The 72,089-nt window shown below is 42.2% G+C and overlaps 3 protein-coding genes across 4 annotated transcripts; 1 reads left to right on the top strand and 2 right to left on the bottom strand.

Annotated features, from left to right (window-relative positions):
- Positions 1-12,530: 12,530 nt before the first annotated feature.
- On the bottom strand, positions 12,531-14,454 carry LOC310855470 (ras-related and estrogen-regulated growth inhibitor-like protein). The gene is made up of 4 exons (XM_083760491.1): positions 14,246-14,454; positions 14,022-14,075; positions 13,704-13,780; positions 12,531-13,211 (listed from the first exon to the last, which is right to left on the bottom strand). Exons 1-4 carry the CDS (start codon positions 14,334-14,336, stop codon positions 12,792-12,794), a joined length of 642 nt encoding a protein of 213 aa, XP_083616617.1. The 5' UTR covers positions 14,337-14,454; the 3' UTR covers positions 12,531-12,791.
- A 9,901-nt stretch (positions 14,455-24,355) lies between these two features.
- Positions 24,356-42,555, bottom strand: paqr7b (progestin and adipoQ receptor family member VII, b). 2 transcript variants are annotated; one of them, XM_083760326.1, is made up of 5 exons: positions 42,426-42,555; positions 35,769-36,003; positions 34,012-34,160; positions 30,788-31,169; positions 24,356-26,416 (listed from the first exon to the last, which is right to left on the bottom strand). In XM_083760326.1, the coding sequence occupies exons 2-5, from the start codon at positions 35,991-35,993 to the stop codon at positions 26,105-26,107; spliced, it is 1,068 nt and encodes a 355-aa protein (XP_083616452.1). In that variant the 5' UTR covers positions 35,994-36,003; positions 42,426-42,555; the 3' UTR covers positions 24,356-26,104. The 2 variants fall into 2 exon arrangements, with proteins under 2 accessions (XP_083616452.1, XP_083616453.1); XM_083760327.1 differs by having other exon boundaries at positions 35,769-36,000; positions 42,426-42,470.
- Positions 42,556-68,897: 26,342 nt separating this feature from the next.
- LOC310856648 (tubulin-specific chaperone A-like) lies at positions 68,898-69,239 on the top strand (the record flags this gene model as incomplete). Its single annotated transcript, XM_083762119.1, has 1 exon — positions 68,898-69,239. The coding sequence occupies one exon, from the start codon at positions 68,898-68,900 to the stop codon at positions 69,237-69,239; it is 342 nt and encodes a 113-aa protein (XP_083618245.1).
- Positions 69,240-72,089: the final 2,850 nt, after the last annotated feature.

Below are 72,089 nucleotides of genomic sequence, written 5' to 3'. Positions count from 1 at the left end.
TCTCTATTTGTTGTATAACAAAGTATATACTGTAGGGCAGGGGTACTCAACTGGCGGACCGCGGTCCGACCACCTCTCTGCGGACCCTAGGCAATTTATAAAAAAAGGTCAGGCCAGCAAAAAAAAATCTCCACAGTCAAAAAATCTCCACAGTCAATTTCAATTCAATTCAGGCAACGTTGCTGCAGGACAACTATATTGTGTGTCTTATGTTAATGGAGGGAAGAAGTTAATAATATAAATAACATCAGATGGTACATTTCTCATGTGAAATTGCTGCAAAGGCCCCCAAAATGTCCCCCAAGGGCCCCCCAAATTCTGGCGCGCGCTATGCACACGCGCAGTGTGGCCTGCCAGGGCGTATAACTCCCGGCCTGATTTGGAGTTCCACTCCGGGCCTGCACTCTGCACCCCATTATTGGTTGGGTGGAAGGGGATCTGATTTGTATAAGCTTGGCTTGACCATACTAAACGGGCATAGAGCCCTTCATCATTTCTAGTTGAGGACCCCTGCTGTAGGGCTTGTAAGTGGTTAAGAAAATAAGTACAGTATGTATTCACTTAAGTTACTTAGAGTATAAGCTCATAACTTGAATGAATATTAAACACAATACCGTTTACTGTACAGTATGGTATGGATGCAAATGTGGTACTTACAAATATAGGTGCCCAGGCGAACACTCCAAAGTACACTGTTAAAGTGCCATGAAAGAAACACGACATCACACCAAACAGGAAGAGCATCACGCCCACCATTATCTGCACTGTCTGCAAGGAAACACACACAACAGGTCAGCAGGTTAACACAGTGGTCCCTAAACTGTTTATCTCGAGATGCTTAAGAGAAATGTGATGTCTCCCTGGGACCCAAACTCGTGAAAATAGCAAATCTACAAACTTGTAGCCCGGCTATTTGTACTACTTCTTAAGTTATTGTCTCCACCAGGCCGAAGGCATGGGGAGAGTGTGTGTTTTGCACTCCGTCTGTCCGTCCGTCCGTCTGTGGACAGCTAATCTCAGTGTTTGGGAAACAGTGGGTTCACACGCACAGGTCATAATAAGCAATATAAGATGGTGTCATTGTTGGCAACAAGACGTGATAAACCTATTTTACAGCTATTTTACTACTCCAGCAAGTTGGCTAACCCTTATAACAAGAAGCGTAAAAGTGATTCCCAAAAGTATCACCTGTAGGTCTATAATGACATTACCAAAATAGCAATGCTACGTTTAAAGTGTCTTTGGGTTTTATAAACATTTAAACAATAAAAAGTATTAATAAGAATAATAGGGCGACACCGTTCCCCCCCCTGAAAAGTAATGTGTGTGGTGGATAGGCACACACTGAACAGTTGTTTAGACATTTATAATTCACTGCGTTCTTGCCCATGTTTTATATGGTTGTTCCTCTCCCCTTAATGCAATGCATGGTGTGTTACCTTTAAGAGTGAAGAAACACACCTCCGAGGTGTTGACGTAATTACCGGTTGACGTATTTGCCAAGTTTGTTGTTCTCTCTCTCTTTTTCTGAATAAACGGAGTGCCACCAGCATTGGCTTTTCCAATCCGATAATAAATCTCCTTCTCTCCGTCTACACCGGCACTGTATACATTTTGTAGGTTAATGTAATGTGTATTGTACTTTTGTTGTAAACTATAATTAGCATATAGATCAGATGCATTTGCATGTCTTTTCTGTAAACGATTGTTTTTCGTTACCAATGTCGCAATATTGCTTGCTCTGTCGGGTCTCTGTTATACAGTAGCCTACATGTAAAGTGTCTTGAGACAACTTGTGATTTGACATTTTAATACAAATTAATTTAATTGAAGCATGTATCCAGGAATGGAGGACCATATGTGGGTAATTCAAGTAATTGTGGAAAGTCAGTATGGAGATCAGTGTTTAGTTTTAGAGAACCTGGAAGTTGTCAGCATGATCCCATGCACAGACGACGAGTCACTATAAGCCTTCCTATCAGACCACAACAGATTTTTACAGCTTTTACTCAAATGAGATGCAAATGAGATGCCCAAATGTTCACTACAAATATGGGATCCGTAGTCATGGTAGACAGTCCCAAGACCCCAGTATATCATCATCTATCAGTTAATGAATGTGTTTGTATTTATAATCTAAATAGACAAAGTAACAATTGTAGGCAAGGCATGTTTAGGCACATTTCAACAACAAGGCAGACTATTAAGAATGCAAAATAAATACAAGAAACACATTACTAAATGGCATTTTGTCACGATGAGTAGGGATAATTACCAAATGCAGGCGACAGCAGGAAGAGCAATATAACTTAAAAGGATTTATTTAATAAACTGAGGTTCTTCCATAAACAGGGCAAAGAAGGCAGGACAAAATCACAGAAACCATACAGGAACAGGGAACTATAAAAAACCAACAAGAACAAAATGCAAACACAGGACTTAATAGACACAGGATAACAGGGCACAGGTGGAACCAAAATACAATCAACACTAGGATAGGCTGGGGGACTAAAAGGACACAGGTGGAAACACTGACAAATTACAAAGGGACTTGGTAACTAACAGTAACTAGGAAGATACACAAAACCAAGGCAACAGCAGAGTAACAGAAAACCAAAACCAAAGAGAAACAAAACAGTCAGGAACACATGAGCAAATACATACAAAACATACTGAAATCAGTGAAATGATTCTGTCATTTCACTGATTTCATATACATTTTAAAGTCCAATATCTAAATAAGGACAGTCAAAGTTCACGGTCCGAGGAGCGGACCGTGACAACAATTAAAGATTGGTTAAAATGAAACCGATAACCTGAGTAAAGAAAAACATTATTAAATAAATAAATAACCTTATAGTGAAAGGCATTAGCAAACAGAAAGATTAATTCTTATTTTAAACACACAGACTCTGGGAACAGAAAGCAGACCTGTGGCTCAGATGATGAGAGGTCTGTGTGGTTTATGATGTAGCACAAGATCATAATGTGTTTTTAAACCAATCAATGCTTCACAAACGAACCGTGTTTTGATTGAAATAAATTAAGTAAGGACTTATTGATATAGTGATTATTTCTTCAGTGCAGTGCTTAAAAGGATATACGGTATTCCGACCTTAAAATGCAAATACAAACAAACCCCTACTGAACAAACTCTATATTTATTAAATCACATTTGCATTTCTATTCTAAATTATGTATTTATTGTTTGAGTTGTTGCTGACATGCAGATTTTATACCATCCACCAGGAGGTGCTGCATCACCCCTATTCCCAGAGCCTTGGGATGAACCTCCATCTGGAAGGCAACAAGATAGAAGCTCAATCAGTTCACATGTTTACTTAACACATTAATGTCCAGCCCTCCAAGCCAGAGGGTGGTGCCAGTGCCAGCAAAATCAGCAAAAAAGCATAGAAAACTTCTGTCCACGCCGGAAGTGATGTAGTGTTGGTTTGCTAGGCCTAGGGTATGCCATAGAGTTATAAAGTATAGAGGGCGGACTGCCCTGCCCCCTGCTATTCATTTCAATGGAAGTTGCTCAGTGGCGTTTTGAAGCACCCGGAAGAATGGTCTACTTCCGCATTTTTTAGATTTGGTGTGCGAAATGCAGAAGTGCTCAATTTTAAACCCCAGCTGCACAGGGTTTCCTCGTGCTAAATCCACAGGCCCGCCTGCAGTCCCAGCTCTGACCAGTAGGGCCGAGCGCTTCAGCATTGGCCAGCCCTTCTGGGGGCTTGGGGTAAGCCTAGGGAACGGACGTACCATCATCCCCATAGCAGCGATGATCAGCGCAGCTTAGATTAACATTAATAGGCTAATAATTTTTTTTCCAAACTCTTGAACTTGAAGTTGTTTGTAACCATCTCTCTCCATCTCTCACAGAATAACCCTTTGGATCCTAACCAGTCAGGAGGATCCTAACCTGCCCTGCATTGAAACAGCACTTCTGGCAGTCACAGTGGCACTCAACACTGCCTCCTCATCCTTCTATCTAGACCTATATAGAAGGAAATGTTGGATGTTTAGGAATTTCAACTACGATGTTGGATTTGAACCAGGCGATGGTCCGTAGCGGTAACACCGTGCCCATGTCATGTAGATTTTGTTTGTGTTCATGTCTCACCAGGATCGGGGTTTGTTGGCAGCAGGTGGCTTTGCAGCCAAAAACAGACACACAGATGGAAATGATGAACACCAGCAGGTTGAAGACACACAGCATTGATCTCACACCCATTGACAAGCTCTGGAAACAAATGCATCATATAAACAAACAAACATCATGTAAACAAACTGCACTGTCAATTTACTAGAAAAAGTGATCCTCAGAGCACAGGTCACTGCCAGGGCAGCTAGGTTATTGTGGGCCAGCAATGTTCGAAATTATATTAAAGTCTACTCTAACTCATGTTGATTAGGTGATGTAATGGAGATTTAAAACAAACGGTGCCGACACAAATCTGACAGATCCGACTTGATCACATATATAGATAATGTGTATCTATGTGTGATTTGCGTGGTGTTTGGACAAAATCTGTCGGGATAATACAAAAAGTGGTTTAGCAAAGATCTGCCTCATGGTGGCGCTATAGCCCAACAGGACAATGTGAAAAGGGGGGCATGTTTTCCACAGCCTATTGGGAATGTGCATGCAAAGTTATGCGGCAATCGGACGCTGAGTTTATGATTTGAGGCATTTTTTCAAGCAAGCCACACCTGCAAACTTTACATCTCAATCTTAGTCAATCAGGGTGGATTATGATAAATCTGACATGCGTGTTGATCACACTACTGACTATAGAGCGTCGCAGTCCCTCCCCCTTTCAGAACAACGAGTGGCCCAGGAAATGAATCGCAATGCATTTTTCCCATAGGCTTTTCTTAAAGTATTTATTTAAAGACGGTTACACCGCGGACAAAGCCAACTTTGATCGTGACAAATCATGACAATGAACACAATGTTTTGGGCCGATCAAATAATTTATAAGAAGAAAAACTAAACAAATAGTGTTGTCTCCTGCCTTTATTTTCTTCTTTCTAATGATTTGATCGGCCCAAAATATTGTGTTCATTGTCATGATTTGTCACGATCCGAGTTGGCTTTGTCCGTGGCGTAACCGTCTTTAAATAAATACTTTAAGAAAAGCCTATGGGACAAATGCATTGCGATTCATTTCCTGGGCCACTTGTTGTTCTGAAAGGGGGAGGGACTGCGACGCTCTATAGAGATAATGTGTACTGATTTGTGTTATGTCGGACAGACGGACGGACGGACGGACAGACAGACACGGTGCAAAACTGCCTGGCAGAGACAATAAAGTCCTACCCTGTATCTATAACGATCAGGCGATTCAGGCCTATCCGAAAGCCGGGATAGCCATGCAATAAATTCAGCATCCATGCCGTAAAGGATGGTGGCAGCACATGACATCACAGCAGCCACAATGTTCATCCCCATAGAACCTTTAATCTGAAACAGAACAGCACTAGAATAAACAGCTAGTAACAAATGGAATGACTTGTAGAGCAGTATACACTGACACGAAACAAGACAGGAACGCCCAAAAACGTCACATCCGGTTTTTTACCCTGGGCAGAATTTTCTATGGCTGCCAATGCAACTTTTTCCAATCCTTAATCACATACGGACAAACATCTATGCCGATAATATCTAACTTGCGGAGGTAACATGCCTTGTCCACGGGCAACAGATCTTTCAACGTATGGCATTGCAAATACGTTTGATAATCGCTACTCTGCGCAATATTGTTTTGGAAATGCCGCAAATTGCATTGCAGTGAACGAGAGCAAATCACAACTTACCCTGGGGGTGGTGACTCCTCCCCGAATACGCGTTTTCGTGTCAGTGTATGGGTGTTGTTGAGGGCGTGGCTTACTAACCATGCAGCGGCTCATCGACCTATCAGCAGCCACCGTTAATGACCCTGCAATGATGTACTATAGGGGAGAAGAGAAACAACCAATCAAATAACGAAGAATTCCGCTTCAAAATGAAACATTTACAAACATTAAAATGAATCATGGCAGTATATGGTTACAGTATATATGAGAGAAACCCATACCTATAATGATTTCCTGTTTTTGTGTACATCTCTAAATGTTATTATGAATTGAACATGGTGGACCCTATTGTAAACAAGTAATGCTGGTGTCGTCCACAGTTAACAGTTTTGTATTGAGTTGTGCTTGAAATGTACTGTACAATTACAGTAGTAAGTACGTATTAACTTAGTTACTTAGAGTATAAGTACAGTATTTCATACAAACCTCATGACTTGAATGAATATAAACACAGTACTGTGTACAGTATGGATGGTGGAGGATGCAAATGTAGTACTTACAAATAAAGGTGCCCAGGTGAACACTCCAGAGTACACTGTTAAAGTGTCACCAAAGAAACACAACATCACACCAAACGGGAAGAGCAGCACGCCCACCATTATCTGCACTGTCTGCAAGGAAACACACACAGCAGGTCAGCAGGTTAACACAGTTCCCCAAACTGTTTATCTCGAGATACTAGATACTCCAGTTTGAGTCCCTCAAGATCCGGGATCCAAACTTCTGAAAATAGCTATTTTCACTACATCTTAAGTTCTTTAATTTATTTTTCTTAATTCACAAAATTATCTTTTATTTCTATTTTTTATAAATGTTTAAAATTTTCTTTTCTTTTCTTTTCTTTTTACTTTTGGAAAATCTTTTGAAATAATCTTTTAATAATAATAACATTTTTAACAATGTAGTAAACAAAATATTCACTCATGAAAATACAAATGTGTTGGCGACCCAAAACCCAGGTACCGTCATTGTTGGCAACAAGGCGTGGTAAAACTATTTTACAGCTATTTTATTACTCCAGCAAGTAGGCTGACCCTTATAACAACAAACGTAAGTGATTCCCAAAAGTTTCACCCGCATAATGACATGCCCAAAATAGACAAAGGTTTACAGTGTCTGTGGGTTTTATAAATATATAACAAATTAAAAGTATGCTAAAGGAGGGGGGGGGGGGGGGGAGCTAGCCCCTCCTATGCCCAGCTTTGTGTGTGTGTGTGTGGTATACCCCATAGCAATGACTTGACTGGCTGAGACCTCATAGCGATGATTTGATTGGCTGAGCACAGAATTGAGGATAAAAAGTGATGACAGAAAATTAAGGATGCCAATTGTGGTTGGCCGGAATGAGATGATGTATGATAATAGCGCCCCTCACTTCACATGGGTGTGATATTTTTCTTCCTGAAAAGGAATGCATGCTTTTTGTGACTACAAGCTTTTCATCCAACAGCAACACTTTAACATTTTTAATGGCTTTTATCGATGTGGGCCTCGACACATCATCACGCAGTACATTTTCGTTTTCAGGAAGTCATTAAAATTCGATTTTATGGACTTGATATAAAAATACACAAACATTAATTGTTTTTGGCATCCATCGTTAGGTATGCTCATATGATGACCACGGACCTTTAACCCTAAAACAGATTATTTGTATGTGCAAACCTGCATGCCTGCAATGAAATCGGCCGATTACTGAGGTCTAAAGTCTGTCTTTCACTCAACAAAAACTTAACAAAATGAATGTACTGTAAAAACAAAAACAGGACTCAATAATCTTAAAATACTCTAACCGTGAAATTTACGTCAATGAATCACACTCACAGTGACAGTCTGATTAATACTGTAACGTAACTTTTACTGTACCCCCAGAGCTTGTGGGCTTCTCCGTTTGAACTCCAATAGACTGTTGTCTGGAATCGACCTATTCCCACCAGACTGCATTTGGACTGGAATCAGTATGTTAGTAGACATACTGCTGGATGCTGGTGTCTAATTGTATATGTAGGCTATTGTATTTTGTCTGTTTTAAATTTGATTCTATTCTGTTCTTGGAGGACGGGAGTGTCTTGCTTCTATATGTGAACATCCGACTGTGTCCTCTGCTCTTCTACTTTATTAGTAACTCTGTTAATCATTAATGTACTGTAGAGCGTTACCGGGTAACCTGGTTGTTATCTGTACTATACTGTATCAGTAATTCACTGTATAAAAGCCTATGTATATATCCTATTTAGTTGTCTGATATGCACGACTCTAAGGGTCACAAAAAATACATTGCATTATGTTATAAATAATAATAATTATTATTATTATTAGTTAAATTGATTTCCTTATATATATATATATATATATATATATAATATATATATATATATATATATATATATATATATATATATATATAAATATTCTAAATCTATTCTAAATTTAAAGGTCAATGATTTCACTTAATGTATTATTTTGTTTTGTTTTGTTGTGATAACCATCCCTTCTATAGAGAGTGCTCCTGTTCCTCCCTGTTCCCAGTTAACCCCTGGGGTCAAAAAAGCTTAGGTTTAGTTTTTGGCTAGGTGGCCCAGCTTTCATCCAATCAGGATAGAGAGGGGCCTTCCGCCAATCATGATCGAGCGGTGGCGGGCCTTGGTGTGCGTGCCGTTGGCCTGTTGCGTGTCCCCCCACTGTAGTGCGTGCATGTGCACATCTTGTTACCGTGGCGGACCGGGGTCCGTTTTTTTTTTCAAATGACCCAAATCACTGAATGCTCCTTTAAGAAACGCTGTCAGAAAGTGTCTGATGTCAGAAAGTGTCTGATGTCTGAGGCCTCATCATACACACGTACAGAACACAAATGTTTGTTCGTTTATTCAGTGCAGTCAGTACGTTGTCGTTCGAAAAGCCAGTGCGCTGCGCACCGGGTGTGCCGAATGCCCGCACTAAGCGACCCTACCCTGAAGCTGGGGTTGTCCAGTGTGAATCGTGACACAGCTGTGTCTCGAGCGTTCCCCGGTGGCGAAAAATGGCAAAAATGCAATTGCTTCTGCCATGTTGCTTCTACTTGCTTGTGCTGCTTTTCAAAACAAAAGTTGGGTGTTTTCTCGTTGGCTCTTGGCTGCAGAGAGTGCCGACTGAAAACTCAAAAGTGCACACCCCCTACAGGAAGGTGTGTTTGGTTGTAACTGGTCGTTCGTAAATAAGGCACACTCAATGCACTCTATGACGTCACCACCCAGCACACTCAACACGGATTCCCGGTGCGCATTTCCTCCAGCAAGGGCTAAATCCATTTGATCCAACCACCGCGTCGGTCGGTAGTCCGGTGCAGCGGTCGGTATAAATTCGCCCTCCCTCCATTTCCGAACGCACCCTTAGTTTCCTGTGTTTTACTTTTTTTTCGTAATGGGCCAATCAGAACTAAGTATTGGCTGTGTCAGTCTGTCAGCCAACCAGAAACATGTTTTGAACGTTGGTAGAATTTAATTTGTCGTACTATATCCGATCATTTTGCACTCATGGTCCTCGTCCTGCCCAGAGCCTTAGACACACACACACACACACACACACACACACACACACACACACACACACACACACACACACACACACACACACACACACACACACACACACACACACACACTGAGCGTGAAGTGGCTACAGCGCATGCTCCAGCGAAAACAGCTCATCTACAAGCTCACAACATCACACTTGCAAAATGAGTTTTCTCAAGCCCCAGCTCAAAATTGGGACCATTTTGGACGCAAATGCACCTGCAAATGGATGATGGATCTATGCGACTTATAAGTATATAATTGGGAGTAGCCTACCTGTGCGACTGTCCATTCTTTCTGTGGTGCATGTTAAACTGGGGCTCCTTCATACTTTTAAATGGGGGTCTGTGGGCTAATAAGTGTAAATGTTGCGGTCCTTGCCATGAAAACGTTTCCCTACCATGCATCTGTAAGAATACTTTCATGTTATAGTGCTGTTTTTATTCATTAAAAAAAATTCCAAATACATTATACAAGTTAAAATATATCAGAACGGGTAAGGACTAGTAGATATAAACACACAATTTCTTCCCCTGTGAATAGTGCTACGTACTTCCAGTTGTGTGGTGCTTCAGGGAAAACAGCAGACATAATGGATTTAATCCTTCTATCTTTCCATGTTTACAATGACTACACAAAAACAACAGAGCCCATGTGTTCCTGTTGACACATGCACGCACGCACACACACACACACACACACACACACACACACACACACACACACACACACACACACACACACACACACACACACACACACACACACACACACACACACACACACACACACACACACACACACACACAATGACTATGTGCAGGGCCACACGCAGCCACAGTATCAGCCTGTCAGGCAGACGCTGCCTGCAGGGCATGTATTCTACAATTTCAACATGAAAACATATATTTAGTGTGCACACACACCCATTGATGTTTTCACTGGGGGAAACAATCGCAAATGTTACCTCTACGGGTCTCCAGACCATGCTTTGAGAACAGCTATACTACCCGCTGCTTCTTATCATCTTTTATCAATGCTCAGCCGTTGCCACCACCATTGGACACGGCACACTTTTCCCCTAACATTATGTTCCATGTTATTTAGTCAGATCGATGCTATAACAGGTTCACTGACTATAGATACAGAATATGACTTGGAGGAGTTGTTTTAGACAGATGCTATAGGTTAATTGTTTACCTGGTATCCCAGTACACACACACACACGCCCATGCACTCGCACGCACGCACGCACGCACACACGCACACACGCACGCACGCACACACACACACACACACACACACACACACACACACACACACACACACACACACACACACCCACACACACACACACACACAGCTGCTGCCTACGTGAGGTTTGGAGCCTTTCTGCAGACAGACAGACAGACAGACAGACAAACAAAAAGATGAGATAAGAGGGGCGGACAGACAGACAGATGGACAGATTACAGCAACACAGTGCGGTACAGAACTGAGGACATGTGCCGCTTGTTTGTTTACAAACTGTTTGTGTGCTTTTCCTACATCTATGGTAAAATGTATTTATAGGTCTGACTATGTGGCCATGAACTCACACAATGTTGAGTTGTTGATGTTGTAGATGTGCTGTATATTACACACATTACGTAATAATCCCGCCATAGTCTGAAAAAAAAACCCCATCTCTTCAGACTCATAGCACTTGTCGTAGCACTTGCACTAGCCTCGATGACCTTCAGGCGTATGCAAAGGCTTATGTAATTTAGATAGCATTTTATATGTAGACATAGCACTAGTCTAGCGTATACTCATAGTTTAATTGTACAGATATTCTACTCTTAGCTTCCTTATGATTCTTGATGACAATTGTTTTATGCATTTGATGTATTACCATGTGTTGTTCTTGCTTACTGTAAATCGCTCTGGATTAAGAGCGTCTGCAGGGATGGAGCTCGTTCATTTTTATTGATAACGATCACCATATCAGGCTTATCAAGCCGGGTTCTTATATCGAGCCCACTATCGAACATTTTCTATTATTTTGTGGAAAGACAGGAGACAATAAATTTGGAACAGAACCAGTATATTTTACTATAGGGCCTTCAAATACAAAATAAAATAATATTAAACAACCTGTTAACTGGATAATATGTCATGTGTACCGTCACTTTAAAAGCGTAATTCTGTTTAGCTGGATAGCGCTTACACTTTTAGACCGACATGTTTGTGCCAGCATGGATGATTACATTTATATCTTGATCACTTCTTGTCTTGATTGTTTAAACATGATGTCATGGGCTGCTATGCTCAATAACAGGCTTGATAAGCCCAAAGCTTATTGATACCGGGTACTCAATATTGCTTATCGGATTTTCGGTATCGGTTATCGAGCTCCATCTCTACTGCTAAATGCCTAAATTGTAAATTGTAAGAATCTTTTGTTTCAGTTTAACTTCAAATAGTGTAAGAATTTAACTAAAGTTTGCCTGATTCGTATCTTGGGAATTAAATTAACAATGTGGATGTTGCCTTTCAAATAATGCTGCTGTGTTGAACGTATGTTGGAGTGTAAGATGGAAATGTATGCTTGTTGAACTGATGAGATCTTGTTCAGAACTATCTTAAAGACAGTTTCTTCAGTCGCCTGTGTTGTCAACACACTGGTACTTCATGGCATCTGGATTTGAATGTCTAATGCTGATACATTGAACTGCAGAGTGAAGATATGTTCCTAGTGATAATTATCAGCTATGATAACCAGACTAGTCTGATGTTATCTGCTGTTGCAGTGAAGGAAAGTCAGTCATTTTATTATTTTTCTTTAATTTATCCAACTATATTGAATGTGAGTGTGGTTCAAACATATGAGGCCAGATCTGGTCTATGGTCAAATTATCTCCAATAATTTTCATTACTGGCATTTCACAAGCATAATTGAAATATAAACACTTCAATGTTTATTATGTTTATTATACAGATTAAAAACTCATCCAGACAACAAAGGTTACACTGTCAAAGTGTAGCAGGTCAGCTACACTGTATGACATTCAGAACAATTTTAACACATACAGCTGTACACAATACATTCAGGGTTGGATTTGATGGGGGCGCATGTTTATGATGAGCTGATAGAGCATCTTGCTCAGCAAGACTTCAGCACGTAGTCATGGGCGGGCCGGGACATGAACCGGTGGTGACCTTCTAATTACAAAGCCCCACCCCCATGAGCCACTGCTCAGCTATACTCATCACATATCAAGTCCATCTTATCTTAATGGACCGTTTCCTGCCTGTTATGGACGGCCAGGCCCTTTCACACAGCATCAGGGTCCGACGTTTTTGTCCCCGTTTCCTCACGTAGGCAAGTTTTTTGTTGTTTCACTCGGCACGTTTCTTGCCAAAAACGGCCGTCACGGTCCTGACTATGCTCCGGACGCTGGCGGCGCCCCTCTTCAGGGCGTGGGACCCTTTGATGAGGTCAGCGAGTCCGTGGAAGACCAGCAGCACTCCGTGGTAGGTCTCGGCGGCCGAGATCTCGAAGAAGCCGCAGTCCTGGGAGAGCGCGAGCATGTGGCCCTCCTCGCTGGAGACCGTCCGGTGACGCTGCAGGTCGCGCTTGTTCCCCACGATGATGATGGGGGTGGAGGATGAGGAGGAGGGGGTGGAGGAGGTTTTTCCGGAACATCGTAGGTGCTGCACCTGCCGCCGCACCACGTCGAAGCTGTCCTGGTCACAGATGCTATAGACGAGGACGATGCCGTCGGCCCACTGCAGCTGTTTGTCGCTGATAGCTCTGTCCTACAACGACAACAAGACAAGAACGTTCAGGAGACATGATGGAACAAAATAACTCTTTCAATTAATACAATATTTTTTATATAAAAAAAACCTGTATACTGACATATTAACGACCCAATTAACCACTTAAGCCCTATTTTATAATTTGTCTCGCAACAGTGTTTGCATCCCCAAAATAGTGCAAATAACTGATAACTGACAACCTCACAACACGTTGTGAGCAGGAAGTGGCCTCGCATTGTGAGCTTGCCTTGTAGATAATCTATTTTCACAAATTTGCTTTAGAAACTTTTCACCTAAAATGATGACATACGTACCTAAAACAAGGATTGATAATGAATTGATTCATTTAGAAAAGTATTGATTCAAAATGTATCAAATTTAAAAGAAAGTAGTATTATAGTCAATGGATTCAACCTGGTAACCCTATTTTGAGATTTTGACATTATTTTCAAAACTGTAACAACTCTGCCACAATAAGGGCTGGCTTACCTGCGAGTAAAGACAGTCCCAGATGTTGAAGGATACTTCTCGTCCATCAATCTTGTCGACGTGACTGTATATTGATTCTGTAAGCAGAAGGAAAGTCACAGTGTTGAGTGGATCTGCCCACGTGACTTTTAATGCAGGACTTTCGCAAATAACAGCCTGTTAGGTTTTAGGAACCAATCTGAAAATGTGATTTACATTACATACTGAAACTAATATTGAACGGAAATGGTTCGAGGACACTCAAACGATTTCTAGTAAAGTTGGAAGGATATTAGTAAATATTATTTATATTACAGAACAGTGTAACAGGAGTCTTACCTATATCTCCATACTCTCCAATGAATCTCCTAGTTAGAAATCTGACAGTGAGTGCTGAAAACACAAAGACAGGATTCATTAGAGACAATAAACATTATTATTCTTTAGGAACAGATATTTATCGTATAAATGTAATACAAATATATATAGTCCCCAGCACCAAACAAACTAAGAAATTGAGAGTATCGAATAAACATTTGCGTACAGAGATGAACAAATCCTACCTGACTTTCCAACGTGATCAGCTCCATATAACAGAATGTTGGCTTCCACTTTCTGATGGTGATGCTGATGATGATGATGATGTCCTTCCATGGTCTTCACACTCTGCTGGCAGACTGCTGCTGACCTCTGGATCTGGTGTGTACCACCATTGGTCTTACTGGGAAGGCTGGTCGTTCAGACGTACTGGTTGCTTGACTGGTCGCTCAGACTGCTCGTTCAGACTGCTTTTACAGGCTGCTTGGCAGCCCCGGGTCACTTATTTATACAGTCAATGGGAGGAGCCACATAACAGAAGCCAATAGATTTAATAACATTAACTATCCACTTTAAGACATGAGGCCAATTCTACAAATGCCTTCTAAACCAGTAGTTCTCCAAAATGGACCTTAAATGATTTATATATTTGGCTGCGGAAACCCATCTGAGAATGTTTGCTAGGAGAACCCACAGAAGAGAAGATTTATGTTTTAAAATAAGAAAATACCAAATTATCCAACATTTTTTACACTTTCAAGATTTATTCAAACTTTTCTAAGATAGCAGATGTACAGTACATACACCAACTGAGCTAATAACTCAGCTATCTTGATATGTGTCAGCTGTTCAGATATGCTTTATAAGACATACAGTGAATATAACTGCCTGTCAGCAAGTTACAGAAGTGTGTGGTTACTTAAGCCAAATACAGTACGTTCTCCTTCTTTTCTTTTTCTGTAATTGGAAAGAGCATGCCAACTGGGAGATCTCTGGGAGATCTCTCACCTTCACCAAGGGAGAGAGAGAGAGAGACGAACTATAACACTAAGTATAAGTAAGTATTGTTGCACCACTCAGTTTCCACAAGTGTGATTTTTTTCCATGCTGCCTGGCAAAAAACATTTGCTGTTGAGGTTTACAATCCTTCCATGAATCATTAACAGAATTACGGTAATCAAGTAGAAGAGCAGATGACTTGAGATAAGTTGACAGTCTGATGCTCTCATAGAAGCAAGACACTTCCGTCCTCTGGCAATAGAATAGATTAGAATTTAAAACAGACTAGATATAAGTACAATTAGGTTAGGCACCAGAATCTACAGTACAGTATGTCGACTAATGTAATGAACATTCCCACCGGCTTGGTTCTGGTTCCGGCCCAAATGCAGTCTGGGGGATCGGGTCAGTTCCGGGGTCCAGTCCAGACACCAGACTATTGACGTTCAAACAGGGAAGCCCACAAGCTCTGGGGGTAAATATACTTTATACTATTTATCAGATCGTCGCTGTGAAATGATTTCTTCATGAAACCTTAGGATCAGCGCTATGAAAGTAAATGGTTGATGATAAGTTTGTCTCAGCGCAAAACTTCAGAAAAGTAATCTGATAATTCATACAAAAACAAAAAAGTGCATTATACACTGAAGAACAATAACAGTATAGAATTATTTACTGAATATAAATATAAGCATAAAGATAACTAGAAAAGTCCCAATTTTGAAAAATTGCTTGCCTTATTAACCTACAAGAATTTTCATTTTTAAATCGGTAATTGTACCCGTTCTACCTCATTTATAAGATTTAAAATCCAAAGGAAATTCAAACATGTGGGGTGTCTAAAGTATGTGTTTTTTGATGGAGAATTCACATATGACATTATTCTTTGGATAGCAAAACTCTAACCAACATTAGGTTAGAGTTATTTTGTAAATTTGTAAATTGCACATTTTTCCCTCTTTTTAGGATTTTTTAAGACACAAAGGAAATAATTTACAAAGTCAAATCAAATTAACATATTTATTAATAATTCAAGTGCATGTATATCACTGGATAAATGTATGATGATCAATAATTAAATTGTTTTTATTGTTAATGTTAATGGCATTTAATGTTTGTTAGGGACAAGATGAGGTAAATTTTCCCTTCATTAAAAACAAACCTGTGTGTGTACTGTATATAGGAGGGAGGTATCATGGGGGGGCAAAATGTGGGTATTTAAACATATTCCTCTTATATCATCATCATACATGGCCAGCATTAAATGTTTGTGGTAGGACAATGTTTTGAAACATCTGATGTTTCACCCCATTGTTTGCAACCGATTTCCACTCCCTGGGTCCACACGCACACGTCTGCATTTGATTGTTCCCATAGGCCTACTAGGTGTGGCATATCTTGCCAGCCAAGTCTATGGCCTGTTAATGTTTGGAGCACTAAACGTGACGTCATGTGGCAGACAAGTCTATGGACATTTAACACAAAGTCCCCGCCATTGGCGTTGATCTACTCCAATTAAAAGCAATTAATGAATGTTACGCTTAGCGCCAATTCCGTAGCTCTACGGCAATTGGGCTTTTATGGTGCTTTTGATTGATCAAGTCATAATGCTACTCACGTTAGCGTCGGGTTGCTAGCTGGTGCTGTCAATAACACAGGATCGCGCCATCATGATCATTGTGCCCATAAACACCCATTCTATCTGTTTCTTTCAATCGCCTGTATCTCCTATTCCTTGTCCCAGATGGTATTGGTCAAAACAAGGTTTATTCCATGGCCCAGAGCAGACTCTGTGATGCCTTCCATTAGACCGGATGGTAAACAAGGAAGAGATCTTGCATCGTCAGACACCCTATCATAAGTTCATCACTTCCAGTCTGGAAATTCGACTCTTCAAAATAGGAGCAGAACAGGGAAAAATGCTGGTGTGAATTATATCACTTAATAGCCAATTATATCAATAAATATATTGATATAATATTAACTGTTATATTTGTTTAGAGTATGATGTTTGTTTTAAGGAGTTCGGTTCCCCTCACTTCACACAAGTGTGATCTTTGAGGGGCGCTAGACAATTGACAATGAAGCAAGAACAATGCCTTCTATTATAGCATGCCAACTTTCCAGGAAGAGAAAGCTTTCCGTTCCTATTTAGCTTGGATTCCCCCATAGATGATGGGACTGGTAGGCGGGTTTCTGATCTGTCCATAGCCCTCCGCTGAGACACAGGCTAGTAGAATATTAAAATCACATCCGTGTGAAGTGAGGGGCGCTCTTATCATCGTACATCATCATGCATCATCTCATACTGATACTGGCCAATCAGAATGCCTTTTGCCACAAATAATATTTGACCAGGAGTATCAGTTGACTCAAGTACTGGGGCGTTGAATACTTAAGTTTGTCCACCATTGACTGCATCAAAGGCTATAGAAATAGTCAAAGCGCCAGCTAAGGCTGCAATAAATAAAAAGAAAATGTAAAAGAAAATCCAGATACTAGTATGGCTCTTCGCATGCTTCTTTTTCTTCGACTTTGTCTTCTTTTTCTTGGTCACGTTGGGGTCCAACAAATCCATATTGTCCTTGACTGTGACCTTGATGCCGGCTGCCGGCATCAAGGTGGAGTATGTGGACTCCGTGGCACGGAGTTCCACGGAGTCCACATACTCCTTAAAATATTTCCTCAAAGCTTGCTCGACATGTTTCTGCTGAATTTTGCCTTTGAGCACAAGCTTGTTGTTGCTGTCTATGGAAGCAGTCACGCCGCCCAACTCGATGGTGAGGAAGGTCAGGAGGGGTTTGGGCTGACAGCGCAGCAGTCTGCAGATGTCCTTAAAGTTTACGACGGTGGTTTTCTTGGTGCCCGTCTGCACCATCTGAGGCTGGATGCCCAGCTGGTCGTAGGTGTCTCGTCCCTCTGGTTCCACTGTCGCCTCCATCATCACCTCCTCTCCTCCGCTCTCCTCAGAATCCGCCCCACCGAGTGTGGACCACTCTGCTCTGTCCTTCTCATTCAGCTTGAGTAGAGGGCTGAAGGAATTCTCCTCATTTCCTAATGAATATGCAGTCCTTTTCTTATTGGACATTATTGGGGCTTGAAACTCTACTGACATATGTTTGAGAACTGATGATAGGCTGGACTCTGGTCAATTTCTTAATCTCTGTCAGAATTACAGAGGTCTAGAGAGGGATGGTGCTCATCTGACCACAGTTACAGTTTATATACCCAGTCTGTCAGCAGAGGCGTGACATTTGACCTCTGTGGCAATCACGTGATTTCGGAACATAATTTATGGCTTTACCATATATGGGCAATGCATATAACCCATTTTAGTTGTCACAGATGCAAGTTGGAAATGCATGCCCCACTGTTGTCACAGTGTGCTCCATATGGAGATCTTGACCGCCTATCCGACCGACTCGATGCTGGGCACGGAACTCCCTCAGGTCGTTGGCGATGCGCAGGCTGAATTTGAAGTTGGTCGGTCAGATGATTCTTGAGATACGTGAACTATAGACGCACAAACACATGGACAGACAGAGGTTTCTCTCCTTTTGGTTACCATCCACAAACTTTGTCTTAAACACATTCAATTCCCACTGACAATGAATGGAGAATTTTACGTCATAGTGTCTAGGCCCACACACACACAGGCTCTGGGCACACTTGACGCGTCAGGAGCGTCAGATGAAGCTGAAGTTTTCTTCTTCGTGGGGTTTTTAGACAGCTGGTGGATGGAAAAGAAGCTCCACCTCCGCGCCCGACGGACGCGGAGGAGAGCGCGTCCGTGAAGCTGTCCGTCGCGTCCATCGGGCGCGGAGGTGGAGCTTCTTTTCCATCCACCAGCTGTCTAAAAACCCCACGAAGAAGAAAACTTCAGCTTCATCTGACGCTCCTGACGCGTCAAGTGTGCCCAGAGCCACACACACACACACACACACACACACACACACACACACACACACACACACACACACACACACACACACACACACACACACACACACACACACACACACACACACACACACTAGGGTGGCCACCTGCATGACCTCAGAAAGGAGGACACTTTTGCGGGGCTCGCTCCCCCGACCCCCCCCCCCCCCCCCCCCCCCCCCCATATATTAATATTATTACTACAACTATTGCACCTGATTTTCACCACCATCATCTCCAGCATTATGTCCACAGAGAACATATATTTGCTAATTAAATTAACCTTTTTAAATTATAGGGTACCACAAAGGCCATTCATTTTATAATCAATGTATTTTATTTCATGTTTAGATATGTTTTATGTTTAATCTCTTTCTTGTGGGTTTTTTTCATACAGTTTTATGGTCATCGGTGTGGGACATAGAATGAAGCCAGTAGCCTATATGTTCACACAGCCTGATGTGGAGTTCCTTCCTCCATTGCTCATTAAATGTAGTTTTTCATTTCGGCATATTTGGTTTGTTTATCTCTGCATTAACTATACTAAAGTGATTGTGAGAGCACAACAAACAAACCGACCATCCCGGTAGCAAGACCACTCGCCCTTGGCGAATCGCCTAGACCACTCGCCCAGGCGATTCGCCAAAACGTCAAGTCCACTCGGACCAAGCAGAAGGCCATTCGCCCCGGGGCGAGATGACTTCCCCTTTTGGCGACAAGTCTTCACTTCACTTCACTTCATGTCAATATTGTCTTCTTCAGAAGCCATATATGTAACATTTGTGTACCGTTTGTGTGTGTTTTCCCCCTATAGTTATTACGGTGTTTCTGGAATTAAACATTCTAAATTCTTTTCTCATGTTTAACAGTATTTTGCGCAATTTATGTCCCCGTTATTTATTTGGTTGCAAAACAGTTCATTAAGTCAGGTTTAGTTCATTAAGTCGTTTTAGTTCAGTATGTATATTCTCTTTTTAGTGATATAGAACAGTGATGATGTAAAAATGTACAAACTTGCTCTGTGCAGTCAGACACATATCAGACGATCCGAATTAACATCTGTTTATTTCCTGTGCCTCAGGAATGTTGTACTTTCTGTTAAATGTACAAAGATTTCGCACATGCTAATATGTCATTAGCAGTAGCCATCATCATCATCATCGTTGTTGGGGGGGGGGGGGGTCATTCAGGGAGGTTTACTTAGAAGGAGTGTAATTCCTCACATGCTAATATGTCATTAGCAGTAGTATTAACCATCGTATTTTGTAAAAAGTGTGTTTATTTTCGGTCCGCCTAAAGGGGCAGAACAATCAGAACAATAGAACATGTTAATCAATGATAATGTTTTATTTGTAGATATAAATTATATATTTCCCCTCAAATATCTTAGTTTTACCAACATTGTTAATGTGAAATAGTTTCAATATGCTTATTTAGTTAAATTGTGATAATTGCTATAGCTATTGGAGCTCTGGTGGTCCCAGACAGACAGGGGATGTTAAAGACGAAATTATGCCCGGGTACAAGGCATCATGAGTGGGGGTGACTGGGAGGAGTGACTGGTGTTGACATCGCGGATTGTCTGACTCTGCCAAAACGGAACAGTTGCCCTTAAAAAAAACACCTCCATTCAGTTTCATTGTAACTGAGATTTTCGATCATAATTCATAATTTTTTAATACTGTATTTAGCTATAACGAGCGCAAATGTCCGATGCTAATTGACAGTGCTACTATGCTACTACCAGGGGGAAAAATGGCTACTCTCAACCGCACAAGAGGAGATTAGACCCCATCCCTCCCAGAGAAAATCCCATAGCCTGGAAGGACGATCCCATAGAGTATGGTCCGTACGGGAGATCCTTTAGAGGGCAGCAACGGACCATCTTGGGGCTTCACTTTCGGGTCGAGTGGACTTCCCCTTTTGGCGAGAAGACTTCACTTTCCGGGGCGAGTGGTCTCGGACACCCCGCCCCGGAAAGTGAAGTCTTCTCGATCAAAGGGGAAGGCCACTCGCCAAAGATGAAGTCCACTCGCCGAGGCGAGAAGTCCGGTATTCACCATCCCACTGGCAGTGTTGCCAGGTTTTGGAAGAGAACCAAGCAACCATGTCTATGAAAACAAGCCCAAAAGAAGCCTATTATATAAAACAAGCCCAAAGTCGCTTATAATTAAGCGGACATGGCAACACTCTGAACGTCTCCACTCGCCTCTCTCTTTTTAACCCTCTAACACCCGCATTAATTTCTACTTGCAAAAAATAGATTTCAACCTTACTACTACTTTGTACTAGCCTACTAGGACTGACACTAAAACATATGTTAAAAAAAATAAAAAAATAAAGTTTGATGGAAAATTTATAATAATTATATAATAATATACAAAAATCATAATTTACATTTGGGGGATATCTTTCACAATAATGAATAAAACATGTTCTAGACATTCTAATGATCACAAAAAAACATATATTACAATTATTTTACCTACTTTTATTAGGGTAAAGGTCAAAAGTCTTAGGTTAAAAAATGTTCATAATCGCACAGACATTTTTAATTTGTGTGAATTTCAGCCTCTGTGGGGGGTATTTATATGCAAATATCATGACCAATGTCATTGAAATGGCATTGCAATGAACATCACTGATGACATTTAGGTGAAAAAAGAACAGAAAAAAATTATAATAATTTAGTAATTAAATAAAATAAAATTGTTGCTAAAAAGCAACGCTGGGTGTTAGAGGGTTAAGACAGTGTGGCCGGCTCGCTGCAGAGATTTTAATACCCAGGCAGACGACGTAAATGACAGTAAATGACACAAGCACTGTATATCACAAAAAACCGGACAATTATGTGTCCGGCCAGAGGTTGAGGTGGGAGGAGGACAGGTGGGTCTAAAACCGGACTGTCCGGCGTGAAACCGGGCGTCTGGCCACCCTAACACACACACACACACACACACACACACACACACACACACACACACACACACACACACACACACACACACACACACACACACACACACACTACCAAAATGATGTGCCAATACCTTTGCACTTTTACTCAAGTGAAAAATGTGAATACAGGACATTAAAAACCTTTCATCTGTTCATCTCCTTTTCAATGTGGAGCAAAGCAGTGCAGTACGATGCTTCCCTCTGCTGTCTGTATGGAGCATTGTTCTACAGACAGGAATGTGTTCATTATTATATCTATCTGTGTCCTGTTTGATTCTACTACTTTCATAACATTAGAACATAAATGTTCAGACTAAAGGTTTGAACACATGGAGACTCGGTGTGTTACATGATGTTACATGACGTCTAATGGTTTGATTGGAGCTTATGAGTCACTGTGGAAGATGTGGTCCTCATGAGTAGAGGGAAAATGTGCTATACACAGGGCAGGTTTCATGGTTGTAGGTAAAGACTGCCTGCTCAAAGTCAACATTTTCAATCGAATCTTATAGCAAGATTCACTACAATCTCTTTAAATGTGTACACATTTTTGTTATATAAACATGGATGAACACACAAAAGATATTACTGTGTAACACTTTATTTACTTAAATACAACAGAATATTAGTACAGTCATTATAACCACATACAGTATTGTACTTTCGTTTTTGAATAGGCATAAAACATTCTGGTCCCTCTGGCCCCGTCTATTAAGGTGCACAGTGTACATACAGTAGGCTATAGGGTACATTTGGCAATCACCAGTGCCAATGCAGTGCCTACTGTATATACAAGGTACAGTTGACTATCATCAGTGCCATGATTTGTATAAAAGGTCAGTACATCGAGGCAGTGCACAATAATCAGGTCAGTAGCGCAAATTGCGCAATGCAATGAGCTTTAAGATACATTTTTATAAGGATTCCTGATTAGGATTAAAGCTTATTTTGTGGAATATACAGTCTTTGTATTGAGTTTGTGCTTAAAATGTACTGTAAATTCTACAAACTGTTAATAAATATTTCAATCAATCAATCAAAATGGTTTCTCTTGGGCAGAAACCTCTCATCTCCGTAATTTAATGTTTTTATGTTTTGTTTTCTTCCGTAAATTAATGCCCTACTTCGTCATACTGTACTACAGTGTCACACAAAACTACTAGATCCACAACAAGGAACAAGCTCAAAATGCTGGTAGATGTTTTTTAATCCTGAAAGGATTTTTGAACAATATGAACTCTTTCCACCTGTCAGCAACAATATGGCAAGTAACTATATTAGTCATTACTGTGGAAACCAGTTAAAGCTGCACTCTGTAACTTTCCTGTAACCCAGATTCAAACTGGTGTCTCCTGCGCAAGCGCTGCATTTTATTTATTTATTTTTACCACTGAGCTAATAATAGACCCTGCCCGCTTGCTCAGGGGAGAAACTGAATGTTGACCTCCAGGCAATGCAACTTGTCAAACCAGACACAGGATCTAAACGTCTCAGTAGACGAGCAAGGGAGACCAAATACAAGCACAATTGTGTAAGTTATAGATTGTATTAACAAACTCTTACTGTACAGATTGTACAAAATAACATTGTATATACACACAAAAGTTACATAGCACAGCTTTAATATCATGTAAACATGTTGCATGATTGTGAATTGGAGTTTGATGTTTTGCGTGGTCCTAGCCTCACTGCCGCTGTAACAGAGTCATTGGCACAAACTGTGGCGGTGATTTGGTGTCAACCAAAAGTCCTGAATTCATGACATCGGCCCCCTACCAGGGGAAGGGGCGTTATGCTGCATTCACACTGGTGGCTACAAAGCTACAGTACCCTTCACTTTCAATGGAAGCCAGTGACGTGAAGATACAAAGCTACTAGGTTAGTGAGGCTACCGTTCATTTTCAATGGAAGCCAGCGACATGAAGATACAAAGCAACATGCTGTGTCGCTTTGTGTCTTTCGTATAGCTGCCAGTGGGAACGCAGCATTACTATTCTGGCATGTTTGTCATTTTATGTGACATGATCAGTGTATATAATGGTTGATTTTATCTTCTCCGCCACAACAAAAGCATCGTGTCACCAAACAAACTTCTATAGAAACCAGACAGTAGCTCTGTAGTGGTTCTCAAATGTTTCCATTTCAAGGAGCCCTGTAACTCTGAGTGTACCAATGGTTCCACTGGTACACTCTCAGAGTTACAGACCTGTAAGGGTCAATTTCATTTGAGAACCAATGCCGTAACTGATCACAAATAGACGGGTGGACACCTGGGACAAGACAGGATTTGTCAAAAATATGGGAACAATTTCAGGAAATGTGTGGTAGGTTAGTGGTTTATATTCACACAACACAAGAAAGCACGCAGTGCAAGGCGACGCTTTAGACATTCACATCTGAACCACATACAAACACATGTAAACTCAAAGACATGCTTAGAAGCACACACACACACACACACACACACACACACACACACACACACACACACACACACACACACACACACACACACACACACACACACACACACACACACTGTCGGGCATAAACCTTGTATTTCCATGTTACTATTTTTCATAAATTAATGCCCTATTTGTCATACAACATTGTTGTGCAAAAAGCTATGTTTGAAACATTTTTAAAGTGGTTAAGTCTGCCTGTGGGTTTTTATAAATATTTAACCAGAGACACCAACCCTAGCCATATGGCTAAATAATAACTACAGTGGGTTCACTGGAACACAGGTTATTTTGTTCCATTTCCTGAAAAGTAAGGGTTTTGGACATGCAAGGTTTCTACCCAACAGCATGGCTATACAGATACAAACACCGGAACAATTATACTCAAGTCTAACAAACCAACCAACATAACAATGCACACAAAGGCATTGACATCATGGGGTGTGAAAAGGCAAAAGCTGCAGTACCAGCCCTCTTTGAGTACAAAAGAAAATAAAAAAACTAAAACATTGTCAAAACACAGACATCATAGTAAATCTTGGGCACAGAATTCTTCTAGTGTTGAGTGCCAGCCTCATTGCTCTGCACCGTTCACTAACACAGAGAAGGTCTCCCTTTATAGAGGTACATTTGGCTTGCAAACTAGTTCAGTGCTGTAAGTGATGTTTTGGTCAAAACACACCAATTTAGACCTGAGGCCTAATCCTAACCTAAGATTTCTATATACATAGCAACATGTACAATGACACAGATGCTTTCCCAGATTGAAGGGTATAAAAACGTCTAGGCCTTCCGGGTCTAAATGGGTTTACTAAGCTGATAAATGGGTGCCCTCTCCTGAATGGATGGAATTGATGTCCCACCTCAAAATATATTTTCTGTTTTCTAACAGAAAATGGAGAATATAGAACAATTTAAGCCTTATTTAAAAACAAAAATATCACTTACAGCACATGTAACTCATTCAGTAATATGTTGTGGCACAGTGTTTTACCGCCATGAAAAAAGGGCCAAAAATGCAAATGTCTCTGTTTTGAGGTCAAAAGAGCATTTCATAAAAGTACAGCAGGAAGCCAGTTAGTCAGAGAGAACAGAAGCCTTGAAATATCATGAGACTCAAAATTACAAAAATAAATATGTTGAAGAGCTGCAATTTCATTAGGGGGAGGTGGGTCGTAATACATACAAATATGTGTGGTTAAGAAAAGGCATTCTTAATACATATTGACTCAATTTGTCTGCTCTCTGCGTTTAAGAGCTCATATCTTGTTTGTCGAGGTACAACATTCTTTCAGAATATTAAGTGAAAACTACTTTGGTGGGAGGCCAAAAGGATTCTCACGAGAGAGAATGGTGATTTTCTTTTTTGGAGATAATAGCTTGTGTAAAAACAATCACTTCTTCTTCATGACCACTTGTGTCCTTCATTTTTTATGTGCAAAGATTTTCTGCTGTGTCTATCACAAGTACAACCTGTTCTGCAAAAACAAAACAAACAAACAAATGGTCATGGTCAGTCACAAAAATACACTGTTACTGGAATAATACTTTGCCCAGCACACTGTCATTTGGCAGGCCACATGAACAACATTAAAAACCATAGGTTCATCAATAACAAACCTAACTAACGTTAAACAACGTGAACATTTAAAACTCAATGCATCGTCTCTCCAGTGTAAAAAAACCCAAATTTCAAGACCAATTTGTGTTTTTCCTCTCGGCCGGTCATCCACCTCATCCTCCTCTTCACTGCTCCTTCTTCTCCAGGAGGGAGGCACGCACGCGCTTGCGCACGTAGAAGGCGGTGAGCGCACTGCAGCAGGCCGTGAAGATGAAGAGGGCGACTGCGTCGTGGGCCAGGTCCCCGTGCAGCCGCTCGTAGAGCGGCCTGCGCTCGGTGAAGTCTGTGCGCAGCGCCTCGATCTGCACCAGCGTGCACAGCACCAGGAACACGTGGAAGATCTGGTGGCCCTGGCCCACGAAGTCACACCTCCCCGGGAACCAGCGCTCCGGGTGCGGGTAAGCGAAGAAGTAGGCGCTGGCCAGGAAGAACAGCACCTAGAGTAAAGGGTTGCCAGATGTGGAAATTATAAATGTATCATACCCGAAGGCTTACATTTATTGTATTTTAAATGAAACTATCGTGCACAGCCAAAAAATATATCATTGCTGTTTGAGCAGGAAACCTCTTATCTCATATTTTAACTTATTGTGTTTTTTTTTGTAAATGAATGCCCTACTACCTACTTGATCATACTACGGCGTCACACAAACATATAAAAATTGCAGATCTACAAGCTCGATACTTGACACAAAATGTTTTAAGTTTTAAGTAACAGTTTTGGGACAAATGAGGTTCAAATAGGACTCAGGAAGGTTTTATTAGTGTCATTCTAACACTGTCACAGACTTTTTGTATCATTGATAGCATTGTCTTGTATTTCTCTGCATTTGTTTTCTCTGGTCTAGTTTTCTTGTTTCTATGTTTCCGTTTGCCCCAGCTGTATGTGCTCTCATGTGTACAGTATATGAGTATTCCCCAGTCAGTCCTTGTTCAGTCATGTTTTAGTGCCTGACATGTTCTGTATTAAATGCTAATGCCAGTCTTAGGGTTCATCTTACTACCCGCCTAGCTGTCTGCATTTGGTTTCTCACCACACCACATCTATCACCACATACAGACAGATAATAGCATTATAATAGTGATAATTGTAATAATAATAATAATAATAACTAGAAAAGTCGCAATTTTGAAAAATTGCAAAGTGTTGTTGCCGCAGTTACTTACATAGGCCCCTCCCACTAATATTGTCAGCCAATTACAATGTCATGTTATACCCCTGTGATCATGCGTAAGTAAGTCGGAGGGGATATATCCCCTAAAAATCATATCCCCTAGAAATCCCCTAAAAAGTATTCTGCCCCTGCAAGGGAATTTATGTCTTTATAAACGATTGTAAAACATAGATTGGTTACGTAACCAACAACAGCCAATTAGCTACTACAAACGTGTGGTCAACCAACAACATATTTCACCTTATTATTTTCACCTGTAAACCTGTGTTGTGACAATAAAGAAAATTCTTGTTTCTTGAATCAGTAGCTAAGGAATTTAGTGCATTCATGCCCCTTTTCTGGTCATTTGGGAATGTTTTGGCATTATTGATCGTGCAGATAGTAAATATCACACTCATGTGAAGTGACGGGCGCCCACTGTGGCTGCCACATAGCCTTGCTCTCAATATAGTAAGGTCAGTTTCTTCCACTGTTTTCTACCAGGGAGGGGAGGGGCGGAGGGGACAGGGGCTCTGATCGGTGAACCAATATTTCTCCAGCGTTTGCTCCATGCGCGCCCGCCCCTCTAGACCGGAAAGAACGCTGGCTGGGCCAGGCTAGCTGCCACATGACGTCACTTCTTAACACAAAAAATGCTGGAAACGTATCCATACGCTTTATTAATATCGAACGCCGTACGCGCGAAGCGTATGTATACGTTTTATACGTTTTTTTATTGCTTACTGTACATCAACGTCCTATGCTCCAGGACACCGAGGAAAATAACAGCGATCGTCTCCAGGAAGCTCCAATATGTGATCCGGGAGTAAAAAGCCCCTCCCTCCTGAAAAGAGGTCTGTCTGTGGCGAAGACGCTCCCTCCTCCAATGCCTCCATTACACGTATGGGTCTGCACGGCAACGGCATAGACCAACGCAGATGTCAGGGCATCTAAAATGGAGTTACCCATACTCTAGTAGTCTAGTAGTAGTCTAGTGTCTGTGAATACACTCGATTCCCCCTCCCCTCCTGTTTCTACATGGTTTCTCCCGAGGAATCTTTGTGGGGGGAGTCTGAGTCTCTTCTGCCCGGATCGCATTGCAGTTTGAGTTCCCTGGCCCCAGGCCACACTGCGCCTTGTAATCGCCTTGCACCGCTCTCTCATTCTCGGAAAAAGATATAACGCAGTCGTGTCGATTTGCCCTCTGCCAGTATATAAACCAAGAATAATCTTCAACGATCGCCATTTCATAACGTTTTCAACACGCACACGGCACACGCCATGATCAACTAACTGCCTGGCTACGTCTTCAGTCTTCACCAGCCATCGCTATCCGTTGTGTGGATCGCCATCGCGTCTTCACTTTGTTTGTTTGGGCAAGAAGCACGATCAGCGATGGAAAAGAGCTTTATATCCACGGCAGATAAGTAATGACGTATTATCGAAGGACCGCCATGATCAACTTACTGCCTACGTCTTCGTCAGCCAATGCAGCCATCATCGCTATCCGTTGTGTGATTGTGGATGTAGGCTATATCCACGGTATCGAGAGAGACGCCCGGCTGTGATATAGGTCTTATCACTGCAATTATAATGAATAAAAAGGCTACAATCACACAACGGATAGCGATGGCTGCATTGGCTGGTGACAACGTAGCCTCGGTCCCAGGCAGTTAGTTGATCATGGCGGTCCCTCGATAATACGTCATTACTTATCTGCCGTGGATAAAACTCTTTTCCATCGCTGATCTCTGCTTCTTTGCCCAAACAAAGTGAAGATAGCGTTGTCCAACAAAGCAGCCAGTTATTTGATCATCTCTCTCTCCTGTGCTTCTTTCCTCAAACATGTCCAGACATGTCAACCTCAACCACTAAACTCACCGATCCAGTAACGCATCTCACCGTTATACTATCGTTCTGAAGGCAGATATAAAAATAAACATAAATAAATTATTGTCATATACATACTACACACTGAATGAAAGCCCTAATTGTCTACTTTTAGGAGGAAAACAAATACATAATATTGATCCCATGTACAGTTTGTCAGTAGGATATTGAATGCAGTTGTTCAGGTCCAACTATTATTCACAAAATAAGGCCTATAGCGACATGTACATATTATATACCGTATGAAACAGAAGACCCTCTGCTTTCATAAGAAAAAAACTAATACTGTAATAATAATAAAAATCACACCCCTGTGAAGTGAGCATTTCCTCATGAAGTTATCATAGCGAGTTATAAAGGTTTAAAGTCACAGAGATTGACAGGCAGATATAAACATAAATAAATTATTATCATATACATACTACACACTGAATGAAAGCCCTGAATGTCTACTTTTAGGAGGAAAACAAATATATACAAATATAGTTTGTCAGTAATTGGCTATTGAATGCAGCTTGCGCCCACCAGAGAGGATTTCAGAAAATGCATGGACCAGAAGAACTATTATTCACAAAATAAGGCCTATAGCGAAATGTACATACTATATACCGTATGAAACAGAAGACTCTCTGCTTTCATAAGAAAAATACTTCTACTGTAATAATAATGAAAATCACACCCCTGTGAAGTGAGCAGTGCAATGTTGCGCAACATTGCACTGCTCACTTCACAGGGGTGTGATTTTCATTATTATTACAGTAGAAGTATTTTTCTTATGAAAGCAGAGAGTCTTCTGTTTCATACGGTATATAGTATGTACATTTCGCTATAGGCCTTATTTTGTGAATAATAGTTCTTCTGGTCCATGCATTTTCTGAAATCCTCTCTGGTGGGCGCAAGCTGCATTCAATAGCCAATTACTGACAAACTATACATGGGACCATGTGTATTTGTTTTCCTCCTAAAAGTAGACATTCAGGGCTTTCATTCAGTGTGTAGTATGTATATGATATTATTTGTGTTCATTTTTATATCTGTCTGTCAATGTCTGTCAACTTCAACCTTCCATATCTCTGCTGTTTTTTCAAGCGAGCAGCGTGCCTTCAAAAGCAGGTTTTAGAAAAAGGTCAATATCTCCAGAATGGAAGATGGTAGAATCATAATTTTTTTTTTAAATTGAAGTGGACATGTTTGGCCTACTTTTTATTTATGCGATGTGATTCTCGCTATAAGAGGCCCCTCGCTGTGGGCCCCTAAAAAGTTCAAAAGTCCAATGTTAATCGCTTAGCACCAGCAAGCCTGAGCAAATAGAAAACTCTAGCATACAATGTGTTAAAGCATGTCTGTTTAACTGCTTAACTGCTTAAAGCAAACATTAAAAGTCCAGCTGTCACATGACGTCACGAGACTGTTTCCTTATTTATTTTTTTCAAACGTTAAAAGTCTGCAGACTTGGCTGCCACATGACATCACAACAAGACTGCTGTTTTTTCCCCTAAAACATTAGGGCTGTATTTTGCGTGTCTTAAGTACCAGGTCTTATTACCTAAATTTGAGTAAACTAAAGACCTGGAGGCGTGATCACTGCTCTTTGGCCACTCAGAATAGCCAAATGGCATTGATCACACCTCCAGGTCTTTAGTTTACTCAAGTTAGGTAATAAGACCTGGTACTTAAGACACGCAAAATACAGCCCTTAGTCCATAGACCTGGCTGCCCCTCAAAAATGATGGTGTAAATACGGTAAGGCATGGCAACACTGACCTGGAGGCGGTGGTAGGACACGGCCTGGTCGGAGCAGCCCTGCTCCTGCTGGTAGCAGCTGTAGATGCGGTGGAGCACCGGGCTGATGTCCAGGCAGTAGGCCAGCCCCGAGGGTACAACCTGGAACAGCTTGTGGGCGAACTTGGGCATGTCGGGGCTGGCGAACTTGCCGTAGCAGCAGCCCAGGCAGGAGAGCCATGCGAAGAAGGCGGCGGCGGGCAGGAAGAAGCCTCGCACCCGGGCGTGCCAGTCCTCCTCGATGGCATAGTAGTAGTGTGCCAGGGCACTGCCGTACTGGTATACGGCCACGCCCACGTAGTCCAGGAAGTAGAAGGTGTAGTGGGACAGCTCCGACTTGGCCGAGAGCAGGTGGGCCAGAGCGCTGTGGGAAACACAGTCATTTAGGACAGGTGGGCCAGAGCACTGTGGGAAACACAGTCATTTAGGACAGGTGGGCCAGAGCGCTGTGGGAAACACAGTCATTTAGGACAGGTGGGCCAGAGCGCTGTGGGAAACACAGTCATTTAGGACAGGTGGGCCAGAGCGCTGCGGGAAACACAGTCATTTAGGACAGGTGGGCCAGAGCGCTGTGGGAAACACAGTCATTTAGGACAGGTGGGCCAGAGCGCTGTGGGAAACACAGTCATTTAGGACAGGTGGGCCAGAGTGCTGCGGGAAACACAGTCATTTAGGACAGGTGGGCCAGAGCACTGTGGGAAACACAGTCATTTAGGACAGGTGGGCCAGAGTGCTGCGGGAAACACAGTCATTTAGGACAGGTGGGCCAGAGCGCTGTGGGAAACACAGTCATTTAGGACAGGTGGGCCAGAGCGCTGTGGGAAACACAGTCATTTAGGACAGGTGGGCCAGAGCGCTGTGGGAAACACAGTCATTTAGGACAGGTGGGCCAGAGCGCTGTGGGAAACACAGTCATTTAGGACAGGTGGGCCAGAGCACTGTGGGAAACACAGTCATTTAGGACAGTGCTTTTCAATCCTTTTCATATCAAGGTCCATTATTTATACAGCATTTGAGTCACGGACCACCACTTGATGAGATTTTGCCTCTCAGTCAGGTCCAAGACTTAGGCCCAATCCCAATTCATTTTTTAACCCTACCCCTCAGCCCTTGCCCCTTCCCCTTGTCCCTACATAATGAGTGTCAAGGGGTAGGGAGATAAATCATCCCCCTAGGGATTGGAACGTCCCTAAATATTGAACATCCGTTGTAGATATTGATATACAACCTTTTCTCAGAAAATAGCTGATCTGCAAGCTCACTACAGGCCAGTGGTCCCCAAACTTTGATGGCATTTCTGTCTCTAGGACCCCCAATTTATATTGTAAAATCAATGTTAATTAACTCTGAGAGTGTACAAACTATCATTTAGCCCATAACCCACTTTGGAAACTACTTTCCATTTGATTTAAGCTGTAGAGATGGAACGTAAATATAACATTGCTGTGTGGTTATGATGAAATAAATATATTGTAATTTTGTCTCATGTTGGTAGCCCACCATGCAGAATGTAATTCAGCTAGATATAGCTCATTCTGACACCTGCTCAGTTGTAGCTGATTCATTGATTATTATTGTATTAACAGTTTGTATAGCATGGGTACAGATATATATACAGGGTTAGAAAAAGGAAAAACAATTTACAGTATAGAAAGAAGGGGCTGTGGTCACTGTTCATTGTTTTTAATATCATTAAGAACAGAGTCATTTTCTATCAATGAAAATGCCATCGTGATTCATCTCCATCCAATGTACAGTCTGTACAGCAGCTTGCAGTCTGTTCCATAGCTGGTTTGCCTGTGGAAAAAACAACACCAATGCTAATTAGTTATGTAAGTTTTGCAAGTTTGCAACTTGTGGGGATTAGCTTAACATTGGTCATGATAAAACCATAGCTATCACTGCAGCGAGTAGCCAGCGTTATGTAGGTACAGTAGGCTATTTCACGGCTTTTAAGAGCTCAAACTGCAGAATGTTGACATATCGTGGTCTGGGGGGTCGGACTGATGCCTGCTAATAAGCTAGCTTGCATCCGAGTTGTATCACCGGCGCACCGGCGATAAATAAAAAAGAATAAAGCGCCGATGCGGCGCCAAATGAATGGGTAACGTTGTATGAATGCAACGCTGTATCATATCGTTAGTTCACGTGAGGTAACGTTAACCTTTGCTAGAGATTGCGATATTTTTGGCGATGCAGATTGTTAATACATTCAAATAATATTGGTTATTATAATATTTTTCCATAATAAAGGACATAAAAGGCTTCTTACCTCGTCCGCCTTTCAGCCCTCAGTGATGTTGCTTCGTTTGAAGTCCCGTCGAGATATCCCTTCAAACGAAGGGGATTCTAGCCCTCGCCCTCTGCCCTACCCCTCCATCCAAAGACAATTGAGATAACCCTTCCCCCTCACGTGAACGCGCATAAGCAAGGGCAAGGGCTAAGGGCCAGGACGAAGGGAGGAATTGGGATTGAGCCTTAGAATGTTTTTATTTTGTTTTCGTTGGATAAGATTTTGTCCACAAGATTTTGTCCACAATACATTCTCGAATTGTGTAGACGTAAGTAAATTAAGTACTGCAGATGTTTAACAACAATTTAACTCTTGAGACTGTAAAATGAAACCAAAATACACAACCCGGACCACTGGTTTAAAACCACTGATTTAGGGGGGTGCAACCATAGGTGGTTTTAGGCTCTCCCAGCAGGGGGGGCACAGATATATATTTTTAGGGGTACCAAACCAAGGGGGGGTATAATAATAGCCTACAATATCTGGGTACACATCTGTGAGAACTCAATGGCTAAGTTATAGAATATAAATGACTAAATAATAATAATTTATCACTGGACTCCCTTTATCACTGGACTTCTTTCAAAGCATGCCTGAAAAACTAAAATCTATCAAGTGACCACAAGGGGAGGTAAACCTGACTTTGCCAAAGGAGGATGGAGATGTCATTCTCTGCTGACATTTTCCGTTCTCTCCTTATATTATATAAAGTGTTTTGTATTTGTTGTATTGTATCATAGACCAAATGTTTGTCTGTACCACATGCTGTTTACATCTCTGTCTAATAATATTCAATCAACTAATCAAAGCTTTTAGCTACTTTTCCCATCGCCGATTCGTTAATCGATATTTGCAACCTTTTTTTCCTTGTGAATAAATACATTTATGGTCCAAGAAACAAATAAGCAAACACCTGCAGGTGAGGTAGGTGATGGCCGCCACCAGCACAATGAAGAGGGGTTGAGAGTGCGGATCCCGCAGGAAGTCCACCGTCTCTGCGATTTGTCTGCACTTAACCAGGATGACAAATGCCGCCAACAGGTGCGTCCACACGTTCAGCGCCTTGGTGTAGAGGTAAAATGATAAAAATAGTAAATGGTGCATGTATATGTCGCCTTTATCCAAAGCGCTTTACAATATGCATTGCATTCACACACGTATATACACACAGCTTGGTTGAATTAATACTTGATTCTGATTGGTCAATCGCCAAATTCATTGTGTGTTATTTTTGAATGATGAAGGCTCAGATCACCCAGAGCCATTGAAGGAGAGTTACGACGGGGCCAGTGCAATGGCTGCTCCGGGCGGCTATGGGGAGCTGAATAGTTACATAGCCCTATGCACCAGACGTTGACGGAATGCACTGGAATCTACAGTATGGGAGTCGAGTAGACAAGGCATGAACAAACTTTTTTAATGAAAAATAATCGATGCAGACAAATGAAAGGAAACATGGTTCAGGTTATTTTTCGGATACCTTATTTTCTGATTTGCAAACGTTATTAATTATATTGACGTCTCGAAAGAGAAAAATAATAGTTTCTGCAATGCTGCCTCTCAGTTTCTGAGTGGCAGTATCGCAATAATACTGCCCGCGAGAATACTGCCTTTCGGTCACTTCAGTGAATGAAAGGCCCAGCTTTAATGATCTATAAATCACTATATTTTAGATAATAATATAAACATTACAGAGACTTCCGTACAGGTCTAGTCCTACTATAAATGTGCCACATTGCCCCACTGACTTCAAATCCGACACACACGTTCCACACACCCGCAGGGAGTGCAGTGCCCGGTATCGAGGCGGTCGGGCCCACGGTTCTCCAGAACCACCACAAAAATCCCTTCACCTGTGAAATGTCCAGCCTCTGCCTCAGCCAATTGATTGCCATGGCAACCCCACACCTGCCAATTGATTACTTAACCAGTCCACTTTTCTTCACACACAGGCACACAGACAAATACAGAGATCTCCATGTGGGACACAGACAGACAGTTAAAATGCTGCTAACAGGTATTGATACTACAGAGATCTCCATATACAGTATGGGCACAAAAGTGACACAGACAGATAGTTAAAACGGGTGCTATGACAAGTTGACAACGGGTATGTTGCATCGTTCCCAAGCAGGCCTGACGGGCACGTACAGGTCTGGTGCCTAAAATTGATGATATCTGCGCCGCTCTCATTGAAAACAATGTATTTAAAACTCCAGCTTGTCACACTCCAGAGCTGTATGACCATCTCTCGAGCTCTGTTTTCTGCTCCCTCAATGACGCGCCACTCTCCTCTACACCACTCTGAGATCACCTCCTAGCTCAATCTGCGCTGCTTGATTTTGTGTCGTACTCGTATCCAACATGACAGCCATATAAACAAACATGTGTAATTTACAGTTAAACATTTCTCTGACAAGAATATTTATGTGCGATATGTTTGTATGATGAAGTTAGTAGGGCATTCATTGCAGATTCAAAAGCATCACAAGTAGCAAATCTACAAGCGCAAAACGCGTCACTTCGCCGGCGCTTTTTGAGCTTGAGGGTCTGCTACTTTCGATGCTTTTGTGTGATGCTGTAGTATGATCAAGTAAGCATTGATTTACAAAATAACAAAATTTGCATATGAAAAATAAGTTTCAATAATGGTTGCCAGCCCCCACCTACCTCGTTGTGCCTCTGGAACAGCGTGAGGAAGTAGTACCTCCAGCTCTGGTCGGGCTGGCGGTACCCGGTGAGGATGTGAGGCTCCCTGAAGACCCAGGGCACGTCGGAGGACTTGACGGTGCAGGGCAGCGTGGGGAAGGCCGACTCCAGCAGCTGTGGGATCTGACGCAACTGCTGCGCGTTGATGAACAACCGGCCAATCTGCTCCATCACCACCGTCGCCATGACAACGCTTCTGCCGGAGGCGCAAGAGAGAGAGAGAGAGAGAGAGAGAGAGAGAGAGAGAGAGAGAGAGAGAGAGAGATGGGCGAATGAGGCGAGAGAAAGGGTCATGTCAATACAATATCTGGATCTCATCGTCAGGTCTATCTGTGTGTTTGTGTGTGCGTGGCTGCGTGCGTGATCATACTCAAATTACGTCCCCATAACTACAGTATAATTTGAGAATTGGACATTGTGAAGACAGGTTCCCTGGGGCCTGTTTCACGAAACTTGGATTAACTAATCCAGGATTTAGGCCAAAACCAGGCTTTTTCAATCCTGGTCTTTACAGCCTTCGTTATTCCGTTCCACTAAACCCAAGCGAGGCTCAGAATTGGCGGATTTGGCGAGCCGGGATCAGCAAGCCTGGCTGAATAGATAGCCTGACTTTTTGTCTCTAGACCCATTCTGTAGAACACAGATTTACTGATACTTCTTCTTCATGGGGTATTAAGGCAGTTTGCATCCTTAATAGTTGCATTACAGCCCCCTTTTGTATATCTCAGTATCTTTACTAATCTATTCAAGACTTACTGATACAAGGACTTAAGCTTCTAAAATAAATACTGCTGCTGTAATTAAAGAGAGAACATACTCTCAATAGTGGATAGACTGAATGATTAACTACCCCAAAAATATAGTTTACATTTTACCACTACTATTAACTTAAAACAGAATTCTTAATATTGTAAGCATAATGATATTGTCGCATTGTGATATTTGGCCATAACTCCCTCCTCTGAGGGAGCTACCTTTGGGGAAGGGGGTTGTTGTCCAGACAGGGGCGTTTTCACTTTTACAAAAAAAAACATATATAATATAATATAATATAATAATTCTTCTTAACCGTGCACTTGCACGACATCAAACCTATTCTGGGGAACATTCACCAAAAGCAGCTGATCTACAAGCTCACAAGCTGTCATGATGTTGTGCAGCCTATATATTTTGGTTATTTGATTTTATATAGTGCTTAAATTAGTCCTTTAATGCAGACCGATACAAATAAGGCAACATAAAACCATAATAATTGAATAAGTCTGGAAAACATCATTGGTTTGTGATCAGTTTGACTGCTTAAATTAAATAACTCAGAAACTACAAAAGATTTCAAAGTAAAAAGTTCCAGCATCTGTCTCCACAGTAAACTGAATTTTACAAAGTGTGAATGGAGTTTCTAGGTGAAAGTGATTTTTTTACATGCCACTATCTGCCTTTAAATGTCTCAAATTTGAAAGCACTATATCTCTAAAACTATGAAACATTTCAAAGATTCCTTTTCAGGCAAACATGTCCACCGTAAGATGAACCTAAATAGGTTTGAATGGGGTTTCTAGGTGTAAGTATGTAGGACTAGTAGCATGCCAAAGTTTGTGCTATTGCCATTGAGAATGCATTGGGCGTTTAATGAACAGTAAAGACATCAGGATCGTGAAACAGGCCCCAGGGGCCTATTTCACGAAACTTGGATTAGAGATTAAGCCGGGCTTTAACACATATCCTGGTTTAATATATCCTGGATCAGCGATTAACCGGTTTCATGAAAGCTGGTTAATCTTGCCAGATTAATTTAACCAGTTAACCTGGATATGTTGAGGCTTGATTCGGTTTCATGAAAGTGATGCTACATTAGTTACCATGGAAACTAATGCTTTGGACTTAGCCTGCTCCGGACCAGGCTAACAGCCAGGTTTAACCTAATCCTGATGTCTTTACTGTTCATTAAGCAGTCAAACTGATCACAAACCAATTATGTTTTCCAGATTTATTCAATTATTATGGGTTTATGTTGCCTTATTTGTATCGGTCTGCATTAAAGGTATATTCAGTGATTTCATTCAAAAAACCATAGGTTTCGTTTTTGGCTGTGGGACCCAGCCTTTCGTCCAATCAGGATAGAGAGTCAAAAACGAAACCTAAGGTTTTTTGACCCCCAGGGGTTAACTGGGGACAGGGAGGAACTCCTTATATGGCCAGCACACTCTATAGTAGGCAGGATTATCACAACAAAACAAAAAAATAAGTGATATTTGAATTAAGTGAAATCACTGAATATACCTTTAAAGGACTAATTTAAGCACTATATAAAATCAAATAACCAAAATATATAGGCTGCACAACATCATGACAGCTTGTGAGCTTGCAGATCAGCTGCTTTGAATGTTCCCCATGAATAGGTTTGCTGTCGTGCAAGTGCACGGTTAAGAAGAATTATTATATTATATTATATTATTTTTTATTATTTTTGTAAAAGTGAAAACCACTAAATATTACCATTACTCATTGTTTTACAACATATTACCATTGTAACGTTTCACCCACTACTAGTCCTACATACTTACACCTAGAAACCCCATTCAAACCTATTTAGGTTCATCCTACGGTGGACATGTGTGCCTGAAAAGGAATCTTTGAAATGTTTCATAACTTTAGAAATATAGTGCTTTCAAATTTGAGACATTTATAGGCAGATAGTGGCACTTCAAAAAATCACTTTCACCTAGAAACTCCATTCACACTTTGTAAAATTCAGCTTACTGTGGAGACACATGCTGGAACTTTTTACTTTGAAATGTTTTGTAGTTTCTGAGTTATTTAACTTAAACGCCCAATGCATTCTCAATGGCAATAGCACAAACTTTGGCATGCTACATGAACCCATGACCCGGCCCTGTCTGGGCAACAACCCCCTTCCCCAAAGGTAGCTCCCTCAGAGGAGGGAGTTATGGCCAAATATCACAATGCGACAATATCATTATGCTTACAATATTAAGAATTCTGTTTTAAGTTAATAGTAGTGGTAAAATGTAAACTATATTTTTGGGGTAGTTAATGTTCTCTCTTTAATTACAGCAGCAATATTTATTTTAGAAGCTTAAGTCCTTGTATCAGTAAGTCTTGAATAGATTAGTAAAGATAATGAGATATACAGAAGGGGGCTGTAATGCAACTATTAAGGATGCAAACTGCCTTAATACCCCATGAAGAAGAAGGATCAGTAAATCTGTGATCCACATAAGGGGTCTAGAGACAAAAAGCCAGACTGTCTATTAAGCCAGGCTTGCTGATCCCGGCTCGCCAAATCCACCAATTCTGAGCCTCACTTGGCTTTAGTGGAACGGAATAAACCAGGCTGTAAAGATCAGGATTTAAAAAGCCTGGCTTTGGCCTAAATCCTGGATTAGTTAATCCAAGTTTCGTGAAACAGGCCCCTGGTCATAAATAAATGTGTCTATAGACACATTTATTTTTTTACTGTATACAGTACACACACACACACACACACACACACACACACACACACACACACACACACACACACACACACACACACACACACACACACACACACACACACACAAATTATTCAGTTTGTCTTATTAACCAGAAAGCCTTCCACTCCAGAGTGAAGGCTGTATATATTTCACTGCCACTTCTCCGGTCATCATTGTTGTGGTGGCCATGCAACGAAGACACAATGTCATTTCACACTAAAAGAGTACACTAAATAATGTTTCTGAATACCTTTGAGGTGAAAAATAGGCAATGGTGTAATGTAACTAAGTAGCCTACATTTACTCAAATTCTGTACTTAAACAAAATGTTGTGGTATTTATTTTACTTTTTACTTCTACTCCACTACTACACCTGAGACAAATATTGTATTTTTACCGTACCGTACCGTACGTATATCTACGGCAATTAGTAAATAGTATCACGCTCCCAGTCCCCGCCATTGGCGTAGAATGATGTACGGCAATTGGTCTTTTATAGTGCTTGTTATGATCAATGGAGTCGCGATGCTACTTTCAGTACATTAGCACTGGCCGGGTTGCTAGGTGATGTTGTCAACAGCAATGGAGAGCGCCATCTTGAATTTCATGCGCACCCGCACCCACTCTATCTGTTTCTTTCGATCGCCTTTATCTCGAATTCCTTGTCCCAGATCCCACATTTCTGGTCAAGACAAGGTTTAGCCGATAGCCACGGTAATCCTTTCTTGTCGTTGAGTGGTAGATCTAGATATGGTCCAACACCACACATAGTGTAATTAACAAAAGGCGGTCAAACGGTTAAGTTAAGTTAATTTTGATTACCGGACTTTTACTTGTAAAAGTGTTTCTATCTTGCAGTATTATTTTTTTGTTACCCAACTGGTATTGTATCAACACTACAGGACTTTTGCAAACCGACCGTGTTGCATCTGGATGCACCTGACATAATCTAATGTAATGGACCACATATAGGCTACACCATAAGCAAATAAAACCTTCTTTAAATCAATGAAATAATTGTATTTTGTGTCAATTTATGTTTTTATTTAATAATAATAATGAATTTTATTTATATTGCACTTTTCATTCACAAGGAATCTCAGAGTGCTACAAGGTTAAAACAATCTATCATAAAAGGTTAAGAACAGGGTTAACAAAAACAGTGCAAAACAGTGCAAAGCGACAGTTCAGCACAAAAAGGCCTTCCGAAACAGGAAGGTTTTCAGGCCTGTTTTAAAACATTCCACAGTCTGCGGCACACTATTTATTCATTAAGTAGCAAGTAAGTAGGCCTAAGCCGGATAGAGACCAGTGAGCTTGTCTTTATTTAACGGCTAACTGGTCAATTCTCACCCCTTCAGGGTGATTAGACCCCCTACGCTTCCAATCACCTTGATCATCATCTCTTACCTATTGTAATAGCTGTTAGTGTTAGCGCGGTCTTGACTATAATATTGAAGTGTCTATTTGTATGTCTCTAAATGTTTTGATGAATTGAACATGGTGGACCCTCTTGTAAACAAGTGTAATGCTTAATTGGGTTGTCCACTCACAGTTAACATAGTCTTTGTATTGAGTTTGTGCTTGAAATGTACTGTAATTCTGCAAACTGTTAATACATATTTCAATCAATCAATCAATCAATCAATCAATCAATCAATCAATCAATTGTCTAACATGCTACAGCAGCTACACCACCTTTTCTCATTTTGGGGTCTGCCCATTTTTTACGGAGACAGGGGTCTTTGTCAGCTCTTTAATAAAGCGTTCCACTGGCTTGGTGTAGTCAGTATGGTGAACCTATAGAGAAGTTTATATCTTAGTTTCTTTCCGTCCGTTTTTAAAGCAGTGTTTTCCTGTTCCATACACAACCACAGGAAGACGCCACAGAGAGCAGAGGAATGCATTCCAGACAGTCTGGTGTGTTAATGATGGATGGACGGACACAGTGGTGTAAAGTAAATACATTTACTCAAGTACTATATGCCTTTAAAAAAAAACTTTATTAGGCCTATATCTCAGAGAGAAATGTAGTCTACTTTTTACTTATAGTCCAATTATTTGAAAACTTTAGTTATGCCTAGTTTGTAATTTATTATTATTTTTATTGTTGTTGTTGTTGTTATTATTATTATTAGTAGTAGTAGTTTAGTACTATTTATTTATTACAAAACATAGCCTAAGCCTACATTACCCACCTCAGCCTTATATAAATTTTGGCCATTTGGCTATACAAGCTCACATTCTGCACTTTTGGCCTAGGCCTACTGTATTTTTATCCCAATGCTTTTGTAGCTTTACGTTTTACTCAAGTGGCCTAGATTTAGAATTCCGGTAGCTCTGTCCATAAGGCTATGGACCAGAGCTAATATTGAGGTATTGATACTTTTACTTGAGTAAAACGTGAGCACCTTTTTTTCTATTTCCATTTTCCACTCAGTGTTAGAACGCAGGGCTGTAGGAAAAAGGCGTGGAGTGGAGAGTGGAGTGGAGGCACACGCTGTAGCACGGGCGATGAATGGGAAGACATTACGTAACATAAGCCCATCCGACACTATAGTCGAGTCCCCACCCTCCCGTTCCTCAGGGCTGCAGGCATGTACAATATTTATTAGTTCAACAATCCTAGCATACCATTTTCTTCTTTCCTTTAATATTTCGTCAGACAACATGCTAACGACAAACACTCTCTCTCTGGACGAGCGGCAGTCAGTGAAACGGCCGCTTACTGTGCTTATTATTGCTCTTATACGAATGGTGATCGACAGTGTCCAGAAATGTACAGTATGCATACATGCATGTGATGGCTCGCAATTCGCATCCTCCGTGGGAAAAAAGGCCCTGCGGTGCGATGAGATATGCGAGAGGTCTTGTCACCCGGCCATCAGCACCCGATATTCGATTGGAAACGTTTCTAGAAACGTTAACAGAAAAAATAAATAGAAAAACAAAAATCGATATGCAAAAATAAAATGGCAAAATATTTAAATTTTTATTTTTTTGCGTTGACAGGCCGTTTCATGCTGGGCCACTCGCCGGCAAACAGACAGACAGATTACATTATATTAGCCTATAGTATTAAAATAAAATAAAATAAAAAATAAAATACAATAGGTCTTACCTATTTTAGAGGGCAGAATCAGTCCTAAATCTCCGAGCGTGACTCTGCTAAACGGTGTAAAAAGAGGCCGGATGGATGGTTCATGGTTTGAATGAATAGACGGAGGAGAAAACGAGGATTCTGTTCTGTCTCGTGCATGAGGAGAGAGAGGAGAGGAGCGGCTGGACACCGCTGTAGGGAGGAGGGACAGTCGTTTGACGAGCGGCCCATCTAAGCCAATCGGTGAACGAGCTGCTGCCCCCTTTCCGGGTCATAGCCAATGAGCGTCGCTGTAGGCGACCAAACCCACCCATTGTATTGAGGCATTATTGCAGTTCTGATTCTGAATGATAAGTTCTGCAACATGTAGCCGTAGTAGCGTATAGCAATGTAACCAACTGCAGTCTACTACTACTTATTGCTACTACTAATACTACTCAAAGTGCTGTGGTACAGTAGCATGTGTGTAGGCCTACTTTACTCCACTAGGCCTACAATATTTGAGCTTTAGTTACAACTTAGGCTATTGGTGTTGTTAATTTTTTTTACAGACCTTTATTTTTAATAGTCCTAATAGTCCTTTTTAGTCATTGCTTCTTTTACTTAAAAGTAAGTGATACGTTTTGTACTGTATAGATAGTGTTTGATCAGTAACAGTCTCCTCGTCTCTCATTCTCTTTAAATAAAATTTCAATAATATAATAAATATCAGATAATCAGGAAAGGGTACCCGTTTTATCAGCTTCAATTTTATATTGTTCCATAAAATGGTCACTTATACTTTAACCACTTAAAATTTAGTTGTAGAGGATCAGACAACTGTACTTTGACCAAAATCTCTTCGCCCCAAAATAGCGACACGTTATGAGCTTAAGTAAAATAAAATAAAAAATAATTGTACTTCTATCATTGTATGTAACTCAGTACCATCATGATGTAACTCCTATGAGACCAGTTCCTCCAAATGACGCAGGCTATTTTAGTAGAGCCTACAGTCTGTGTTTACATGCTGTGAAGTCTCAAGGTTTTAAATTTCAGGCCCCACGGGCCCAAACCCTTTTTCCATAATAATTATACTGTATTGATTATCATTTTGGTTGGGGGTGCCACTGCTTATACACATAAATAAAAACAGTACATAAATAACAGTAATACACTTATCTAACACGGTTAAAACAGTTAGAAAACTAGAAAAAGTGTCCTTCTGGGCACAGGTCCCCACCAGGAGGATAGGACTGTGTGAGATGTTTGGCAAAATGTTTAGGAGTAATATATTTTAGTTTGATTGTTTTTTGCAACACTTTTTTTTCATTTTGTTGAGGAAATGCAGAGCCAGATCACTCATAGCATCTCTGAGGATTGAATTCTGGATGAGCAGGACATGTGCAACATTTTGAACGAAACGGGCCACTCCTGAAAACTTTGGAAGGCAATGTTGTGGCATTTTGTTCGAAACGGACCAATCATGTGAGCTTTGGAAGCCAATCTTAGCCAATCAGGATGGAAGATGGGAAATGGTGCAGATCCGTGTTGATCACATGACTATGGAGATAGTGTATACCGAATTGTGTAGAAGAATTTGGAGCAGAGGTTTGTCGTTGGCATCCAGGGAGTGTGTGTGCAAAGTTTGGCATGGATCGGGCCAACGGTGGCGGAGATTAGCTGGTAACGGACGGAAGGAAGGACGCACGCACGCACGCATGCACACACACACACACACACACACACGGACGGACGGAGTGCAAAACATACTCTCTCCCCATGCCTTCAGCCTGGTGGAGACAACAACAACCCAGATCAGCATGGAAGGCCGTCAGTCTGCTTGTGCTGGCTTTGAGACTGATATACTTCTTCCCTGATGGGGGTGTGTGCGGTCTACCGGTCTTTGATGACCCTCAGGTTGTTATGGGGGTGTGTGAGATCATTGATGAGTCTGACCCTCAGGGATTTCCTGAGGCAGCACTGGGTGCACAGCTCCTCCAAACAGTTTACATCCATCCCTTCTCAGAGCCTCATTGTCCCTGTCTGTGCAGCTCCCATACCAGCTGGTGAAGCTGCTTGTCAACAGCCTCTCGATCGTCTCTCAGTACGGAAGGCCCAGATGATTTTAGGACTCAAGCCGAAATTCTTGTATATTCCATAGAGGCAGTAGGGAGTGAACAACAGCAGTGGATTAATTCATTGGCTTAACAAATTAAGTGAATTCTTTTTTAAATGACATGAAAAGAAAAAAAGCCATTCTATAAAAAAATATATATATATTGATTGATTGAATATGTTATTAACATAATTAGGGAATACGTTTGTTAACAGTACAGGTAGGCTAGTACAGTCAGTCAAAGGTTATGCTAAAGGATAACACAAAAAGCCCCAGGGTTTCCATTGTGGTCCATTGAACTCAATCAGTAATACATACTGTATGACACAATACAATACAATATTGGTAGAAAACTCAAACTCAAGTAGCATCAAAAGGCATATTTACATAGAAAGGTAGTAATTCTGTATCTAAAATATACAATCAAAGAACCGTTTCAGCAAGATATATGTAGCCTACACCCTGTTGCTTGGATACAGAGTAAACACTATACTGCATGCATGTAACTTTATCTGCTGTCCAGTCCAGTGCTGTAAAATGCTGTAAGGTCACCTCCTGGACAACAGTGCTATACAGTGGAGCATGTGTGTGTGTAGGTACCCTGACAAAAACATGCAGTAATCTCTATACTGCCTCCCCCTGGTCAGCTGGGACACCTGATGGAGGGGAACTGGTTGGAATAACGAGTTCCTTCCATGCGCTACGTCCTACGGCGTCCTATGGCCCCTGTCAGGTGATGAAATGGCCTGTTCACTCCTCATGCATTGAAGGAAACATGAGCTCAGTTTGGGGCTCTCCCCAGGTTGGCAGAGGAAGAGTAGCGCCCAGGATTACAACTTAATCAAGTTTTTTGCAATTTTGCAATTGGCAAAATCGTAAAAAACTATAAAGCTATATTCTTTAACGTTACTAAGCCTGAAAATAGATTTTCTGTTGACTAAACAAGCTCAGCATAAGCAACATTTTCTAAAACATTATTTTCGGATGAGGGTCTGTGACTGCTACCACATACATACAGTATGAAAATGCTTGAGAGCCACTGCAGTGGTTGTTTGTTTATCAAAAGAAACAGTTATTCCTAAACTGCCATTGTGGACCACTCTGTAGACAGCTGTAAGGCCTTTGAGCTCCCTGGCTTGGACACTGAAGTAACAACATGTCTTTGTTTTGAGTCAAAGACTGTATTGTGTGGTGATTCCAATGTGTCCCACTGGTCAACAGCAGCACATACTGACAGATGGACTGCAGGGTGTGTCCTGGTTGACTTAATGAAGATAAAATGTCTAGTTCTCTTATTCAAACTCAAAACAAACAAGTAATACATCAACCAATGAGCCATTCGAATATGCAAACTTTTTTTCCCCCCTTCTTTTTACTCTGTACACAAAACAATATTTGCTCTTCAGCAGTTCTTCAGTGGTTCTTTAGGACGGCCGAGTTGTTATAGCACCACTGCCATAAAACGTATAAAGACTTTAGAGTTAATGGTTTTGCAGCTTAGTTTACCATTACAAAGGTGCTGCTATATATCAACAAAATATAGGTTCCCTCGATGGTTACGAGCCAATGTCTGAAGACAATGGGCTGAATATTGTAATACGAGAAGTCCAAAGAAAACTGATGATACACCTTGGTTTTTGATTGATAGATGTGTTTTTATTGACAAAATTGCATAGCCTACATGTCACCATATATCATTTATTTGTACATATAACTATCTCTCTCTCTCTCTCCCCCCCCCCCCCCCCTCCCCCCCACAAGGCCACAACACAGTTGAGGCAGATGGCCGCCCACCCTAGAGCCTGGCTCAGTTAATAAGGGGTAGTTTTTCATTGCCACTGTCGCAAAAAGAAATTGCTTGCTCAGGGTGGGACAATGTCGCGTCTCTGCTCAATATGTAAAGTGTCTTGAGACAATGCTATTCGGCACTAATAATAATAATATATACGATTTATATAGCGCTTTTCTGGGTACCCAAAGTCGCTTTACAGAACAGAAGTACAGACATTTTTACACTATACTTAAGTTGAATTGAATTGTTGTGAGCTTGTAGCCAGGCTATTTCCGATGTGTGACACGGTCGTACGATGAAGTATACATGAATTGGACTTTCAGGCTCAACGATCACATCATACCACATCACATATGGGCTGGCAGCAGTTGACAAAGACAGGTTGTGTGCAGCATCGAGTGACAGCACATGCCACTGTAGGTCTACTGTATGTGAATGTATCAATGTACACAGTACATACCATACATGCTCATATTCTACATCATGTGGAAAGCCCACAGCAGCCTACTGTACATTGTGCTTTTCCTTGAAGGACTGGAGGAGTATAGAGGGTATGCACATGCATAAAGTGAATGGCAGATCGAGTGGCAAAGTGAGGGCTAAAGTGAGTTTAATGTCGTTTAATGTCGTTTATGCAATCAGATAGGACTTTTCTGTTTGGATGTATGGGCTGTCAAGGCCAGAAAAGTAGTTTTTTGCCACTCGGTAGGCGTTCGCATAACTTGCGGGTATCATGATGACTTCATGTGGTCTATGTAAATCTTTTCATGACATATGTATTTGGCCATAGAGTACCATCTCAACATATTTCATGCCAGGGTAGACCCCCATACACGATTTGTGTTGTTCAAATGTTTCCAAAATATGCAAAATGCAAACATTTGATTTTTGAACAAACGAGATCTACAAGCTCTCAACACGTCACATCGTGACAGACAGACAGAAAGACATAACCTCTCATTAGATGCATAAAATCGTGCAGAGCCACATTGTGAAAATACTCTACATGCCATGTCATAAAAACTTTAAATACTGTACATTGTATGCCATACCATAAAAACTTAAAAAACTTTACAAATAATTCACATACCATCCATAACCAATGTCACCAGGCCAAAATGTCTATACCTCCATGAACAAAAGTAACTCTGTGCACTTTAATGAGATGATGCATCATCTCATTAAAGTGCACAGAGACATGTCCATTCATTCTGTGTAGAGGGCTCAGTGGAGCTGTATTATGGATTCCACCAGCGTTAAAGGGTTGACCAGCCTGCCTTACATAGTTGTACTGACCTTATGGTTAGGGTTAAGGTTTAGGGATTAGGCATAGTTTTACTGAAGTTCAGGTTTAGGGCGGCATTACAAAAACGCTACTGCCATTCACAGCGACTACTGGCCAATCACAGCGGGTCTCCCTAGAAAAGTGGTGGTATCAATTCAATTCAAAGGAGCAAATAAGAAAACATACGTTTACATTGCCAAAGCAAGTGTCTCAAAATATAAGTTGAAAATGTGGAAAGTATATAGGCCTACAACATGAGCATATGTTACAGGGTATACATATATACAAGGGTATAAAGCTTTTTGAAACAAATCTTTTGCAGTCACTTTGGGACAAATAGCAGTATTTTTCTCAAAACTATTTAAAAGTGTACAAAAAAGCCTCAGATTTAAAATGTTTAAAGGTACAGTAGCAGCTCTGTTTACATGTACAGTAGGTCTATAGAGGTCTACTTGGTACAGGTAGTAGTCCTTAGGGAATACTGGACTACTCGCCCCGGTGCTTGCCCGTTTTTCCTCCCGGAATTTTCCCCAGTGAGGGGGATAACTTTGTAATATGCTATTGGCTGTTTGTATTCTTTTTGGAAAAATATAAAAAGATACTCCTGTGGAAAGGCTATATTATTTGACTTATATTGAACCTATAAACAATTTAGTATATGTAAGGTTTTGCCCCCTCAAATGGTACCTCGTCAGATAATCTCCACATATCCTACAACAACTTCTGTGAACAGACTTCACTGTAGTAGCTTTTCATAAATTATATTTGTACTTAGGCTGTTCTGCTGTCATGAAAGTTTATAGTTAGCCTCTCCCACCCCTCACTGGGGAAAATTCTGGGAGGAAAACAGAAACGGGGCGAGTAGTCTTGTTACCGTCCTTAGGGTGGTTGTATTCCATTGGCTAACCTTTTTTCACAGCAGTTCAGAAATCTTGCTCATGTGTTTGCACATTGTTGAATTTCTCAACAGGTATGGGAGTTATTTTTGTCGTTGCCTTGTTTTCAAACTCACTCTGGGTGTGTGTAATCTGTGGGAAGTATACAGTGTCTCTGATATCTTGGTATAGTGGGCAGCCAGGTGGTAGTATGATTAGTATCCATAAGCAAAGCACGCCTCCAGTGGAGGAGGAAACACCACATAATGTGGCTGTGAGTGACTTGGTGCTTAAAGGCACTTTGGCGCCCTCTGGGGCATCCTTGCTCTCATGACACATTCAACAAAATGTTTAGTGGTTAAACAATGAAGTAGAACAATTGTGAGTATTGTTTTGCACCACTGATGGGGAGCACATATTTCGCAAGTCAGTGAATAATGAGTATGCCTATGATGTGGCTGTGACCATGCCTGCATCTATGTTTTGGATGCACCTCAGACTCCATCTCAGCCTGTAGCACTTGACCTAAATATGACGACCATGCAATTTATTTTTAATACTTTATGTTCTTGGTATACCTCTGGGATCCCAGTTCACTGAGGCACTATACACTCTTACACTGTGTATTTGCATTTCATATAGGTACTATTATGTGTTTACTTTGCTTATTGCAAGTCTCTCTGGATAAGATCGTCTGCTAAATGCATAACATTGTACAGTACATGGTTCCATGACTAGAGGAGCTGACTAGGTACTGCTACTCTAAGTGGTGTTTCTAGGATCTACTGTAATATGACAGTGGTACTCAAATGAATATTATGTAGGCTATTAAATTGCTGACACCGATTTAAAAATCGGTGTCAATCAGTGTTTAAACCTGGTGGCCCCAGGGTTTGTGTTCAAATGTTTCCAAAAAAGATTCAAAATGCTATTTCCAAATGGCTGATGTATAAATGGTTAAAGTGGTAAAACTGGCTTTGATGCTATATGAATTCATTTTCCTAGAACTCCCTCAAGGACCCCTGAAGGTCCCCAGACCCCACTTTGAGAACCACTACTGTGAAACATGGATACCTAGTCTATCTCTATTCTCCACCCTGCCTCTGTCTTGGTGGGAAGTGGTGGGAAGTTTTTGGTTTTAGTAAAAGTATCAATACTGAAATGTAGAACTACTGTTACTGAAAAGTCTGGAATTCTAAATGTACTTGAGTAAAGGTAGAAAAGTATGAGCATCAAAATGTACTTATAGATGGAGTGCCACAAATGTTTTCCAGACTAAAACATGATCATCAGGTATTATTATAATATAAGGAGGAATAACTTTTTCCAAAAAGTGTACAGTATTTGTTAAAATCATGCTTTTATGTGGACACGCCCACCAGTTCACTAAATATGTCTGGTTTGCCTGGTGGGGTGGTGATGGGTGGTGATCAGTGTTGTTCAAGTTACTTTAAAAAGGTAATTAGTTATAGTTACTAGTCTGAAAAAGTAACTCATTACTTTATAGTTACTAAATTATGAAAGTTTACTAGTTACTTTATTTTACTTTATAAAAAAATAAAGGTTTTAAAAAGAATATATATATATAAGATTTTCCAATTCAGACACATTGTTTAAAAAAAAACATTCCCTAATGTCACTGGTCCAGTTCTGGTTTGTTTAAAGCTCTAGTCTAGCCTACTCTACAGGAATAGAACACTACAATATCCAAAATCACAGACAATATCCAGTCCAGTATTATATCCATATGGATATAATACTGGACTGGATATTGTCTGTGACACTGATTTTAGACAGGCCTAAAGTAATGTTACCCATGTTGAGCAATCATCATCATTATGATGAACATGGTGGACCCTATTTTAAGTGTAAGTTGTGGTTGAAATGTACTGTAATTCTGCAAACATACTACAATCAATCAAACCCCTTTCCCATTTCCACTCTGGACCTCTTCAAGGCAGCACATTTGCTTCAGCTACCACAAAAACTTTTGAAAGGAAGGTTTATATTATATTTTACACTAGTATTTTGGCGACGTAATGAGAGCATTATTTATTTCTCATGCTACAACTTTCCTCCCCTCACTTTAATGACTCCAGGCAGTTTCACACATCCATCCTCCTCCAAGCTGGTCACAATGCCTTCTACTATTGTGACACTAGGGGGAGTAAAGTGCTGCTAAAGAATATTCCAACTTTATTTTAGATTATTTCCAATGGGAAACACTGAACAGATACCGATGTTTAACCATAACCACAGTGATTTCAGTCTATGAAACAACTTTCCACCCAACACTACATCATTTACATTAGGCATCTTCCTCTGAATAATCAAAACCACCATCTGCACTTACTTTGGTTCAGCTCAGCTGCTAGAGCCCAGGGCAGTGTGTGTGTGTGTGTGTGTGTGTGTGTGTGTGTGTGTGTGTGTGTGTGAGAGAGATGATCATCATCATGATCCTCATCCTAGCAGTAGCAAGATAATCTAGAAGCTCCAGTGCATTCTTCAGAACAGATGAAAGTTCAGAAACATGATGGTGCATTGGTACACCTACCTACACCTATACATTATACTCCAATAACTCCATTCGCTACCTTGGCGTCGGTAGCGAACTCCTCAAACCCCCGACCTCCGCCCGACCGCCCACTTCACAAACAAAACGAAACCAGTGACCAGTGACCACCCGTTGCCTGGCGACGTTCTAACCAATCAGGGTGCGACCCACCGGCCGGGGTATGGGAGTCTTATCGCCGCGATTTTAGGGGCGTGGCAGGGCGGGCTAAAGGCTCTGTGCTACCTGTCACAGGTCAATCAGCCTGTCAATCATCTCCTCTGCTCGGTACGCAACGTGCAATCGTGCATTAATCGTCCTTCTTTTTCTTCTCAACTTTGAAGAGGTAAGGTCGGCGAAAAGACGAAGAGCACACTTTATTTATGTAAATGTATGTGTTATAATATGCGTGACTTCGTGTCGAAATACTTACTGTAGATACAAAACAGCAGGGTTTTAGTGCGGAGTTTGACTGTTTGGACGTGAATGTAAAAGTTGATTGATGTCATGATAGACAGGCCGCACCATGTGGAAGGCAGAATGTCTTGTCAACTATGAAGTTGAATTCCACTATTTCACCAGTTATAAGTTAACCCAGTGAGATAATGTATTAAAAGATAATAGGTTCCACTTATCTCCCCACAGACAGAATGCTACAATACAACAATAAAATGTTCTTATGAGTGCATCTGGTACTATATAAATCTTTTCAATTGGCGCAATGGCGGGGCCGCTGCCTAATATCAATGTGGACGTTCTCGACATTTAAATGTTAGACATTATGCTCTATGAATTCACTTTACATGTTTTCTTTAAAGATTGCCTTTTTATTTATTTATTATAGGCTACATACTGTACTACCTTTCTTTTTACAGACTGCTGACAACCATGGCCGACGAATGGGAGGAAGAGGTAACTTCAGAGCGGGAATTTAACTGACCTGTTTGAAACATTGAGAGACTCCGTTGAAGTCATAACTCATAACACGTTTAATGTGTCCATGTTTACAGGGAACCAGCACCGGTGGTGCAGTCACCAGCCAGGCTTCAAGCAGTGGTGGGTTTATGCATAGCTACACAGCAAAATCTGTTCTTTTAACTATGACTGAAAATGAACCCTTTGCTATAACACTCATTTACAGTATATTGCCATATACTGTTTAAAGTTGTAGTAGTTGAATGTCTTACACTTTGCTCTGACTTTATGGTAAATGCAAGATGGGGGGGTCCCACATTTCAAAACCATTGAACTACTGTCTCAAGGGGCAAGTTAATTGCGTTGGACGCTTGCGCATGAATAAAAATTACAGTTCTGTTAGGCTTCGTTAACTAAAGTTGCACAGTGCAGATATGTCAAATAACACACATAGTTAATAACTTAAGCACAACAATAAACATCCAGCATTAGATGTCATTTACCAAATTGAGGTTGCCTGTGTTTTATACAGGTCGTGGAGGAAGAGGAAGAGGCAGAGGAGGAGGAGGATTTAGGAGCGACTCGGGTAAGAACACATTTGGGCTGCATACAAATCTGTGGTATACTATCGATATTACTGCACATGATAAGTAAAGACAGTTGCCAAGGGATGCCCGCTGGCCAAGTGGCCCAGTCACATGCTACATGGGCTCTGGCCTGCCAGGGCGTCATGTGTTCGAGTCCCGTTCATGACGACCTTTGCTGCGTGTGTCTCCCCATCTCTCTCCCTCTTTACTATCCATCTTCACTTGATACTGCCAAAGGCAGAAAACTCTTCATGCACGCATGAATGCAAAAGAGAAAGGTGTATTTCAGAATTAATCAAGTAAACATACATTTTTATGTGCAAGCCTGTCAAAACAGCTCTGCTTTCACCATACAGTAACATTAACTAATTGTACCGGTAGTTTTACTCAAACCATTAAACCCTTATACATGCTTGTAATGTATGAATGAATCAAGATTACATTATTCTGGAATTCTATTTTCAAGTCTCATGAAGCCCTACCATACTGTACATGTGTCAGTGACATTGTTTCACAACACATTGATAGCTTAAATATAGCTAAACTTTTGCCCTTATTTTGCAGGAGCTGATGAGAAGGGTAATGGTAAGTACTAATAGTATTATTGGTGTTGACTGTTGGCACTCTTAAAAATGTACATGTTTATATTATACTATGTCTGAGTTGTGTATTGTGTTTGTTTAGATGAAGCAGGTAGCAGCTGGAACAGTGGAGGAGGAGGCAGCAGCTGGAACAGTGAAGGGACGGAGAGAGAAGAGGACGAGGAGGCAGAGGTGAGATGGGCTGTGGCAGATCTACATATAATTCATACTGGTGAAGTAGCTTATTGAAAGAAATCCATGTGAAAACATGCTTTAACAAGACAGCCATTGAAATCAGTGGTTCTTATGTCATTCCTCCCACCTCTCAAACGTCCCGCTCCAAAAGAGCCACAACCAAAAATAGACATTGAAAATTGAAAGGAAATATAAAGCAAGGAAGAAGTTAAGTATACACAGTAAAATAATATGTATCGGGTTCTTACAGCTTATGACGGTAATATTTGTACTTGACAGGAGGCAGCAGAGGAGGTCGAAGTGATGGAGATGATGGAGGATCTACAGAAGGTAACTAAGGAGAGAGGTGGATTAAACTAGATGAACTGGGCCACTGGATTGTCCATAAATGATTTGCTATTGAACTGATTGTATTATTTTTTCTTCCCAGGGTTTGGAGGTGGAGGAAGAGGAGGCAGAGGTGGCAGAGGTGGCTTCCGTCAAGGTATACTTTTATTAAAAATCCAACTTAAGTTCTCTGGTAATGTTAGTAAATATTGGTATAAAGTTTGTTAAAGTCAGCTCTATCTGGAAAATTCCTGTATTGAAATTAGTTGAAGCCTATAGCTTGCTTCTTAGCAGAAATGGAAATTCAAAAATATATGTCAAAAGATATTTAAAAACATTTTCGTGAACTGAAATTACAAACGGATGAGCGCTTCCTGTGCAGGAGTTTATGGAGGCGGATGGTTGTGGAATGGTTGACTATCAACTAGCAAACAGGCAGCTGCAATGTTTGCTCACTGCCATCAATCTTCTCTATTTTGTCTAAAATCAATATTCCTTGTTCTTTTCACTTTGGGAAAAAGATTATGCATTTGAAAATAGTTGTATGTGTGCAGTTTCATTTTTTAGCTTTGTGCCTCAACTGTGCTCTACTTGCCTGAAAAGGGAAGAAATAATTAAAATGTATTCCTGAAGTAATTCTATGTTAGTGTAACTGCAAAAATTGTAGTGTAATGACATGACATGACTTTTTAGGTGGAACAGAAGGTGAAAGAGAAGGTTCTGGAGGAGGTCAATTTGTCATGATACATCATTGTAAAGTGAATTAATTAGTCATGTTCATGAGTGAATGTCAACTGATCCTTCTTGTGTAATGCTGCAGGATATCGTGGCAAAGATGAAAAAGTCTTTTCTAAAGGTAATTTGTGTGGATAAGGTTCCATGTTTGAGTTGGTTAGCTTCAGCTTGCATTGGGGACACATGCTAAAAATATATATTCTTTTATCTGTAACAGGTTCAACAGAAAACACTGAAGATGGAGGTGAAGAGAGTAAGTGCATCCAAATGCATCCATTGTGATACATTTCTTGTATACTTATTCCTGAAGCCCTCCCTGAGGATGAAGAATCCATTTTTTCCCACTACGAATCTGGCATTAACTTTGACAAGTATGATCAGATCATGGTGGATGTTAGTGGCAGCAACCCACCAAAGGCCATCATGGTAATGATCTGTTACCAGTGTTCTCATCAGTTCAGTAGTCGTGAGTAGTTTTCTTGGACAGCAATGAAGCCCTGTTTGTCTCCATTTTCAGACTTTCGAGGAGACACAATTCTGCGAGTCCCTGAAAAGGAACGTGAGCAAATCCGGCTATGTGAAGCCAACTCCAGTGCAGAAGCATGGCATCCCTATTATCGCTGCGGTCAGAGACCTCATGGCCTGTGCCCAGACTGGATCAGGCAAAACGGTGAGATTCAGCTGATGCTTTCATCTAGAATGACTTATGGTTCAGGACCAGTGTTGGGGAAGTTACTTTTAAAAAGTAAGGAATTATAGTTATCGTTACTTATCTAAAAAAGTAATTTGTTACTTTACTTTACCTGTAAATTATGAAAGTAACTACTTTACTTTACTTTACTTTACTTTTCGCACAGTAAGAGAAAACACAACTCCCTCCTAACATTATGAAATGTAGTGGAACAATAAAACATGTTCAGGAATTTTGACAGGCATCTTTATTGTATAGCCTCAACTTGCCTTCAAAACAATTGGAGGACAATGTTTTATGTCCGCCACACAATTTACATTTCACCTCAATGTTTTTGTCGTCCTTGGGTCGCAAGTACTCAAAATAGTGTTTAAATTTCCAACTCCCAAAGCAACCGATCTCGCTGTCATGATCCGCATTTGCCATTTTAGCGTGTGGTACTGTATTATGATTTTCGTTCTACCGGCGATTTCTGTCTGTGTATAGTATCTATGTATGTGTTACAAGGGTTCGTGTGTCTGTGAATAAATCTGTTACTGTTTACAAAACGCAGTAAGCCCGCCCACCCTGTAGACTGTCTCTGATTGGCTTACCCTGAAATCTGTCCTACGTTAGCCAATCAATGACCTCTTCTGCGACGTGCTTTTACCATGTTAGGGTGTAAGCCATGTGGCTGACTCAGGCTAGTATGAGAGGCAGCACAAACGAAACTGTCAACACAGAGAGCGCTCTCTCTCTCTGCACTGCAGTCAGCAGCACAGAGACGCATGATGTATGATAGACTCACGGAACTGCGAGACTTTTCACTGATCACATAAGTTGACATAACGCCATAACGCGGGTAACGCTCGCACAATAACTATAAGGCCGTTATGGAATGGGGAAATGTAAAGCGTTAGGTTACAAGTTACTGCAAATAGTAATTACGTTATGTAACGTAACGCATGTAAGGGCGTTAGTCACAACACTGTTCAGGACAGATTAAAAATACATCCAGTGGTGTAATGAACCACTACATACGAAGTGGATGTGAGCTTGGTTCTCTGTTTTCCTCCCTACAGGCTGCCTTCCTGCTGCCAATGCTCCAGAAGCTGATGGCAGACGGAGTGGCAGCTAGTCAGTTCAGTGAGCTGCAGGAACCGTGTAGATCAATCAGATCTACATGGAGGCCAGGAAGTTCGCCCATGGGTGTGTATCGTCAAAATAGTTTGAAGTTCTGCAGTAGCACATGGTAAAAAAATATTATCTGCAAGCTCAGATGAACTTTCAGGATATCAGCAGCAGTCTAATATGAAAAACTGACATGTAAAAGTGCACACTGGCCAGAGGCCAATAAAACACACCAATGATGCCATAGTAGTATATTAATGAACACATTTTTCTCATCTGACCTGTGTAGGACATGTGTGCGTCCTGTTGTGGTGTATGGTGGAATCGCAACTGGACACCAAATCAGAGACATCTGCAGGGGATGCAACGTGTTGTGCGGGACTCCAGGAAGGCTGTTGGATATGATTCAAAGAGGAAAGGTAAAGGAAGCCTTCAATTCAGTAATGGTGGTTGCAACTATCAATTATTTTCTTAGCGATTACTATATCGAAAATAATAATTAGAAGCATTTTGTTTATATATATATACTTTATTAAATGTATGAATCGATTACCGGTAACCCCATAAGTGTTATTTTACATTTATATTAACAAATTGGTTTTTAAAGTTTTTTGTCTATAATTACATAACCAAAATAGGGACTAATTGATTATTTTACGAAATTATAGATAATCATTCATAATCAATTAAATCGATTCGTTGGATTAACCCATTCTGGGTGGGAACCCTTTTTGGTGTTTAAAGCATTATGTTATACTTTTAGCTATTGAAAAATAGCAGATATACAAGCTCATAGCGCGGTGCCGCGCTACGAGCTTGTAGGTCTGCTATTTCTTTTTAATCGTGAAAATGTGGCACAATTTTGGAATATATATTCTTACATTTTTCAATCAAATATTTGCTTCTGGGGGGTCCCTGGAACAACATATTTTCACATTGGGGTTGGAGGCCTATGTGCATATTCTGTAACCCGGTGGATATTTATATAGTGGGTATTAACCTGGTGGAACTGTGTTTTATTTTGTAACATTGACTGGTGCTTTTATTTTCTATGGGTCTGTGTATTTTGGTCAAAGCTGAATTAATGATGATGTCATTATTGTGTCAATTATTACTTGCCTAAGTGTGATTGGTAGATGTGGGGAATTGGGTAGTTTCAGAGAACCGGAGTCAGTGAGTGACAGGTGCGTGTGATTCCCAATCAAGGAGAGAGAGAGAAGGAGACCGGCGCACAGAGGCTGCGTCCGTTTGCTGTGTGATCCAAAGTTTTAACTTTATGATGTAAAATAGTATTTAGCTGTAGTTTCTGTGTGTGTCTGCTCGACAACTACAGTGAAGCTGCAGTAATCACGTGTGGACTCGGACTGAACGTCTACACAACGTTTTATACCGTGATATGCTGCATGTGAAGTGATTAGGCCACAACGCACCCGATTGATTGATTGATTGAAATATTTATTAACAGTTTGTAGAATGTACAGTACATTTTAAGCACAAACTCAATACAAAGACTGTTAACTGTGAGTGGACGACCCAATTAAGCATTACACTTGTTTACAACAGGGTCCACATTGTTCAATTCATCAAAATAGCATCGATACAGGCCTGCAACGGGGGTTAATGGTGATTAATTCCTTATCGTCAGGGTGTAAGGTGTGAAAGGTTGTGGGCCCACATGTAAGTCTTACCAGTCGTTTGATCCATTGTTTCATTGTAAGGTTGAAATCTGAAGTTCTTTGAACAAAGTGTTTTTGTTTTATTTAAGGTAATCCACCGGGTTAATATATATTAATCTCTTTGAACAGACATCATTCGTGTTTTAACTGGACACTGTGGAGGTTGACATCGGTTGAGCAATCAGCTCGTCAATATTGCGTCAATTCTTTACACAATTCTTTACAACCCTTATTAGATCTTTAACTCTTGAGAGCGTAAAATTATACCAATATCATTTTACGCTCTCAAGAGTTAAATTATTGTTAAACATCTGCATTACTTAATTTACCAGAAGTCCACACAATTAGAGAATGTAGAAGAATTGTTATTTTGATCAACGTCTGCCTGTTATCTCTCCTAATGGTACAGCAAAATCTTATCCAACGACATGAAAAGAGGCTAAATGTCATAAAATGGTGGTTCCGTGGCTCAAATGCCCAATAAATAAATAATGGGCCTTGATATGAAGAGGTTGAAAACCACTGATCTAAATGTACAAACTAACATACAGTAACGAAAGTTTTCAAATTAATGTAGTGGAGTAAAAGTAGAATATTTGCCCCTGAGATGTAGTGGTGAAAGTGAAGTAAAAGTACTGGAAAAGTAAAATAAAATAAAACTTTCCCTATATAACAATGTCCAACCGTTTGTGTAACTATCGTGCCAGATTGGTATACCCCTGCTTTAAAGAAGTAATGTCACATTTTTCTGGACGGCGAAGCTATGCCCAATTTTGGTCCGAATTCAAAAGAGAGTTTTCTTGTTGGGTTTATTTTTTCAGTTCCCATTGACAATGAATGGCGAATTTACGTCATATGTGTCTGAGTAAATCGACATACGTTACGTCATGATGATGTACGATCAGACAGAGACAAGAGCACCCCTCACTTCACACGGGTGTGATTTTTGAGTGGTGCAACCACTCCTATAGACGGCTATGTGTGTTCCTGGGTCCCTGTGTCCGAGCACGAAAATAGCGTTATAGCGTTTGTTTTGTCGTACTTTTTTTGTTTGTTTTTAAAGGAGAATGATGCCTGGTGCTCTTGGAACCCTCCTCAGAACAGCGTGAGGGAGAGGTACAGATTTGGCTCCCTGCCTCTCCCCGGCCTGTGGTGGCAGACCGGTGAGTGTGTTGTTACAATGTTACAATCATGTTGTTACAGTGTTACAATGTCATTAGCGTTACAATGTTATTGCAAGGTTACTACAATGTTGTTACAATGTTAAAAACAGTTTTTGAGGGAATTTGAGTACTTCCGGTCATTCCTTTAAATTTTTAGGTAGTTGCACTTCAATATATATTCCCCAATATTTTTTACTTCTACTAACCACTACATCTCGGATCCAAATATTATACTTTTACCTCCACTACATTTATTTGAAAACATTAGTTACTAGTTACTTTGCAGATAATTTTTTATATTTATTACAAAACATACATTAACCACTTAGACCTGAGGACTACAAATGCCTTCTAAATCCTGACAGTTTTCTGAAAAGCCCATGTTTCTATGTCAGTCGTTCTCAAACATTTTCATGCCAAGGACCCCCAAAATATATATGTAATTGGCCGCCGACCCCGATCTGAAAATATGTTTTTCCAGTGACAACCCCCCCCCTCCCCACCCATAATCAAAGATTTTAGTTAAAACGTTCGCTCTGAAAGAATATACATTCAAAGATTTGCACCACATTTTCATGATTTTTCAATAGCTATTAAACCAATACTTTTGTAGTTTTGCTGAAGTACATTTTAAATTCTGGACTTTCACAGAAACAGTATTTCTATACAGCACTATTGATACTTTTACTTAAAGGACAACTTTTGATTTTTTTCAACCAAGGTTCATGTTTTAGGTTATTAGAGAAAGTAAAAGATGAGTGTACATTTTCTTTCATTTGCTACTTTCTTTCGTTTTAGCGATTTTTATCTATTTTTGACATGGGGGTGGGGGCATTCGAACATGGTGCTAAATAATGTTTTCTACTGTCAAAAATAGCTAAAATCGTTCAAACGAAACAAAGCAGCAAATGAAAATAAACCAATAAACACTCATCTTTTACTTTCTCTAATAACCTAAAACATGAACATTGGTTGAAGAAACCTTCAAGTCAGAAATGAGAGTACTTATTCCAACAATTCCATCAATACTTTTTAATAGTATTCATCATTGCTGTTAGAAGATTTTTTGTAGCTACAGCATTGCAGTGGCAAAGGCAATACCTTGCACTGCGAGCTGTTGTGAGCTTATAGATCGTCTATTTTCAAAATCTTTGCCTTTATGGAGTTGGAACAACTAAGGTTCGGGAGGTTTGGCCAAGCAGAAGACAACCCACCTGCCTGCCATCTCCTCCCTTGCCAACCAATACTCCGCCCTTGCCAACCATGCCACCACTCACCCACTTCCAACTAGCCTGGCCACTCCTACGTCGCCCATTACCGTGGGTACTTAAACTCAACCGTCAAAAAGTGCCCTGTGCCAGTTTCTTGTAAACACGCACACCCATACGTTACATGAGATTTAATCGCGCATTATTATCTCATATTAGCATAGATAGCATCCACGCCGATCCATCAACCCAGAATGGCCTCTCACTCTCTGCCCAACATCTACCACTCGGACTACGAGGGTCCACCCACCGGCCCCGTCGCCGGCGCCAGCGAACCCAACGCCGCCGCCGAGCGCAGACCCGGTTCCGACCACCGAGCCAGACCCGCTACTGGTACTCACCACACCGACGCCGATCCCGCCGTCGCCCCGGAGACCCACGAACACCAGCAACGTGACGGATCACGTCCTTCCCGACGAACCACCCCTCGCCACGTCCACCAGCAGAACCTGGTACCAGCCCAGCAGCACCACTCCACCCGCTCTTCTTCCCGTCGCCCCCGCCACCAATCCTCGGACGACGAGGACCTCTTCCAGACACCCCGGGAATTTCGCGAGGCTTCACCTCCATCTCCAGCTCTTCAGCAGAACCGCCACGTCGCCTCCTCGCGCTGCTCCAACGACTCGGCACCGACGATCATGTCGGATTGGACCGTCGTCGGCCTCCAACGAGCACTCACCGCCAAAGGTATTCCATTCACCAGGACCGCCAGGAAACAAAGTTTATTCACTCTTCTCACCACCACCCGCATCGGTCAACACAGCAATAGCAACAGCACCTCAACAACAACAACATCACCAGCCGTCGCAGGTCCGTCGCGCCGACACGACGTCACGCGCCCAGGAGAAGACCAACAGGCGCCTGCTCGGCCGAGAGGCGGCGTTGTTGCGCGGCAGGCAGCTCCGCCACGTCGCGGGACAAGGAAGGCCACCACACAACGTCCCGCAGCCACCGTGACCTTCCAGAGGCAGCCGTTTTCACCAGACATCCACCCTCTCCACCCCCCCCCCCCCCTGAAGGAGCTCCAGCCACCTCAGCTCTCTCCACCCCCCACACGGCCAGCGTTTTCCATCCACCTCACACCTCCCCATTACTATATCCTCCTGGTTCTTTCCCCCATGCCCAACCCGTTCCTCCCCCCCATTTCCAGCAGGCAGCAGCACCCCACCTCCACCCCCCCATTCAGTACAATTACCAAGCCCCATCTCCCCTAGGTTTCCCCCCCAGCCATCCTAGGTTTTCCCCCAGCAGCACCTAGCGCCCCACACACCAACGTGTCTTCTCTCCCCCCCCACCCAGCGTTCCCCACCGCCCCCCCCCCCCCCCCCCCCCCCCCCCCCTCCTTCTCCCTCTTCACAGCAACGCCAGCACCCATCCCGCCATCCGCCATCGCTCTCAACGCCCCCATGGTCCCCTCACACCTCCGCTCACAGATTTTACAAGGTATGGACATCGATCTCTCTTCCCCCATACGCCCCTCCGCCAGCACAGCCCAACACCGGTCAGTAGATCTCGGAGGAATCGCCATCACCCTCCGAGACCTCTCCCCATCCACTTCCTCCGTCCTCACACCCACAGAGTTTGTCCTAGCATTTTCCATATTCCGAGACATTCTATGCACCTCATTCCCCTCCCGCCGCCAAGAACTGGACGACCACCTTTACATTTGCATGGACCTCTGCACACGGTTCGGAGGCAGCCTGTTTTACGAGTACCACCGTCAGTTCTCCGCCAGGGCCGCCTCCAGACTCCAACACTTCAACACCACCACCTACTGGGGCTCCCTCGAGCTGGAGCTATACTGCAGGATTTTTGCCGGCAAAACCTCTGAAGCATGCAGTCTCTGCAACTGCCCCACCCATCCCACCACCCACTGCACCTCCAGAGCTCCAGAGCCCCGCCCTCACGCCGCACACCAAACCAGCTACGTCCCCCCCCCCTACTGAGCGTCACCACCTCCAGCAAGGTCTTCCCCACTTCCTCCAAGGCCAAAGACATGCGTGGCCGCCCGCTTGTCTTTGTCGGCACCAAAATGCTTGCAATAATTTCAATGAAAGAGGCTGCGACCTGTCAGCATGCCGCCATCTCCACATCTGCACCTTCTGCGGCGGCTCCCACTCCCGTCCCACCTGCACCGACAAGCAGGCCAAACGCCCATCTCCTCAACACCAACCCCCCACACCTTAACCCACAACAGCTCCATCCTCCGCACCGGCTTCAGGCCCCTCACCATGCCACGCTCGAAGCCAAGTTCTCCTGTTCGTTTCTTTTGGGTTTCCCGCATCTCCAACACCTCCCTCAGCCCAATGAGCCCCCTTAACCACCCACTCACCCGACACGCCCAGCACGCACGCCATCGGGTTCGTAACAACAGCGGTTCAGTCGCCATCCGCTCCTGGTTCCATTCCTACCTCCACCTGGTCCCCGCCGACCAGGACTCTCCCCGGAACACTCCTTCGGCTACCCCTCCAGAACTGGAGCCGCGTCACAGCTCCAACAAGGGAGTTCCCGACCACATAACCCAGACTCTCGGCCCGAAGGTCTTCCCAGGCCCGTCACAGCTACGTCTGCTCCAACGCGCCCTCCACGACGCCCACCGTTCCAGGGTCTGGTATACTTAGAATGATACTTTTGGGGTTTCTACTATATCACTCAGGCCCACGCCTCGACCCCTAAGCCAAAGTATCTGGGTCCGCCCCCTCGAACCTCGGGTCCCACTATGTATTCATCTAAGCCTTGGCCGTTCACGTCGTGCGTAATTCTGTGCCTCGCACTATACGCACCCATGGACGACCTTGCTGCTTCCCTATGTATTCCATGCCTGGTCGTTTATACTGCGCGTCCCATGCTTCGCATGCCAGAGCGCACTCATAGACGATCATGCTGCTTCACTACGTATTCCAAGCCTTGGCCGTTCATGTCGTGCGTAATTCTGTGCCTCGCACTATACGCACCCATGGACGACCATGCTGCCTCACTAAGTATTCCAAGCCTTGGCCGTTTATACTGCTCCCCCATGCTTCGCATGAGGAGCACTCATAGACGACCATGCTGCTTCACTACGTATGCTGCTTCACTATACGTATTCCAAGCTTGGCCGTTCATGTCGTGCGTAATTCTGTGCCTCGCACTATACGCACCCATGGACGACCTTGCTGCCATGCATGGCCGTATATACTGCGCGTCCCATGCTTCGCATGCCAGAGCGCACTCATAGACGACCATGCTGGCCCACCATGTTGTATGCAATGGATGTTTATGTTGTACAACCATACCCCGCTTTCTTACTTCATGCAATGGCATTCGTGACAGCAATGACCATTCTCCACCCTCGTTCAATAAACCATCTTAAAGGGTTCCCATGTCTGATGTTTGGTCTTTCCTAGTGAAATGGAGTTGGAACAACTAAGGTTCGGGAGGTTTGGCCAAGCAGAAGACAACCCACCTGCCTGCCATCTCCTCCCTTGCCAACCAATACTCCGCCCTTGCCAACCATGCCACCACTCACCCACTTCCAACTAGCCTGGCCACTCCTACGTCGCCCATTACCGTGGGTACTTAAACTCAACCGTCAAAAAGTGCCCTGTGCCAGTTTCTTGTAACCCACCCTCCCTCCCTTCTCCATACTCGCAGGTTCCAGAAAGGGGTTTCTACTATATCACTCAGGCCCACGCCTCGACCCCTAAGCCAAAGTATCTGGGTCCGCCCCCTCGAACCTCGGGTCCCACTATGTATTCATCTAAGCCTTGGCCGTTCACGTCGTGCGTAATTCTGTGCCTCGCACTATACGCACCCATGGACGACCTTGCTGCTTCCCTATGTATTCCATGCCTGGTCGTTTATACTGCGCGTCCCATGCTTCGCATGCCAGAGCGCACTCATAGACGATCATGCTGCTTCACTACGTATTCCAAGCCTTGGCCGTTCATGTCGTGCGTAATTCTGTGCCTCGCACTATACGCACCCATGGACGACCATGCTGCCTCACTAAGTATTCCAAGCCTTGGCCGTTTATACTGCTCCCCCATGCTTCGCATGAGGAGCACTCATAGACGACCATGCTGCTTCACTACGTATGCTGCTTCACTATACGTATTCCAAGCTTGGCCGTTCATGTCGTGCGTAATTCTGTGCCTCGCACTATACGCACCCATGGACGACCTTGCTGCCATGCATGGCCGTATATACTGCGCGTCCCATGCTTCGCATGCCAGAGCGCACTCATAGACGACCATGCTGGCCCACCATGTTGTATGCAATGGATGTTTATGTTGTACAACCATACCCCGCTTTCTTACTTCATGCAATGGCATTCGTGACAGCAATGACCATTCTCCACCCTCGTTCAATAAACCATCTTAAAGGGTTCCCATGTCTGATGTTTGGTCTTTCCTAGTGAACTGATGTAATTACCAATTTGGCTAATGTTTGATCATTTTGGGGTTGCTTTAGACGCAGCAATGTCTTAGTTTATTTTTATTTGTCATTTCAGAGATTTAAAAAAAGAATAAATGTAGTGGAGTAAAAGCATATTTGCCTCTGAGATGTAGTGGAGTAGCAATTAGGGCGGAGCTATGCCCGATTGTGGTCCCAAATCCTAATGTAAAATCCATTATTCATAAATGTGCCACGTCTCTGCGTGCGTGTGTGTGTGTGTCTGTGTGTGTGTGTGTGTGTGTGGTTGTAATGCACGTAACTCAAGAACAACCGCAGTTTGCCCTACCGACTTCAAACTTGACACACGCGTTCCACACCCCCACAGGGAGTGCAGTGCCCGGCCTTGAGTCGGTGGCATACACAGTTGTCCAGAAACACCACAAAAGGCTCTGGTCAGGCTCTGCCAGTGGACCTAATGAGCCCAAGTCCCTCACCTGTGCAATTTCCAGTCTCTGCCTCAGCCAATTGACTGCCACGGCAACCCCACACCTGTTAATTGATTACTTAACCAGTCCACTTGTCACAGTCAGTTTGCACTCTTCAGGCACAGACAGACAGATGCAGAGACCTCCATATACAGTATGGGCACAAAAGGGACCCGTTAAAACGGGTGCTATGACAAGTTGACAACAGGTATTATTAGAGGGAGGGCAGATTCCATTTGTACCGGCCAACGTGCCGGATTTTATTTATTTATTTTTTGTACCGGCTGTCCTCTACCTGGTGTCCTCCATGGTGTCCTCTACATAGTGTCCTCCATGGTGTCCTCTGCATGGTGTCCTCCATGGTGTCCTCCATGGTGTCCTCTACATGGTGTCCTCCATGGTGTCCTCTACATGGTGTCCTCCATGGTGTCCTCTACATGGTGTCCTCCATGGTGTCCTCTACATGGTGTCCTAAACATGGTGTCCTCTACATGGTGTCCTCCATGGTGTCCTCCATGGTGTCCACCATGGTGTCCTCTACATGGTGTCCTCTACATGGTGTCCTCCATGGTGTCCTCTACATGGTGTCCTCCATGGTGTCCTCTACATGGTTTCCTCTACATGGTGTCCTCCATGGTGTCCTCTACATGGTGTCCTCTACATGGTGTCCTCCAAAACGGTAGAGGAATGACAGAGTTACCATTTGGGGGTATCTGGGGGTCCCCGAACCTTGAGACCCCCAAAGACGCCCCCAGGGGGGAGACACGATTCCAACGAGCCCACCCCCGTCCAAAACGGTAGAGGAATGACAGAGTTACCATTTGGGGGTGTCTGGGGGTCCCCGAACCTTGAGACCCCCAAAAACGCCCCTAAGGGGGGAGACACGATTCCAACGAGCCCACCCTCGTCCAAAACGGTAGAGAAACGACAGTTACCATTTGGGGGCCGACCTATCCACGGACTGGCCGACCTATCCACAGACCGGCCGACCTATCCACGGACCGGCCGACCTATCCACGGACTGGCCGACCTATCCACGGACCGGCCGACCTATCAAACGACCGGCCGACCTATCCACGGACCGGCCGACATATCAAACGACCGGCCGACCGACCGGCCGACCTATCGCGCCGGCCGGCCGGTACAAAAAAATAAAAAATTAAAAATAATCCGGACGTCGGCCGGAAACAAATGGATTCTGCCCTTGCTGGATTATTAGTTGCATCAATAGTTGCATCAATAGTTGCATCATTCTCAAGTAGGTCGATGGGCACGTACATGTGTAGTCATTTCTAACACTTGTTTTTAACACCTTTTTTTTGTTTATTCATTTTTAAAGGAAAATTATGCCTGCTGCCCTTGATGTCTGGAATGCTCCTTGGGAACGCCAGGGGTAGGGTCTATGGTCTCCCCGCCAGGACAGTGACCTCAGAACGCCGGGGGTAGGGCCGAGACTCAAGGGTCTCCCCAGCCGGTCAACGATAGTGGGCGCGCTATGTTGTCTGGAATCCCCAAATGTACCGCTCAAGCTGGTACATTGAGGTACATTAGGCCCATCACAAGTAATACATTATTTAAATTACAATAAAAATACATGAATAGTGAAAGTATCAGATCTACGAGATCAAAACGGTTTTGAGCTCCTAGATCTACTACTTCCTCTACGTTCCAACATGGGATGCGATTATCACAAATACTTATTATGTAGTAATTGTGATGGGCCTAAGGGTGTGTGGGTGGGGGTGTTGTGTGTATGTGTGTGTGTGTGGGGGGGGTGTGGGTGTGTGTGTGTGGTACAGTATGTGTGTTGAATCTGTTTTTAATTGGTTGGCCAAATGTTTTCCGTATCTTGTTGTTTCCTTCCCGCCAGGTTGGCCAACCAACTGTTTGTGTTTGATTAACCCCCTTTTGTAGTACTTTCCAGGTGGCAAACGTTGCATTTGTTAACAGATATTAATTAGTGCAGCTCCGTACCGTATTACCCTACATAGCTATTAGGACGTTGCAGTGGTGTGGATGTTAATGCACACGTGTGCGTGTGTGTATGCGTGCGTGTGTGCGTGTGTTTCATCCAATGAAACAATTGACAAATTTAATTTCTTCAAGACAATCTACGAATTTCATTTAATTTCCCATCATTCATTGGACTCCCATCATGGCAAGGTAACTATATTCCCTTTAAAATATGGATTAATGGCATCTGCTGAATGCCTAAATTGTACATTGTTGATGAAAATAATATTAAATATATACACACACAGCAAGGTGTGTATATATTTTTATTATTTTATAAACGATGTACAATTTAGGTATTTAACAGATTTCTTTCGTTCTTTCTCTCAAGGTTACAGAGCCTATAGTTTGAAACTATATATTAAGTGACAGATCACATACTACTTCAACAGAAGATGATGCTACAGATTTTGACTCCTAACCACTATTGCTAATGAAGAACCGTACAGTCATGCTACTTGGACTGCTCATAAAAGAAGATTCATATACGAGGAAAATATACCAGCATCCCTTCAGACTAGCCAGTTGCGAGACACGCACGCACACACACACACGCGCGCGTGGCGAAAGTACACACACACGTGCGTTGCGAAAGTATAGCTGCGTGCATGTAGCTCATGTGTACGGCACGGCAAAGGAGGTGGTGAGGAGGGAGCGGACAGTGTGGCGTCGAAACAGATGTTGCACGGAAAACTGTGTCCCAGTATTAATCAGTGACCGTCCCAAAATGCAATTCACTTGTGACACTGGTGACACGATTTCCTGGGAGAGGAGTTTTGCCGCCCTGTGTCCGCTGGGGGTACTGTGCCCTGGGTGCGTTTTCGCATTTTTAATCGGGTAACGAAAAATAACGGAAGATAATCTAACTTGTTACTTTTCTCAGAAGGTAATCTGTAACGGTAATAAGGGATTCTTTTTATGGTAATCCAGTAACCTAACGATGTTACTTTAGAAAGTAACGATGCCCAACACTGCTCAGTACAAACCTCAAAATTGTACTTAAGTACAGTACTTAGAAATGTATGTGTTACTTTCCACCACTGGTCTTGGATGGCTGCAGACTGCACTATAGTGGCGTGTCTGAACTGTCTTTTATTCTACATTAACAACGATAGAAACACCTGAACATCTCTCTCTTTCTCTCTCTCATGGCTCCTTGGCTGAAAGGATAGAATGCATCATCAAACTTGACACTGCATTCCTTTAAATCATATGCTTCAGTCATTCATCATCACTTTCAAATGTGTGTATCTATTTTGACTCCTACCTCACAGTAGCCACAGTCTTGTATAGTTAAGATCAATAGCCACAGTCATGTTTAAGGATGATCGAACAAAACAATTGAAGCTGCTCGGCAAAACCAAGAAAACTAGAGTTAAGAAAACTTGATCTCCTGACCTCAAGCAACACTGTCCTTTGCAAAGGCTGAAATGTGCTTTAAGCAACAGCAAGCTACTGCATGCGGCCCATGCTTCATAATTACTGTATGTTTGTGGTCCTTAAATGTAATTATTAAATCAAGACCAAGACAAAGCATTAATGATTAAAGGACAGTAAAACATCTGCCTGCGCCCAAATATAACCAAATTATGGATATTTGATGTCATGTTGACATCACCAAAGGGGCCAGCCGTCCCAAATAAAGGATAGTGTTGGTGGTGACCAACAACGATACTGCCATCCTTCCTGTTTGTAACTTTTGTCTCTGAGATTAATGCACCGCCCTTTAAAATACAATAGAGTTGTTGTGGAACATTAGCAGCTCGATCATGTCAGATCCAAGGACACGGCAGATCAAGATCAAAACGGGTGTGGTTAAGCGTCTCGTCAAAGAGGAGGCGAGCTACGTGGTGGAAGCCGAGCAGCAGCAGCAGAAGATTGAGCGTCTGAAGGCCGAGGCGGCCGATGAAGATGACCGGTGCAATGTCAACAAGCAGATGGAGGTGCTGCAGGAGTGTCACATGATGATCCCAGACTGCCGACTGCGCCTGGCCACTGCCCATGCCGACCTGCTGCAGACGCTGGAGGAGACGGAGGAGGCCCTAGCCGCGTCCGAGGACTTCATCCAGGCTAGAAGCTTGTTGGACTCTGTGAAGATGGACGAGGAGTGATGATGATCAAAAACTCCGGAGTGAAACCAACTTAACCACTTAAAACACTTTTACTGCACAGCATCAGTTGGAACCAGTATATTGGTGTGCACAGCTATTTGTGGATTTAGAGCCCTTTTCATGGTGACACAGTGACTCCATCTTGTTGTGCAGATAAAATAGCATCTAACCGAAACATTCGCGGGAGGATCGCCAACCAGATGAGGCATGCAAGCAGGAGTAGATGAGAGACACAAAACTCTGCTCAGACGATCAGTTCTCCAGAACCAGGGGCACATATTCACATGCCAACCAATCCAACAATCCCAGATTTATATGGTAACCTGCATGGCGGTCAAGTATACTGGGATTCACCTTCCTGCACAGACAGTCAGACAGGGTGAAAACATAATCTCTGTTCTCGGCCGGGCCGAGAGCACAGCAATGTCCGTGTTCACCTATGTGTTCGCCTATGTGATGTTAACCCACCTATTTGACTATGAGCACCAGTATGACTATTAGTACCAGTAGGGGCGCGCAGAGAGAGAGAGAGAGAGAGAGAGAGAGAGAGAGAGAGAGAGAGAGATGCCTGTGACTGATGTAAACTAAAGTCCTTGATATGGAAGAGGTTGAGATCTTGTTTTATAGAGTAGAATCTTTCATTAACCCATTATTTAGACCTGGGTCTGATTCTACAAATGCCAATTCTAAACCATTAGTTCTCACTCTTACAAGATTTTTGAGTGGTGCAACCACTCCAAGGAACATCAATGTCCGTGTTCACCTATGTGACTATGAGCACCAGTATGACTTGTATGAGTACCAGTAGGGGCGCTGTTGTGCCAGAAACAGAGAGATAGATAGTGCTGCACTGTTGCCTGCTAGAGAGAGAGAGAGAGAGAGAGAGGAGGGGGGAAGGAGAGGGGAGTTGCAACACTCAGTTCACACGGGTGTGATTTTTCAAAAATAGCAGATATAGGCCTACGTGTGGCACGAAGTGACACACTGTGAGCTTGTAGATCTGCTGTTTAGCCCAGCAAAAATCTAAACTGACAGATTCTTTCCCAGTTTTAGAGGTTGAAGTTGAACACAAGGGATAATATTAATATTGCTGTTTGGTTGAAGTTGATTAAAGATTGTATATTGTTGTATATTATACAACATAAGAGTAATTATGTTGTATGCCAACGTTTGCCAACATGCTTGCATTTCATTATCTCCGCCAGGCTGGAAGGTTGGAGGTGTAGACAGTGGTTTCATGTGTTAAACATTTCATTCATTCCTCCACTAGGGGGCACTCGTGCACTCTATATAAACATCCTCACAACTGACACCATGCAGTAACAGGTCCCGCCACTTTGAGGTGCTGTTGTTATACTAATCCGATGCTGCCTCACTATTGTGCAATAGGATTAGAAATTAACAGAAATACAGTGCTTCAGTTCTTCCATATAAATTGTCAGTTAAGAGCATTGGTATTGACAACAATTAAATCCTTTTAATTATTTATGAATATCTTTAACACCACACGCCTAATGTTTGTAGCACAGAATAAAGCCAAAACAGCAAGAATAAATCAATTTCTTTGTGGAACCAGTCCCTTTTTGAAAGCGGAATTATCTTCCTGAACAGCTGCTATAGAGTAATATTAATAGAATTAATGTCATTATTCATCTGACTGTCGCTTCCTCTAAGGACAATTGCTCTGCATTTGTGTGTGTTCAGATATGCCGTTAATAGTTGGCTTAAATCCCACATTATGGATAAAGGTTCCTTATTCCTTCAACCCTTAATTCACTCACTCACTCACTCACTCACTTAACTTCTTCCATTGTTACCATCAGCATATTTGAATATAGGAGCTCTAATTTACTTTGCATTATTTTCATTCGTAGTAAAATCAGGATGTGGGTTCATGTATATTAATGCAAGGTGCATACACAGATAAACTCTCACCAAGGCTTCATTCCTCATTTCCCTCCTCTCTCTCTCTCTCTCTCTCTCTCTCTCTCTCTCACACGCACGCATGCACACACACACACACACACACACACACACACACACACACACACACACACACACACACACACACACACACACACACACACACACACACACACACCCATGCTCAGAATGAGTGAGTGGAAATCTATACACCGACTGCACTAGTTAGAGCATCACAGAGCTGAAGTAGTCCTAGTATATATTCTGGAGACGGACTGATGAGTATCATAGATTGAATCCCCCCACGTATCTACCTTGGGTGTGATTCATTCTCTGAGTTATTCTACATGCTGTGAAAGCTCTTAAATCATGTGGAGGAGATGGTGATAATCACCTTACACGCTGCTGCATGTCCTCTAACTATCAATACACACTCTGGTCCCCATCTATTCTCATATGACTGCTTCACTCTTCTCTTCTCTTCTCTTCTCTTCTCTTCTCTTCTCTTCTCTTCTCTTCTCTTCTCTTCTCTTCTCTTCTCTTCTCTTCTCTTCTCTTCTCTTCTTTTTATGACTGGTTCACTGGCACTTTCCTCTTCTTCTCTACCGTACCACCCCTCTCATCTGTTCACCTCCACCCTCCCTTTTTCTCTTCTCTTCTCTTCTCTTCTCTTCTCTTCTCTTCTCTTCTCTTCTCTTCTCTTCTCTTCTCTTCTCTTCTCTTCTCTTTTTTCTCTTCTTCTCTTCTCTCCATCCCTTTCTCTCCTCTCTAATCTAATCCTCATATTCCACACTGTGCCATGTTTCATGTGCCTTGCTGGAGAATGATTTGTATCAAGGTTGGCGAGGTAATATTGAGCGGCCTCGGTTCTCCCATCTTGTTTTGTAATTAAAGATTGGACTTGCTTGGAGGGATGGCCATTGTTCA

This window comes from Protomyctophum parallelum, assembly GCF_964188405.1.
Source record: "Protomyctophum parallelum genome assembly, chromosome: 3".
NCBI lineage: Eukaryota > Metazoa > Chordata > Actinopteri > Myctophiformes > Myctophidae > Protomyctophum > Protomyctophum parallelum.
Note: the sequence above shows the minus strand (reverse complement) of the source record. Positions and strands in the feature narration are given on the sequence as shown.

Excerpts from the sequence above, each read along its gene's own strand:
- LOC310855470 (XM_083760491.1), bottom strand. The coding sequence starts at position 14,336 with ATGGAAGGACATCATCATCATCATCAGCATCACCATCAGAAAGTGGAA. Across the intron at positions 13,781-14,021 it reads TGGAGAGTATGGAGATATAG|AATCAATATACAGTCACGTC; the intron begins GTAAGACTCCTG and ends TTCTGCTTACAG. Across the intron at positions 13,212-13,703 it reads GGGACTGTCTTTACTCGCAG|GACAGAGCTATCAGCGACAA; the intron begins GTAAGCCAGCCC and ends TTGTCGTTGTAG.
- paqr7b (XM_083760326.1), bottom strand. The coding sequence starts at position 35,993 with ATGGCGACGGTGGTGATGGAGCAGATTGGCCGGTTGTTCATCAACGCG. Across the intron at positions 31,170-34,011 it reads ATCACCTACCTCACCTGCAG|CGCTCTGGCCCACCTGCTCT; the intron begins GTGTTTGCTTAT and ends TGTTTCCCACAG. Across the intron at positions 26,417-30,787 it reads TGTCCTACCACCGCCTCCAG|GTGCTGTTCTTCCTGGCCAG; the intron begins GTCAGTGTTGCC and ends CCTTTACTCTAG.